Raw genomic sequence first — 72,089 nt, forward strand, 5'->3', positions numbered from 1 at the left:
GGCTCTCCCGTCACTTGGTGACGAGTCTGATCGGAAGTCGCAGGCCCGACACTTTGTAAAGTTGTGTTGTGGCGGGATGGCGACGGGTTCGCAACCCGCCGTCAATCATTTAAATTTTAACCCTCGACCCACCTCCAAACCCGCCTTCTGAGCGCCGGCAAAATCACGGCCAAAGTATTTGCTTAATTTCTCTGTCATTTCCTAACCCCATTATAATTTCTCCTGTCTCAGCCTGTAAGGGACCCACATTTACTTTTGCTATTCTTTGCCTTTTTATATATCTATAGTAACTTTTACAGTCTGTTTTTATGTCTCTCACTAGTTTACTCTCATATTCTATTTTCTCTTTCTTTATCAATTTCTTGGTCCTCCTGTGCTGAATTCTAACATCCTCCCAATCCTCAGGCTTACTGTTCTTTTTGGCAGCATTATAAGCCTCTTCCTTTGATCTAATACTATCTTTAACTTCTCTTGTTAACTACGGTTGGACCACTTTTCCTGTGGGGTTTTTGTGCCTTAAAGGAATGTACATTTGTTGTAAATTATGTATTAATTCTTCAAATGCTAGCCATTGCTTGTCTACCGTCATACCTTTTAATGTAGTTTCCCAATCTACCTTAGCCAACTCGCCCCTCATACCTACATAGTTTGTTTTGTTTAGATTTAAGACCCTAGTTTCGGATTTAACTAAATCACTTTCAAACTCAATCTAAAAGTATGTGATAGTAGATAGTAGATTGGCGGTTAGGATCAGATCAGCCATGATCTTATTGAATGGCAGAGCAGGCTCGAGGGGCCGATTGGCCTACTCCTGCTCCTATTTCTTATGTTCTTATGTTCTTAAAATGCTATTGTGGCAGAACCACTGAATGACTCTGGCTAACTGTATATAATTCTCTTTAACGATGTTCTAACACCAGCTTAAACCTGTACCATTGTGTTAGGCATTACTGTGTTTTGTATATAGAGTTTGCATGTACGAGGCGTGGCCCCTTTAAGAGCGCGGGAAAACGCGGGCAAACGCGATGACGTCACGTCGCAAACCACGGGGCTGCCCAGGCAGTCCTCGTGGCATCTCCGTTGAGTAAAGACCTGTTTAGTTGCTCTCTTGTGTCGATCTCCGTTATTCGTTGGAATTCGTTAATTCCAACATTGGTGACCCCGTTTTTGTGAACGTTTTCACATAAGACGAGCACAGCATGGAAGCAAACGCCGTTTCGCTAAAGCTACTGCAGTTCTGGGGGCAGCAAGCGCCCTCGTGGTTTATTCAGGTCGAGGCCCAGTTCGCCCTGAGGAACATCGATGCGGATCAGACCAAGTACCTTTATGTGGTCTCCGCACTCGACAGCTCTACCGCCTCTCGGATCGTCAGCCTCCTCGAAAACCCTCCAACGGAGCGCAAGTATGAAACCCTCAAAGCGCGGTTAGTGCAGGTTTTCGGGCTTACAAAATCGGAGCATGCCCGTCGATTACTCGCTATGCCTGGGCTCGGGGACTCCAAGCCTTCAGAGTCGATGAGCCAAATGCTCACACTCCTGGGCTCAGAACGGGAATGTTTCCTATTCCGCGAAATTTTCCTCAGCCAACTGCCTGAACAGGTACAAGCTGCCCTGGCCAGATCTGAAATTGAAGACTGCGCAACACTCGCTGCAGAGGCTGACAAAATTTTCGCTGTAACTCGGCAGTACTGCGCCGCCACGAGGCACCCATCCCCCGCGGACGCTGCCCCAGCTCGTCAGCCTGCTGGGCTGTGTTTCTACCACACGCAGTTCGGCGTGAAGGTGAAGCGTTGCCACCCTCCCTGCAGTTTTCCCCAAAAAAACAAACAACAACTGACACTGCGACCACTGAGGAACGGGTCTAACGGGCACCCCACAGCCGCGATGGCGATCGGCAACGCGGGAAAATTGCTGTTCATCACTGATACTCTCTCCGGTCGTCGTTTTCTGTGCGACACTGGGGCGCAGTGCAGCATTTTACCCGCATCCGCCCTCGATGTGCAGACGGGGAATCATGGCCCCGCCCTTGAAGCGGCCAATGGCGGAACAATTCGGACCTTCGGCAGACGGCGAGTGGAGGTGTGCCTCGGAGGGCAACGTTTTCACTGGGAGTTTGTTACGGCCAGAGTTTCCCAGCCCCGCCTCGGATTTCCTGTGCGCCAACAGTCTCCTGGTTGACGTTAGGAACTGGCGGCTGATCAACGCAGCAACTTTTAATTCTCTTCCGTGTTACCGCAGTAACACTACGTCATGCACCGTCTCCTGTGCGTTCCCGACTCCTGATGAGTTCGCTCGCCTGCTCGGCGAATTTCCCAACCTGACAAGACCCACGTTCTCCTCCACAGCCACGAAACATGGTGTGGAACACCACATCACCACCAACGGCCCCCCGGTCTTCGCGCGGGCCCGGCACCTGGAACCTGGCAAGCTGGCGGTCGCAAAGGCGGAGTTCGCAACCATGGAACGGTTAGGGATTATTCACTGGTCGAATAGTGCCTGGTCTTCACCCCTCCATATCGTCCCGAAGCCTGGCGGCGGATGGCGGCCATGTGGCGACTATCGACGCCTCAACGACGCCACCACTCCTGATCGGTACCCGATCCCCCACATCCAGGATTTCTCTGCCCATTTGGCAGGGAACACCGTGTTCTCAAAAGTCGACCTTGTCCGGGGCTACCACCAGGCCCCAGTTCATCCACAAGACGTCCAGAAGACCGCAGTCATCACCCCATTCGGCCTCTTCGAGTTTTTACGAATGCCGTTTGGGTTAAAAAACGCCACCCAGGCTTTCCAACGCCTGATGGACTCCATGCTGCGGGACCTCAAGTTCCTCTTCGTCTACCTGGATGATATTCTAATTGCCAGTCCTACTAAGGAAGAACATACCTGTCACCTACGCACCCTTTTTCGATGCCTTAGCCAACACGGCCTGATTATCAACCCGGCCAAGTGTCAGTTTGGCCTGCACCAAATTGACTTCCTGGGGCATCGCATCACCTCAGAGGAAGCGGTTCCTTTACCTCCGAAAGTAGAGGCGGTGACATCCTTTCCACGCCCGCAGAACGTAAAGGCCCTGCAGGAATTCCTAGGCATGGTAAATTTTTACCACCGTTTCGTGCCTAAGGCAGCACTACTCATGCAGCCCCTGTATGAGGCCCTCAAGGGCAAGACTGGCAAGAACCTGGTAGACTGGATGGATGACATGGCCCGAGCGCTCACCGACACCAAAAGCGCCTTAGCCAACGCGACTATGCTGGCGCACCCGCTGCCAGGAGCCACCATCGCCCACACCACCGACGCGTCGGACTATGCAGTTGGTGCCGTGCAATAGCAGTGGGTGAACGGGATGTGGCAGCCGTTGGCATTCTTCAGCTGTCAACTACGGCAGAACGAGAGAGCATACAGCATGTTTGACAGGGAGTTGCTCGCTCTTTTTCTGGTCATCTGCCATTTTCGGTTCCTACTGGAAGGACGTCATTTCACCACCTTTGTGGACCATACGCCGCTAACCTTTGCAATAGCCAAGACCGCCGAACCGTGGTCAGCCCGACAGCAGCATCAACTGACCTACATATCTGAATTCACCACGGATATACAGCACGTGGTAAGGACAACCTGGTGGCAGACTGCCTCTCCCGCGCGATCGTCAATACGGTTCATTTGGGCATCGACTAGGCCCTCATGGCAGCGGACCAAGCCTCAGACCCGGAAGTCCAAGCTTACAGAACGGCCATCACTGGCCTCCAGTTGGCCAACGTCAAGTTCCATTCGGCAGGTACCACGCTGTTGTGTGATGTCTCCGTACAGGATCCTCGCCCTGTCGTGCCGGTCGTCTGGCACCGCAAAGTGTTCGACGCCATACATGGGTTGTCACACCCAGGAATGAAGGCCTCTCAGAAACTGATGTCAGCGAAATTTGTATGGCATGGCATGCATAAAAATGTCCGCGACTGGGCCAACACCTGCGTGGTCTGCCAAAAGGCCAAGGTACAGCGCCACATCAAAGCTCCGTTGGCCACCTTCACAGTTCCGGAGCGACGTTTTGACCATGTCAACGTGGACCTGGTAGGACCACTCCCACCCTCCCATGGTTTTTCACACATCCTGACCATGGTCGACCGCACCACCAGATGGCCGGAGGCGGTCCCCCTGTCATCCACTACTTCGGCGGACGTGGCCAGGGCATTCATTTCCTCCTGGCTCGCCTGTTTCAGAGTGCCCGCAGATATTTCGTCAGACAGGGGACTGCAGTTTTCCTCCGAACTCTGGAATGCAGTGGCCCAAGGACTCGGTGTCAAATTACACCACACCACAGCCTACCACCCACAGGCAAATGGCCTCTGCGAACGCTTCCACCGGTCAATGAAAGCCGCCCTGAGGGCCAGCCTCCAGGACACTGGATGGGCAGACAAGCTACCGTGGGTCCTGTTGGGCCTTCGCACGGCTCCCAAAGAAGACATTCACTCTTCATCAGCGGAGCTTGTGTATGGTCAGCCGCTGCGAGTCCCAGGGGACTTCCTAACAACATCGACAGAGCCATGGTCCATGTCTGCCCAGCTTGCTAGTCACCAAGAGGCAGACAGATGTTTCACACCGGTGCCCACTTCGCACCATGGGCTGCAGAGGTCACACGTTCCCACGGAGCTTCACAAGGCTGAATATGTTTTTATTCGCCATGACGCACATAGGGATCCGCTCAAGGCCCCATATACCGGTCCCTTCCGCGTGTTGGAAGCAGGGGACAAAACCTTCACGGTAGATGTCGGTGGTAAACCGGACCACATTTCGGTCGACCGCTTAAAGCCAGCACATTTAGACCTCGACCGCCCCGTTGAGACAGCACAACCGCCGAGACGGGGTCGGCCACCCATCGTCCTTACGGCAGACCGAGTGCAACCGCCTGCCAGACCGCCAGCCGACCAGCAGCCTCCACCTCGAGAGTACAGGAGTCGTTCTGACAGGCTCGTCAGACCCCCTCACCGTTTTACTTTGTCCGTTAAAGCGAATTCTGGGGGGCGCATGTGGCAGAACCACTGAATGACTCTGGCTAACTGTATATAACTCTCTTTAACGATGTTCTAACACCAGCCTAAACCTGTACCATTGTGTTAGGCATTACTGCGTTTTGTATATAGAGTTTGCATGTAAGGGGCGTGGCCCCTTTAAGAGCATGGGAAAACACGGGCAAACGCGATGACGTCACGTCGCAAACCACGGGGCTGCCCAGTCAGTCCTCGTGGCATCTCCGTTGAGTAAAGACCTGTTTAGTTGTTCTCTTGTGTCGATCTCCGTTATTCGTTGGAATTCGTTAATTCCTACACTATCATAATGGGGCACAAATTCGGATCGGGGGCTTGCCGCGCGTGCAAGCCGCCGATCTGCACTTACCCGACGCGCCTGCCGTTCACCTCCAGGGACGCCTGGAATTCCTTTTTGAAAGAGAAGAATCCCGGGCAGCGTCTGACGTCACGCCGCCCAGGAGTGCAGCCAGCGCGAAGCCTGGAGCGCGCTGTGCAACTGAGACACGCCCCTTGAGGTCTCAGTTTAATAGGACACGCCCCCAATGTTTCTCACAAGCTGCAAAGCATTTTTACATGTAGAGCAGCATTTCAAATAGGTTTTTGGTATTTTTTTGAAGCTTTTGGTAACTTTTATAAACTTTTAAAAACGTTTACATTATTTTGAAGAATCTGAAGTAGTTTTAAACAGAATTAAAGCAATTTAAAGACTTTTAGAAGCCCTGAAAAAAAAATTTTCATTCCATTTATTTATTTAGCAACGTCGTCGTCATATGTGTCTTCACACTGTTCCCTTTGGGGAACTGTATGAAGTGGTGGAAGGATTTATGGCCGTGATTAACGCTCCTTCCGTGACAGCCATTAGGGTGGTTAGTCCTATGGCGGGAGGGTTTTACGGGCTCCCACAACCTATACAAGGAGGGGGGGCCACCCACACCCACGGACGCAAATATCCCACTGGTTGTCAACCCAGAATTTAGAGCCGGAGCTCCGACTCCACTTGCCGGGACTGTCTGGAGCGGGGTTCGAAACCCTACCCCGTCTGGCCCAGCGGCGGGGATCCTACCGCTACGCCAAAGGCCCACTCCGATTAGCAACGTGAAATGGCTGGAATGAGCACAATTCACGGCATTAAAAGAACTCACAATTGAACTGATGATGACCTCAGCAATCTCCTCAATGAGGTGGAGGCGCAGCGCCTGCTCATCATTGGTAATGAGAAGTCAAAGGCGCCGCAAAAAGGACAGATGATAGCTTGGTCTTTCAAGTGGCAGCATAGGGCTCCAGTCACGGGGAGGGAAAAGGCGCAGGAAACGTATGGGTGTCACCTTTTGCGCGGAGTGGGCCTTTTGCGTATCGGTAAGCATCCCCGCCACTGGGCCAGAAGGAGTAGGGTTTCGAACCCCGCTCCAGACAGTCCCGGCAAGTGGAGTCGGAGCTCCAACTATAAATTCTGGGTGGACATCCAGCGGGATACTTGCGTCCGCGGGTGTGGGTGGCCCCCCCCCCTCAGATGGGTTGTGGGAGCCCGTGAAACCCTCACGCCATAGGACTAGCCACCCTAATGGCTGGTATGAAGATGGTTATGGTCACGGAAGGAGCGTTAACGTGGCCAGAAATCCTTCCACCACTCCATACAGTTCCCGAAAGGGAACAGTGTGAGGATACGTACGACAATGACCTCTTGCGCAATGCACCTCCTTGGACCCTCAGTCGCAGATGCAAGGGGGCAAATCGTGCAATTGTTAAATTTTTCATTTTATTGACATGTAAAATGTTGGTCCAGTAATTCCGTTCCAAACGCGTGAGTACGGTCGGGGCACTCACGCGTCTGGCCGGAGGAAATGCCGGTTTTCAGCATGCACAGCGCATGCGGGGAAAACCAGCATTTCCTGTCCTCTGAACGAAGGGGTTCAGAGGCAGAATGCGTGCGACTGCACAGGCAGCGCATGCGCAGTAAAATTCGCCGGTTTCATTCATGCTTTCAGTGAGGTTAAGTCCTTACAAATTACACATGAAAAAAGCATGAGTACAGTTGCTCCAGAGGCTGCGGAGGAAGATATATTTTATTGTGGAGCTTCTGAAAGGCAATATTTTTGATTGGGAAAGGGAGGAAAGTTATTTTAAGAAATGCTGAGGTAAGTTTTAAAGTTTATTTTTGTTTTTTAAAACGGCTTTTCAGTACTGTAGGTAGAAGGAGCAATTGTGGCTATGTGAATTGAATTTGCTGTGTTTATTAAATGTGAAAATGACTCCAACATTTTTAAGAAATAAACTTTTCATCAGTAATATATTCTTTTAAGTAATTATGTATGTATGTCTGTATATATTCCTTTGCGTATATGTATGTATGTATATATTCCTTTACTTATGTGTATGAATGTATGTATTTAATTATGACTTTCAGAGAAAGTAACTTATTGGAAAATCATAATTAAATACATACATTCATACACATAAGTAAAGGAATATATACATACATATATGTAAAGGAATATATACGGACATACATACATAATTACTTAAAAGAATATATTACTGATGAAAAGTTTCTTTCTTAAAAATGTTGGAAATGTTACATTACTCATTTTAGAACAGTCATTTTCACATTCAATTCACACAGCCACAATTGCTCCTTCTACCTACAGTACTAAAAACCCGTTTAAAAAAAAAAATTTAAACTTTAAAACTTACCTCAGCATTTCTTAAAATAACTTTCCTCCCTTTCCCAAACAAAAATATTGCCTTTCAGAAGCTCCACGATAAAATATATCTTCCTCCGCAGCCTCTGGAGCAACTTTACTCATGCTTTTTTCATGTGTAAGTTGTAAGGACTTAACCTCACTGAATCCATGAATGAAATCGACGAAGTTCACTGCGCACGCGCTGCCTGTGCAGTCGCACGTGCTGTGCCTCTGAACCCCTTCGTTCAGAGGACAGGAAATGCCGGTTTTCCCCGCATGCGCTGTGCATGCTGAAAACCGGCATTTCCTCCGGCCAGACGCGTGAGTACCCCGACCGTACTCACGCGTTTGGAACGGAATTACTGGGCCAATATGGTCACACTTCCCTAAAGGCCCCTTTACTACAAGGTTATTAATTAACCCTTTCTCATTGCACAACACTAGAACTAAAATAACCTGTTTCCTAGTTGGTTCCTTAACATACTGATCTCGAAAACTATCTTGCGTACATTCCATTAACTCGTCCGCCACACTATTACTGCAAATTTAGTTTGCCCAATCTATATGTAGATTAAAGTCCCCCATGATTACTGTATTATCCTTGTTACATGTGCCTCTAATTTCCTGATTTATACTCTGTCCTACATTACAACTACTGTTTGGGGGGCCTATAAACAACTCCCACCAAAGTTTTCTGCCCCTTGCTGTTTCTTAGCTCCACCCAAACTGATTCTACTTCTTGATTTTTGGAGCCAAGATCCTTTCTCGCTACTGTCTTTATCCCATCCTTTATTATCAGGGCTACCCCTCCTCCTTTTCCATTTTGCCTATCTCTACTCAAAGTTAAGTATCCTGGAATATTTAGTTCCCAACCTTGGCCACATTGCAACCATGTCTCCATAATGGCTATTAGATCAAACCTGTTGATTTCTATCTGTGCTATTAATTCATCTATTTTGTTGTGAATGCTTCATGCAATCAGATATAGTGCCTTTAGCTTTGACTTATTACTATTTTTCCCTGATGTCACCTTAGTCACTGATGCATTATTACGTTTGTTACTCTCTCTGTCCCTTCCAAGGATATTCGATATTTATGAAGGACAGGCAAAAAGGAAAAGGAGGTGGGGTGGCGTTGTTAGTAAAGGATGAAATCAGAGCAATAGTTAGAAAGGATATTGGCTCAGAAAATCAGGATGTAGAATCAGTTTGGGTGGAGCTAAGAAGCACCAAGGGGCAGAAAACATTGGTGGGAGTTGTCTATAGGCCTCCAAACAGTAGTGGTAATGTAGGGGATGGCATCAAACAGGAAATTAGAGATGCATGTAACAAGGGTACTACAGTAATCATGGGTGACTTTAATCTACATATAGACTGGCCAAATCAGATTAGCAACAATACTGTGGAGGATGAATTCCTGGAGTGTGTACGAGATTATTTGTTAGACCAGTATGTTGAGGAGCCAACTAGGGAACAGGCTATCCTAGATTGGGTATTGTGCAATGAAAAGGGGTTAATTAATAATCTTGTTGTGCGGGGTCCTTTAGGGAAGAGTGACCATAACATGATAGAATTCTTCATTAAGATGGAAAGTGAAGAAGTCCAATCCAAAACTAGGGTCCTAAAGCTGAACAAAGGAAACTATGAAGGTATGAGGAGTGAGTTGGCTATGATAGATTGGGGAGCTTCATTAAAAGGCATGTTGGTGGATAGACAATGGCTAACATTTAAGGAATGAATGCATGAATTGCAACAGTTATACATTCCTTTCTGGCGCAAAAACACAAAAGGAACCGCGGCCCAACCGTGGCTAACAAAAGAAATTAAAGATAGTATTAGATCCAAAGAGGAGTCATATAAAGTTGCCAGAAAAAATAGTAAGCCTGAGGATTGGGAACAGTTTAGAGTTCAGCAAAAAAGGACCGAGAGATTGATTAAGAGGGGAAAAATAGAGTATGAGAGTAAACTTGCAAGGAACATTAAAGCAGATTGCAAAAGCTTCTATAAGTATGTAAAAAGAAAAAGATTAGTGAAGACAAATGTAGGTCCCTTACAGTCAGAAACGGGAGAATTTATAATGGGGAACAAGGAAATGGCCGAGCAATTAATCAAATACTTTGGTTCTGTCTTCACGGAAGAGGACACAAATAACTTCCCAGAAATGCTAGGGAACCAAGGGTCTAGTGAGAAGGAGGAATTAAAGGAAATTAGCATTGGTAAAAAAATAGTGCTGGAGAAATTAATGGGACTGAAAGCTGATAAATCCCCAGGGCCTGATAATCTGCATCCCAGAGTACTAAAAGAGGTAGCCATGGAAATAGTGGATGCATTGGTTGTCATTTTCCAAAATTCTATAGATTATGGAACAGTTCCTGCAGATTGGAGGGTGGCAAATGTAACCCCACTATTTTAAAAAGGAGGGAGAGAGAAAACAGGGACTACAGACCGGTTAGCTTAACATCAGTAGTAGGGAAAATGCTAGAGTCTATTATAAAGGATGTGATATCAGGACACTTAGAATATATCAACGGGATTAGACAAAGTCAACATGGATTTATGAAAGGGAAATCGTGTTTGACAAACTTACTGGAGTTTTTTGAGGATGTAACTGGTAGAATAGATAAGGGAGAACCAGTGGATGTGGTGTATTTGGATTTTCAGAAGGCCTTTGATAAAGTCCCACATAAGAGGTTGGTGTGCACAATTAAAGCACATGGGATTGGGGGTAATATACTGGCATGGATTGAAAATTGGTTAACAGACAGGAAACAGAGAGTAGGAATAAATAGGTCTTTTTCGGGGTAGCAGGCGGTGACTAGTGGGGTACTGCAGGGATCAGTGCTTGGGTCCCAGCTGTTCACAATATATATCAATGATTTGGATGAGGGAACCAAATGTAACATTTCCAAGTTTGCTGATGACACGAAACTGGGTGGGATTGTGAGTTGTGAAGAGGATGCAAAGAGGCTTCAAGGCGATTTAGACAAGTTGAGTGAGTGGGCAAATACATGGCAGATGCAGTTTAACATGGATATATGTGAAGTTATCCACTTTGGTAGGAAAAACAGAAAGGTAGAGTATTATTTAAATGGTGATAGATTGGGAAATGTTGATGTTAGAGGGATCTGGGTGTCCTTGTACACCAGTCACTGAAAGCAAACTTGCAGGTGCAGCAAGCATTTAGGAAGGCAAATGGTATGTTGGCCTTCATTGCAAGAGGATTTGAGTACAGGAGGAAGGATGTCTTACTACAGTTATACAGGGTCTTGGTGAGACCAAACCTGGAGTACTGTGTGCAGTTTTGGTCTCCTTACCTAAGAAAGGATATACTTGGCATAGAGGGAGTGCAGTGAAGGTTCACCAGACTGATTCCTGGGATGGCAGGACTGTTGTATGAGGAGTGATTGGGCCGACAAGGCCTGCATTCACTAGAGTTTAGAAGAATGAGAGGGGATCTCATTGAAACATATAAAATTCTAACATGGCTAGACAGACTGGATGCAGGGAGGATGTTTCCCCTGGCTGGAGTGTCTAGAACAAGGGGTCACAGTCTCAGGATACAGGGTAGGACATTTAGTACTGAGAAGAGGAGAAATTTCTTCACCCAGAGGGTGGTGAACCTGTGGCATTCTCTGCCACAGAAGGCTGTGGAGGCCATGTCACTCAATATATTTAAGAAGGAGTAAGATAGATTTCTAGATACGAAATGCATCAAGGGGTATGGGGAGAGAGCAGGAATATGGTATTGAGATAGAAGTTCAGCCATGATCATATTGAATGGCGAAGCAGGCTCGAAGGGCCAAATGGCCGACTCCTGCTCCTATTTTTCTATGTTGTTATGCTTCTGACCCACTCTGCTTATTTTTACCCACAATTCTACTCTGCTCTAGAGCCTTGACATTTCTCTTGCTGCTTTTAAATTTAATCTTTCCTGAATCCTCCTACCCCACCTACTGACTACTGCTCCAGTTATTCGGTTCACCAGGACACTGATCCCAGCCTGGTTTAAGTGGAGCCCGTTCCAACAGAACAGCTCCCTCTTTCCCCAGTACTGGTGTTAGTGCCCCATGAACTGAAACCCCTTCCTCCCACGCCACTCTTTGAGCCACGCATTTAAACCTCCAATCTGTTTGTCCCTATGCCAGTTTGTGCGTGGCTCAGGTAACAATCCAGAGATTATTACCTTTGCGGTTCTGCTTTTTAATTTGGATGCTAGCTCCTGAAACTCCCTCAGCTGAATCTCATTCCTAGTTCTGCCTATGCCGTTGGTTCCTACGTGGACCACGACAACTGGATCCTCCCCCTCCCACTCCAAGTTCTCCTCCAGTTTCAAGGAGATGTCTTTAACCCTGGCACCAGGCAGGCAACACAACCTTTAGAACTCTCGGTCGCGGCTGTAGAGAACTATCTATCCCCCTGACTTTACTCTCCCCTACCACAATTACATTCCCTTTCACTCCCCCCACTTGAATAGCCTCCTGCACCATGGTGCCGTGGTCAGCTTGCTCATCCATCCTGCAGGCTTTTCCCTCATCCACACAGGCAGCAAGAACCTCCTACCTGTTGGACAAGGGCAAGGGCTGAGGCTCCTCCAGCACTGCACCTGGGGTCGCCTTACCTGCCTGAGTTGCAGTCACATCCTCCTGTCCCTGACCACTAACCAGACCTGTACCACTACCTAACCTAAGGTGTGTGACTACTGTAATGATATCAGCAAATAGTGATGGTATTTGCCTGTTTGATTATGATGCCTTACCAGCATATTTGCCTGTTTGATTATTTATGCCTGACCAGCAGAGGGCATGTGAGAGAGAGAGAGTTTAGTTTTAGTTTAGTTTTAGATGGATCTCTAACATGGTGTCACCTGTAATGCTGTTAACTGAGTTGAACATACTTTAGATAAAAAGTCATTCTCTTTCATGAATGTGTCGTCATTGAACCCACATACAAATCGATACAACTACCTCCTGGATCAAAGTGTCCAGGTATCTCTCCCCATCCCTGATGCCTCGCAATGTCTGCACCTCAGACTTCAGCTCAAACACTCTGAGCTGAAGTTCCTCACGATGCAGGAATCACATTGTCCGGGATCACAATGCTCTCCACAAACTCCCACATGCTGCAGTTGTGGCACACCGCCTGCACTGTCATCCCTATATGACCTTGTTTTATTTAAGTAAATTTAATTAAATTTGCAATTAGGTAACTTAGTTTACAGTTTAGTTTCTTGACTACTTACTTGATCTATGGGTACTGAAATTAAATATTTACCTATAACACAAAGCACTACAAGTAGTGGAGGCAAAAAGCAACAACTCCGTCCCCCTCTTCTCCAAATTGCCACTTTTTCCAAATTTCCAAATACAACACTCTGTTTAAGTACACTCCATTTTAATCCCGCTTTGTGCAGTTGAGATCGAAGATCAGCCATGATCTTATTGAATGGCGCAGCAGGCTCGAGGGGCCATGTGGCGGAGCAGGTTCGAGGGGCCGTGTGGCGGAGCAGGTTCGAGGGGCCGTGTGGCGGAGCGGGCTCGAGGGACCAAGTGGCGGAGCAGGTTCGAGGGGCCGTGTGGCGGAGCGGGCTCGAGGGACCAAGTGGCGGAGCAGGCTCGAGGGACCGTGTGGCGGAGCAGGCTCGAGGGGCCGTGTGGCGGAGCAGGCTCGAGGGGCCGAGTGGTGAAGCAGGCTCGAGGGGCCATGTGGCGGAGCAGGCTCGAGGGGCCGTGTGGCGGAGCAGGCTCGAGGGGCCGTGTGGCGGAGCAGGCTCGAGGGGCCATATGGCGGAGCAGGCTCAAGGGGCCGTATGAAACATAGAAACATAGAAGATAGGAGCAGGAGTAGGCCATTCGGCCCTTCGAGCCTGCTCCGCCATTCAGTGAGATCATGGCTGATCATCCAAATTCAGTACCCTGTCCCTGCCTTCTCTCCATATCCCTTGATCCCTTTAGCCTTAAGAAATATATCCAACTCTTTCTTGAATATATTTAATGAACTGGCCTCCACCGCCCTCTGTGGCAGAGAATTCCACAGGTTCACCACTCTCTGGGTGAAGAAATTCCTCCTCATTTCAGTCCTAAATGGCTTACCCCTAATCCTTAGACTATGACCCCTGGTTCTGGACTCCCCGGCCATCAGAAACATCCTTCCTGCATCTAGTCTGTACAGGCTTGCCAGAATTTTATAGGTTTCGATGAGATCCCCTCTCAATCTTCTAAACTCCAGTGAGTATAAGCCCAATCGACACAATCTCTCCTCATACGTCATTCCTGCCATCCCAGGTATCAGCCTGGTGAATCTTCGCTGCACTTCTTCCATGGCAAGAACATCCTTCCTCAGGTAAGGCAACCAAAACCGCACACAATACTCAAGGTGCGGTCTCACCAAGGCCCTGCACAACTGTAGCAAGACATCCTTGTTCCTGTACTCGAACCCTCTTGCTACGAAGGCCAACATACCATTTGCCTTCTTAACCGCCTGCTGCACCTGCATGCTTACCTTCAGCGACTGGTGCACAAGAACACCCAGGTCTCTTTGCACTTCCCCTTCTCCCAATCTATTGCCATTCAAATAATAATCTGCCTTCCTTTTTTTGCCACCAAAGTGGATAACCTCACATTTAGCCACATTATTGTGCATTTGCCATGTTTCTGCCCAATCACCCAACCTGTCCAAATTGTACTGGAGTTTCACGACATCCTCCTCACAGCATACCCTCCCACCCAGCTTTGTGTCGTTTGCAAATTTGGAGATATTACATCCAATTCCCTCGTCCAGATCATTAATATATATTGTGAACAGCTGGGGTCCTGGGACCGATCCTTGCGGTATCCCACTAGTCACTGCCTGCCACTCGGAAAACGACCCGTTTATTCCAAACTTTGCTTTCTGTCCACCAACCAGTTCTCTATCCAAGTCAATACCTTTCCCCCAATCCCATGTGCCTTAATTTTGCACGCTAATCTCTTATGTGGGACCTTATCGAAAGCCTTCTGAAAGTCCAAATACACCACATCCACTGGTTCTCCCTTATCTATTTTCCCAGTTACATCCTCAAAAAATTCCAGTAGATTAGTCAAGCATGATTTACCTTTTGTAAATCCATGTTGGCTTTGTCCGATCCTGTCACTGCTTTCCAAGTGCTCTGCTATTACATCTTTTAGAATGGACTCTAGCATTTTCCCCACTACCGATGTCAGGCTTACCGGTCTATAATTCCCTGCTTTTTCTCTGCCACCTTTTTTGAATAGTGGGGTAACATTAGCTACCCTCCAATCCATGGGTACTGTTCCAGAGTCTATCGAGTTCTGGAAGATGACCAGCAATGCATCTACTATTTCTAGGGCTACTTCCTTAAGTACCCTGGGATGTAGATTATCAGGCCCTGGGGATTTATCGGCCTTCAGTCCCATCAATTTTCCTAACACCATTTCCCTACAAATACTGATTTCTTTCAGTTCCACCCTTTCATCAGACCCTATGTTCCCCGGCATCTCTGGGAGGTTATTTGTGACCGCCTTTGTGAAGACAGAACCAAAATATGTATTCAGTTGGTCTGCCGTTTCTTTGTTCCCCATTATAAATTCCCCTGATTCTGACTGCAAGGGACCTATGCTTGACTTCACCAATCTTTTTCTCTTCACATATCTATAAAAGCTTTTACAGTCAGTTTTTATGTTCCCTGAAAGCTTACTCTCATATTCTATTTTCCCTTTCTTAATTAATCCCTTTGTCCTCCTTTGTTGAATCCTAAACTGCTCCCAATCCTCAGGATTATTGCTTTTTCTGGCCAATTTATATGTCCACTCCTTGGATCTTATGCTATCCCTAATTTCCCTTGTTAGCCACAGTTGAGTCACCTTTTTTGTTTTATTTTTATGTCAAACTGGGATGAACAAATTCTGTAGCTCATCCATTCGGTCTTTGAATGTTTGCCAATGCCTATCCACCGTCAACCCTTTGAGTGCCATTCCCCAATCAATTCTACCCAACTCGCTCCTCAGACCATCGTAGTTTCCTTTATTTAAATTGAGGACCCTAGTCTCTGAGTCAACTACTTCATTCTCCATCTTAATGAAGAATTCGATCATATTATGATCGCTCCGACCCAAGGGGCGGAGCAGCTCGAGGGGCCGTGTGGCCGACTCCCGCTCCCAATTCCTATGTTCTTAAGATCTATCCTTACATGTCTTGAAACCAGTTATATGAACTCAGGACGTCCCAAAGCGCTTCACAGCAATGAATTACTTTTGAAGTGCCGTCACTACAGGAAATGATGCGCTCAATTTGTGCACAACAAGGTCCCACAAACAGTGATGTGATAAATGACCAGGCAGTGGTTCTGGTGGTTGAGGGAGAAATGTTGGCCAGGACACCAGGAAGACATCCCTATTATTCTTCAAATAATGCCGTGGGATCTTTTATATCCACCTGAGAGAAAGAATGACTTGCAGTTATACAGCGCATTTCACAACGTTCCAAACCGCTTCACAGCGAACAAGGTACTTTGTAAATGTAGTCGCTATTGTGAAAGCGGGGCAGACGGGGCCTCAGTTTATCATCTCACCCGAAAGACGCCACCTCCGACAGTGTGGCGCTCCCACAGTACTGCCCCTCCAACAGTGCAGCGCTCCCTCAGTACTGCCCCTCCGACAGTGCAGCACTCCCTCGGTACTGCCCCTCCGACAGTGCGGCGCTTCCTCAGTACTGCCCCTCCGACAGTGCGGCACTCCCTCAGTACTGCTCCTCTGACAGTGCGGCGCTACCTCAGTACTGCCCCTCCGACAGTGCGGCGCTCCCTCAGTACTGCCCCTCCGACAGTGCAGCGCTCCCTCAGTACTGCCCCTCCGACAGTGCAGCGCTCCCTCAGTACTGCCCCTCCGACAGTGCAGCGCTCCCTCAGTACTGCCCCTCTGACAGTGCAGCGCTCCCTCAGTATTGCCCCTCCGACAGTGCAGCACTCATTCAGTACTGCCCCTCCGACAGTGCAGCACTCCCTCGGTAATGCCCCCCCGACAGTGCAGCACTCCCTCAGTACTGACCCTCCAACAGTGCAGCAGTCCCTCGGTACTGACCCTCCGACAGTTCAGCACTCCCTCGGTACTGCCCCTCCGACAGTGCAGCACTCCCTCAGTACTGACCCTCCGACAGTGCAGCACTCCCTCAGTACTGACCCTCCGACAGTGCAGCACTCCCTCAGTGCTGCCCCTCCGACAGTGCAGCACTCCCTCAGTACTGCCCCTCCGGCACTGTAGCGCTACCTCAGTACTGCCCCTCGGACAGTGCAGCACTCCCTCAGGACTGCCCCTCCGACAGTGCAGCACTCCCTCAGGACTGCCCCTCCGACAGTGCAGCACTCCCTCAGTACTGCCCCTCCGACAGTGCAGCACTCCCTCAGTACTGCCCCTCCGACAGTGCAGCACTCCCTCAGTACTGCCCCTCCAACAGTGCAGCACTCCCTCAGTACTGCCCCTCCAACAGTGCGGCACTCCCTCAGTGCCGCACTGAAGTGTCAGCCTGGATTAACTGCTCACGGCACTGGCCTTCTGAATCTAAATGCTGCTTCTAAGCCGAGGCGTTAGGGGAAACTATAAGACTTACTTTCCTGACTTGCCTATTGATGAGGTTGCCTGGCATTGTGTTTGTGCAGACAGACATTTTAAAGATTGCAGCAGCATAGAATTCTGACCTTGCTCAAAGAAAACTCTCTCATTTCCAATTAATTGAATTCCACCAGGATTGTCAGTCACTGCGGGAAAATCTATAGTACAGATTTTTATTGACCTTGCACTATCATTACTAACATTGATGTTCACCAGTAGGTGCTTGGCCTCGTTCGTGATGTGTTGTCTTTTCAGTGCAACGCCTACTTGTTGTATTGCTTAAAGAATGTTGTCCAGAAAGTGACGCTATTACAAGGTCCTTCAAACCATTGCTAATGGCAGAAATTTGTATGAAAATGTTCAATCTGTAATAAAAAAAGATTTATATCCAGAGTCAGTTCTTCACCTGTCAATGGCCAGTTTTTTTCCATTCTCCAATGTTTAGAACAAGAATTTTTTAATGAAAGAAAATAGAAAGATAGGCTTGCATTTCTATAGCTCCTCTCACGACATCCCAAAGTGCTTTACAGCCAATGAAGTACTTTTTGAAGTGGAGTCACTGTTGTAATGTAGGAAACGCAGCAGCCAATTTGCGCACAGCAAGCTCCCACAAACAGCAATGTGATAATGACCAGTTAATCTGTTTTAGTGATGTTGATTGAGGGATAAATATTGGTCAGGACACCGGGGAGAACTCCCCCTTCTTCGAAATAGTGCCGTGGGATCTTTTACATCCATCTAAGAGAGCAGACGGGGTCTCGGTTTAACATCTCACCTGAAGCACAGCACCTCGGACAGTGCAGCACTCCCTCAGCACTGCCCTGGAGTGTCAGACCTAGCTTTGGTGATACTTGAACCTATTAACCTTCTGATTGAAAGGTGAGAGTGCTACCCACTGAGCCACGGCTGACACCTTCATATACTGCTCATCCGCATTGAATAAAAGCAACAAATAACATCAGTACAGTTCGGTGATAAATAGGTAATGAGCATTTGGTTTACTTAATGCTGATCAGCAAGTTTTACACTCCGCACATTACCAGAAACTTCACATGAACATTGGCTAAAACACCCAAGTGTCTACCCTTGTGTGTTGTTAGTAGGTATGATTGCACTAGGATAAGGGTGAGTGTGAGGGGTGGCTAGTGAGATGGGGATGTGATAATGTAGATAGAGAGGGATGGGATGGGTGGAGGTGCAAGGTAAGTTGGTGTGAGTAAGGATGTGCAGGAGTAGGGTAGGGAAGGCAGAGTGAAGGGGTTGTGATGAGTGACACAGGATGAGGTTGAGTGTGGCTTTGCAGTAACGTTTCGTGATCTGCTGAGATCATTGAAAGGTTTGCGCCACTGCAGCCTGGTCCTCCTGAACACATCCCTGCTTGTGTCCTCCTGTGCAATGTGCAACCAGGCTGCAATGATCTGCTGGGGAGGTCTCTTCTGCCCATTGAAAGGGAAGAGGACCTCCCTACGTGCTGTGACTCCCTCCATAAGCAAATGGAGGGAGTCATGGGGAGCCTGGGTGCAGCCGTGCACCTCTGTGCAGTGATTGTCAGTGTTTGCAGCACCTCAATGCTGTAGAGCACTGACAGCACAACTGTCAAAATAAATGTAGGCTTGGTCCCTTTCAGGAAACCGGCTGATGACGCTTCATCAGATGACATCATCAGATGACGTCATCAGACCCACTTTCTTTTAATTGGCCGGGAACCTCACAGGGCGGGCTTAACAAGCCCAATCAACGGAAAATCACTTGGAGGAGGCGGGATGAAGACGGGTGGGGAGTTTGAGGCCGTTGTCTGCTCCGGCCACACCGGACTCGCCACGACTGGCGAAATCACGGCCCTTGTGTGTAAAAGTGTTTCCTAACCTCACTCCTGAAAGATCTGACTCTAATTTTTTGATTATGACCCCTAGTCCCAGACTCCCTAACTAGCGGAAATAATTGCTATCTACCCTATCTGTTCCCCTTAATATCTTGATGATATCTAGATAAGTGCATAAGAGAGAAAGGAAGAGAAGGTTATGTTGATAGGGTGAGATGAAGAGGGGTGGGAGGAGGCTCGTGTGGAGCACAAACACCGGCACAAACCAGTTGGCCCGAATGGCCTGTTTCTGTGCTGTGAATACTATGAAATTAATTTTAATTCCTGAAAACTCCAGGACAATCCTGGAGGGTTGGAAACCCTAGGAGAAGTGATTGTAGCCCATATTTTCCGATCGCAGGCCTCCCGCGGGCGGAGGGCTGCGGTCTGGAAAAATCTGCGCCCTTACCTGAGGGCTCCCAGTTCCGATGCTGGGCCTCACCAAACTCCAAATGCGCAGGGCCCACGTATCCCAGAGGCGCAGGTAGTTCGCAGCGTCCCTGGGATCACGTGGGCCATGGGGAGCCAATCACAGAAGGGAATCTCCCTTCATACATTTGACAGGAAGACCTGTCAAATGTATGAATGGAGATCAATGAAAAAACATAGTGGCCCAGAAATTCGGGTCGGGGGCTTCCCGCGGGTGCGAGCCACTGACCTGCACTTACCTAGCGCGCTGGCCGTTGAGCTGTGGGCCCGCGTGGGATTCCGATCCTGAGCCTCCTCCAACTGCCGGCGCGCAGTGCTTGCGTATCCCAGGGGCGCAGTTAGTTCGAAGCGTCCCCTGGGATCACGTGGGCCATGGAGAGCCAATGGTAGCAGGGAATGCTTCATTCATAAGTTTGACAGGAAGAGCTGTCAAACCTATAAATACTATAAGCCCCAAAACATAACTAAAACTTCAAATAAATTTTTTAAAAAATCATATTTTTAAAATAACTATAAATTACATGAAATAACTATTTTAAACAATAATTTAAATTTTTGAAAAAATTAATTACATTTTCTAACCGGGCTAAAAATAAACTTACCTTTCTTTAAAGTATTTAAAAAATTAAACCTGCGGAAAAAATGTTTTAATTTTACTTAATTCACCACTTACCTTGTTAAAAGCAGGCCTTGCGCCTGCTTTTTAAAAGTGTAACTGCTGGAGACTTACCCTCCCGGAGAAACCTGCAAAAAAAGCGTAAGTTCGATGCGCACGCACTGCCTCTCCGGCGCACGCGTTCCACCTCTCAACCCCTTCTTTCAAGGGAACAGAAGTGCCGGTTTCCTGCACATGCGCAGTGCATGCACGAAACCGGCACTTTCATTGGGCCTACACGTGAGTACCCCGTACGTACTCACCCGTGGGGACCCGAATTTCTGGGCCAGTAAAACTTCAAATAAATTCAAAAAACATCACATTTTTAAAATGACATGAAATGGCAATAAATTAAGTGTTTTAAACAAAAATCTAATCTTTTGAAAAAAATAATCGAAGTATTTTACGGGGCTAAAAATAAACTTAACTTTTTAAAAGTATTTTTAAATGATAAATCAGTGAAAAAATTTTATATATTTTTTTACTTTTTTCTGCTCTTATCCTGGTAAAAGCAGGCCTGACGACTGCTTTTACCAGGCCCAAGAATTGTAAGGGTTTTCTGCGGACGGAGGGTCTCCACAAAACGGAACTCTCCCCCCGCAGGGGCCCTTCTCCAGGACAGCCAGAGGATCTGTTAAGAGCATTCTTGACAGATCGGAAATGCCCGTTTCCAGCGCATGCCTGAAACCGACATTTCCGATGTCCCTACGGGCGGGTGCACAGCGCGTACCCACCCATAGGCATCGGCATATCCGGCCCAGTGTCTTGTATTTGTGTTGTCTAACATACATAAAGGGCAAAGTGCCAGCTGCTGGGTCGGATGTCACATTCTCAACCAGAATTGTCCATTGGAGTTTTAAGATTTGCCTGTTTGGCAAAATAAGTCTAGAACTGGCGCGTGGAGATATTGGTGGACGAACTCTTAGAGCACCCATGTGATGCGTCTCTCTCAATCATCTGAATGCAGGCATAAACCCAACCATTTAAAATGGCTTAATGCCGCTGCTAAAATAGCAGACAACGAATGTTAAATTAATGCAGTCAGTGTTTTATCTGTTATTATCGGCAGCAGTAATTCTTCTCGGCCATAATGTATAAGCGCATCAATGGTCCGGAGTTTGTGTTCGCCTTCATTCTGCCTTTGAAACTGATGGCAACTTCGAGATTTGGCTGGCGGAAATCCTGGAGTTGCGGTCTGTTAATGACATCTCCGAAACGGTCTGCGCTGTGCCCCTCCTCACCCCCTCACAGAGCCGGCAATCTGTGTCACCAGCCAAGTCATTGAAACTGACGGAAACTTCGGCTCTTCCGCAGTAATTGCGCTGTTAAATACCCCACTGAAAGTCAGACCCAAAGGGATTGGGTGTGTAACTGGGGTTTGCCTTTTCATCATTTCTCTTTAACATTTTTAAAACAGTTAGAATTTTAAAAGCTCACCCACGTCCTGGTTCGCTGTCTGTGAGAATTCTGCGTTTCGATTGGCTGCCTGTTGGCGCCACAGCAGCTCGCACAAGGGGATCCCCACTACAGTCCATTCGATAGAATTGAAGGTCGGAAAAGCGGAAGTTCCCGATGCACAGATCGTGCGGTCCTTGTGCGAAGCGTAATTCGGGGACAGCAGCGGACGCCTTCGCTTCACCGCTGAACGCAAATTCCGGGCCGATGTCCTAAATCAAGTTCAATACCATCAAATCCCAATATAAGCGGTCATTTTAAAGATGCCCAAATGCTCAGCTTCATTTCTAATAAACTTTTTTATAAGTTCTGTCTGACTGGTTTGCCAGTTTCTGGTGGGTGGCAGCTGTGATTTTTTTTAAGCAAGGAGCACCAGTGGATTAGTGAGGGTTCCACAGGGGGCTGTCATGTAAGATGCGATGCTGCACTATTGCAGTCAATTAGTCACGTAATGTTATGTGACAACATCACCTACAGGTGTAATACCGTAGTCAGCTGTGGTTCAGTAGGCAGCACTCTCGCCTCTGAGTCATAAAGATTGTGGGTTCAAGTCCCACTCCAGAGACTTGAGCACAGAAAGCTAGGCTGACACTCCCAGTGGAGTGCTGAGGGAGTGCTGCACTGTCGGAGGTGCTGTCTTTCAGATGAGATGCTAAACTGAGGCCCCGTCTGCTCTCTCAGGTGGACGTAAAAGATCCCATGGCACTATTTCGAAGAAGAGCAGGGGAGTTCTCCCCAGCGTCCTGGCCGATATTTATCCCCCAAAAAACAGATTATCTGGTCATTATCACGTTGTTGTTTGTAGGACCTTGCTGTGTGCAAATTGGCTGCTGCATTTCCCACATTATAACAGTGAACTACACGCCAAAAGTACTTCATTGGCTGTAAAGCGCTTTGAGATGTCCGGTGGTTGTGAAAGGCGCTGTAGAAATGCAAGTCTTTCTTTCTTTTAACTTTGGAATTTTGGTAAAATCAACTTTTTCTGTAACAAATGGACCTTATTATGCACAATAGGGGTGCTTCGAAAGTGAAATAAAGTGTAGAATTCAAAGACTTAGAATAGGTGAATAGTCGAAACTCCATGGGGAAAAATTCAGTTGTTTGCGCCTCCCGTTAGCGCCTTAAGAGGGCGCTAATGGGGCGCAAAGCAACTAGCGCCCGGGCGCGGCGATGTGTGCGCCGCTCGCGAAATTAATTAGACATTTTGTGGCAGTGCTAAACACTACCACCACGATCTCCTGCGCCGGCTGATTGTGTTGTCAGTCGAGTGCGCAACGCCCCGGACCGGCTATTGAGTGGCGCCCCCTGCCTTACCGCCTGCCGCTAGCAACGACAGGTTGAGGGGAGCGTTTTGCAGTCAGAAAGGGACTGGGGGAGCGCTATTTAAAGGCGACCGCTTCCTGCCTTTTTTTGTCGGTGACATTTTTGCACCACGCATTCTGAGAGAGAGACAGACTTCTGGAGAGATTCAACGCTGTGTGAAGGAGTTTTGGGTACTGAGCAGCACTTTGCAGGTTTATTTTGATTTGCCCTTCCTTGCTTCGCCAGCGCTCTGAGGTAGCGCCTCGCTCCTCGGCCTTTGCGCCTTAAGACAGGTGTGAAGAGCCTGATTTAGCGCTCCAATCACCTCCAGGGGCGATAAAAGCCAAGTTTGCTGTCGGAGGCGATAATTAGCGCCAGGCGCTAAACTTTGCGCACGGCCGATAATCACGCCCCAAACGGGGCGATACTGAATTTTTCCCCCTATGGTTGCAATTACCTTTGCTGTCCCAGAAGTGACCGACTCCAATTATCTCCAAGCAGATACAAGCCTTCTGTGATGGGACTGATAGGAGCACAGGCAGTATGCTCAACTGATGTCACTCACGATAGTCTAAGATAGCGAGGCCGTGAATACAAAATTGCGTAAAAGTTGCTGATGAACTTCGCTCGCATTATTGAATTACTTCAATAAGGTCTCCTCTACACTGGGGAGACCAAACGCAATTGGGTGATCGCTTTGCGGAACACCTCCGTTCAGTCCGTAAGAGTGACCTCGAGCTTCCGGTCGCCTGTCATTTTAATTCAACGCTCCATTCCCACTCAGACCTCACCGTCCTTGGCCTCTTGTATTGTTCCATGGAAGCTTAATGTAAACTCGAGGAACAGCACCTCATCTTTCGATTAGGCACTCTGCAGCCTTCCGGACTCAATATCGAGTTCAATAATTTCAGATCATAACCTCGGCCCCGATTACTTTTTTCCTTTAAATTTTTTCCACCCCTTTGTTTTGGGTCCTCCTTCCCCCACCCCCCCCTTTCCTTTTGTTTCTCTCTCTCACCTGGCAGCTGTCCTTATCCTGCCAGTACACTTCACACCTAATCTCAGCTGCCTTTTGTCTCCATGGGCCCATTACCATCTCATCTGGCTTCTAATACCTTTTATTGTCTCCTTTTCTTCTTTTGTTCGATCGCAGCTTTGCCTTCGATCTTTTTATTTTCTTTCCAGTTTTGAAGAAGGGTTTCAACCCAAAACGTCAACTCAAATTTCTCTCCACGGATGTTGCCTGACCTGCTGAGTTTTTCCAGCATTCTCTGTTGTTATTTTGGATTTCCAGCATCTGCAGTATTTTGCTATCGTACTTCACATCCATATCATCTCACAGAGAGAGAGGTACAACTGCAGGCTCGAATGCCTCTCTTAATTCCCTTCAAAGTAGATAAGCCCTGAAACACTGTGCTATCTTCCTGGGTTACACTATACCAGGTTTACAGCGTAGAAGGCAGCCTTTTGACCCATCATGCCTTCCCCCAATTTAGAACCCTTATTTCCGGGCCGTCTTTGTCTTCTTCCATGACCACCTTAAATCTCACCGAATTATGGTCACTGTCGCCAAAATGCTCTCCTACTGACCCTTCCACCACTTGCCCGGCTACATTCCCTAGAATTAGGTCCAGTACCGCCCCCTCTCTTGTAGGACTTTCTACATGTTGGCTCAAAAAGCTCTCCTGGATGCACTTTAAGAATTCTGCACCCGCTAAGCCTTTCACACTCTGACTATCCCAATTAATATTGGGGAAGTTGAAATCCCCCACTGTTATTACCCTATTATTTTCGCACTTCTCTGAGATTTGCCTACATATCTGTTCCTCTATCTCCCCCTGACTGTTTGGGGGCCTATAGTACACTCCCAGCAAAGTGCTTGCCCCCTTTTTGTTTTTAAGTTCTACCCATATGGCCTCATTAGAGGAACCCGCTAATATATCATCCCTCCTTACAGCAGTAATTGACTCCTTAATTAATATTGCAACACCCCCTCCCCTTTTACACCCCCCTCTGTCTCGCCTGAAGATTCTATACCCCGGAATATTCAGCTGCCAGTCCTGACCCTCCCTCAACCATGTCTCCGTGATAGCAACAATATCGTACTCCCATGTGTTCAACAACAACTTCAGTTCATCCACCTTATTTGCAAGACTCCTTGCATTAAAATAAATGCCTTCCAGCCTTGCCATATTCCCTTTTGCCTTCACATATTTGCTCTGCCTTCCCAGCTGACTTGTTTTTTCCTCCGTATTTGGCTGTAAATCACCCCCTACTATAGCTCCACTCTGTATCCCATCCCCCTGCCAAGTTAGTTTAAACCCCCCCCAACAGTGCTAGCAAACCTCCCCGCAAGGATATTGGTCCCCCTCTGGTTCAGGTGTAAACCGTCCGACTTGTACAAGTCCCACCTTTCCCAGAAGCAGACCCAGTGATCCAGGAAACTAAAGCCCTCCCTCCTGCACCATCCCTTTAGCCACGCATTCATCTGTTCTATCTTCCTATTCCTATACTCACGAGCACGTGGCACCGGGAGTAATCCAGAGATTACAACCTTTGAGGTCCTGCTCTTTAATCTTCTACCTAGCTCCCTAAATTCTTGCTGCAGGACCTCATCCCTCTTTTTACCTATGTCGTTGGTACCAATGTGGACCACGACCTCTGGCTGTTCGCCCTCCTGCTCCAGAATGCCCTGCAGCCACTCAGTGACATCCTTGACCCTGGCACCAGGGAGGCAACAAACCATCCTGGATTCACGTCTACGGCCACAGAAACGCCTATCTGTTCCCCTTACTATAGAATCCCCTACCACTATTGCTCTCCCACTCCTTTTCCTCCCTTCCTGGGCAGCAGGAACACCCCCAGTGCCAGGAAGTTGGCTGCTGCTGCCTTCCCCTGATAAGTCATCCCCCCCAACAGTATCCAAAGCGGTATACCTGGTTGAAAGGGGGATGGCCACAGGGGCCTGCTTCTATTGTTCCACCTGGTGGTCACCCATTTCCCTTTTGCCTGTGCAGCCCTACCCTGCGGTGTGACCAACTCACTGTACAAGTAATGCGCGACCCTCTCAGCATCGTGAATGCTCCACAACCCATCCACCCGCAGCTCCAGCGCCCCAAGACGGCCCGTTAGTAGCTGCAGCTGGATGCATTTCTGGCACACGTGATGGTCAGGGACACTGGCAGCGTCCCTGAATTCCCACATAGAGCAAGAGGAGCATATCACGGGGCTGGGCTCTCCTGGCATGACCTACCCCTTTAATCAATTTAAATTAAATTAATTCAATACCACCAGTAACATAAGCCTTACCTGGTCTCTGGAGCCCTTTGTAGGCCCGCTCTACCGCTGAAGCACCCGCCGAAGCTCTGAGGCCTTGCCTCACCTGACTCCCTGACTCACCCAACTCTCAGCACTCTGTTGAAACCGCACTCAGTGCAAAATCGCACTTCAAAGCCTGTTTTTATAGGCCCTGAAACAAAGACTTGCTGAGCCCAACTACAGGAGAACCAGGTTAACCAGATTACTCCAGTTTCCCTTGTTAACTGCCTTCAGCTGCTCTGAGTTGTAGGACTTGTTTATCCCTTTTTAACCCTGCTTAAAGCTGGGAAATTTAGATTTTAAACAGTAAACAGTACACAGTAAATGTGAAACAAACAAAAGTTTGATTTCAGCAACCAGTTAAGACTCCCTGACTCACCCAACTCTCAGCACTCTGTTGAAAACCGCACTCAGTGAACCTGTGGAATTCTCTACTACAGAAGATTGTGGAGGCCAAGTCACTGAATATATTTAAGAAGGAGATAGATAGATTTCGAGACAAAAAAGGCATCAAGGGGTATGGGGAGAGAGCGGGAATATGGTATTGAGATAGAGGATCAGCCATGATCATACTGAATGTCGGAGCAGGCTCGAAGGGCTGAATGGCCTACTCCTGCTCCTATTTTTTTTCTATCTTCAAGCCCCACTCCATAAAACTTGAGCATAAAATCTAGGCTTGACACTCCAGTGCATTATTGAGAGAATGCTGCACTGTTGGAGGTGCCGTCTTTCAGATGAGACGTTAAACCGAGGGCCCCGTCTACCCCCTCAGGTGGATGTAGAAGATCCCATGGTATTATTTTTGAAGAAAAGCAGGGGAGTTCTCCCTGGTGATCTGGCCAGTATTTATCACTCAACCAACATCACTGAAACAGAGTATCTGCTCGTTTATTTAACTGTTGCTTGTGGGAGCTTGCTGTGCGCAAACTGGCTGCTGCGTTTCCTACATTACACCAGTGACTACACTTAAAAAAGTACCTCACTGGCTGTAAAACACTTTGGGCCGCCCTGAGGTTATGAAAGGCGCTGTAGAAATGCACGTTGTTTCTTTCTTACATTGAGATATCCACCAATTTATTTTTCCAGGTTACTCACTCTTTATGAAACATGCCCACTTTCACAATCCTACCTAAAGCCCAGAGGATAGTGAATAGTTCAATTTTCCATCTGTGCAGGAGATCAAATTGATTCTGCTGACATGATCTGATCTGAATCAGATCCTCCTCAGACGTTTCATGGCACTTTTCCCTTCAAGCACTATATGCATCAAAGGGCACCAAATCGCAGCTCATCCATGTGTTATACTGTACAATGGGGCGGGAACTAAGTGAGGACATGGATCAGGTTTGATTAAGTGGACTGATTTTAGTTATTCTGATCTTGAGACAGCCACACGAGGAAGTGAGCACATTTACTCTCGAGGAACGGTGTATTGAATAAATCTGCACCGTTTGAATGTGGGTCTCAGCCAGTGGCTCAATGGTTAGCACTCCCGCTCCCCAAAGTCCGTCCCCAGAGACTTAAACACAAAAATCTAGGCTGACACTCCAGTGCAGGACTGACCAGCCCTCCAGAGGAAAAACAGTGACTGAACAAAGACTGACCCTCCGAAAATGCAACGCTCCCTCAGTACTGACCCTCCGACAGAGCGGCGCTTCCTCAGTACTGCCTCTCCCGACAGTGCAGTGCTCCCTCAGTACAACCCCTCCTACAGTGCAGCGCTCCCTCAGTACAACCCCTCCTACAGTGCAGCGCTCCCTCAGTACTGCCCCTCTGACAGTGCAGCGCTCCCTCAGTACTGCCCCTCTGACAGTGCAGTGCTCCCTCAGTATTGCCCCTTCTACAGTGCAGCGCTCCCTCAGTACTGCCCCTCTGACAGTGCGGCACTCCCTCAGTTCTGCCCCTCCTACAGTGCAGCGCTCCCTCAGTACTGCCCCTCCTACAGTGCAGCGCTCCCTCAGTACTGCCCCTCTGACAGTGCGCACTCCCTCAGTACAACCCCTCCTACAGAGCAGCAGTCCCTCAGTACAACCGCTCCTACAGTGCAGCTCTCCCTCAGTACAACCCCTCCTACAGTGCAGCGCTCCCTCAGTACTGCCCCTCCTACAGTGCAGCGCCCCCTCAGTACTGCCCCTCCGACAGTGCAGCGCTCCCTCAGTACTGCCCCTCCTACAGTGCAGCGCCCCCTCAGTACTGCCCCTTCTACAGTGCAGCGGTCCCTCAGTACTGCCCCTCCGACAGTGCGGCGCTCCCTCAGTACTGCCCCTCCTACAGTGCGGCGCTCCCTCAGTACAACCCCTCCTACAGTGCAGCGCTCCATCAGTACAACCCCTCCTACAGTGCAGCGCCCCCTCAGTACTGCCCCTCCTACAGTGCAGCGGTCCCTCAGTACTGCCCCTCCGACAGTGCAGCGCTCCCTCAGTACTGCCCCTCCTACAGTGCGGCGCTCCCTCAGTACAACCCCTCCTACAGTGCAGCGCTCCATCAGTACAACCCCTCCTACAGTGCAGCGCTCCCTCAGTACTGCCCCTCCGACAGTGCAGCGCTCCCTCAGTACTGCCCCTCCGACAGTGCAGCGCTCCATCAGTACTGCCCCTCCTACAGTGCAGTGCTCCCTCAGTACAACCCCTCCTACAGTGCAGCGCTCCCTCAGTACTGCCCCTCTGACAGTGCAGCACTCCCTCAGTACTGCCCCTCCTACAGTGCAGCGCTCCCTCAGTACTGCCCCTCTGACAGTGCGGCACTCCCTCAGTACTGCCCCTCCGACAGTGCAGCGCTCCCTCAGTACTGCCCCTCCGACAGTGCAGCGCTCCCTCAGTACTGCCCCTCCGACAGCGCAGCGCTCCCTCAGTACTGCCCCTCCTACAGTGCAGTGCTCCCTCAGTACAACCCCTCCTACAGTGCAGCGCTCCTTCAGTACTGCCCCTCTGACAGTGCGGCACTCCCTCAGTACTGCCCCTCCGACAGTGCAGCGCTCCCTCAGTATTGCCCCTCTGACAGTGCGGCACTCCCTCAGTACTGCCCCTCCGACAGTGCAGCGCTCCCTCAGTACTGCCCCTCCTACAGTGCAGTGCTCCCTCAGTACAACCCCTCCTACAGTGCGGCACTCCCTCAGTACTGCCCCTCCGACAGTGCAGCGCTCCCTCAGTATTGCCCCTCTGACAGTGTGGCACTCCCTCAGTACTGCCCCTCTGACAGTGCAGCGCTCCCTCAGTACTGCCCCTCCGAAGGTGCAGCGCTCCCTCAGTACTGCCCCTCCGACAGTGCGGCTCTCCCTCAGTACTGCCCCTCCGACAGTGCAGCGCTCCCTCAGTACTGCCCCTCTGACAGTGCGGTGCTCCCTCAGTACTGCCCCTCCTACAGTGCAGCGCTCCCTCAGTACTGCCCCTCTGACAGTGCGGCACTCCCTCTGTACTGCCCCTCCGACAGTGCAGCGCTCCCTCAGTACTGCCCCTCCTACAGTGCAGTGCTCCCTCAGTACTGCCCCTCTGACAGTGCGGCACTCCCTCAGTACTGCCCCTCCTACAGTGCAGCGCTCCCTCAGTACTGCCCCTCTGACAGTGCAGCGCTCCCTCAGTACTGCCCCTCCGACAGTGTGGCACTCCCTCAGTACTGCCCCTCCTACAGTGCAGCGCTCCCTCAGTACTGCCCCTCCTACAGTGCAGCGCTCCCTCAGTACTGCCCCTCCGACAGTGCGGCGCTCCCTCAGTACTGCCCCTCCGACAGTGCGGCTCTCCCTCAGTACTGCCCCTCCGACAGTGCAGCGCTCCCTCAGTACTGCCCCTCTGACAGTGCGGCACTCCCTCAGTACTGCCCCTCCTACAGTGCAGCGCTCCCTCAGTACTGCCCCTCTGACAGTGCGGCACTCCCTCAGTACTGCCCCTCCGACAGTGCAGCGCTCCCTCAGTACTGCCCCTCCAACAGTGCAGCGCTCCCTCAGTACTGCCCCTCCGACAGTGCAGCGCTCCCTCAGTACTGACCCTCCGACAGTGCAGCGCTCCCTCAGTACTGCCCCTCCGACAGTGCAGCGCTCCCTCAGTACTGCCCCTCCGACAGTGCAGTGCTCCCTCAGTACTGCCCCTCTGACAGTGCGGCACTCCCTCAGTACTGCCCCTCTGACAGTGCAGCGCTCCCTCAGTACTGCCCCTCCGACAGTGCAGCGCTCCCTCAGTACTGCCCCTCCGACAGTGCGGCGCTCCCTCAGTACTGCCCCTCCGACAGTGCGGCTGTCCCTCAGTACTGCCCCTCCGACAGTGCAGCGCTCCCTCAGTACTGCCCCCCTGACAGTGCGGCGCTCCCTCAGTACTGCCCCTCCTACAGTGCAGCGCTCCCTCAGTACTGCCCCTCTGACAGTGCAGCGCTCCCTCAGTACTGCCCCTCCGACAGTGCGGCACTCCCTCAGTACTGCCCCTCCTACAGTGCAGCGCTCCCTCAGTACTGCCCCTCCTACAGTGCAGCGCTCCCTCAGTACTGCCCCTCCTACAGTGCAGCGCTCCCTCAGTACTGCCCCTCCGACAGTGCAGCGCTCCCTCAGTACTGCCCCTCTGACAGTGCGGTGCTCCCTCAGTACTGCCCCTCTGGCAGTGCAGCGCTCCCTCAGTACTGCCCCTCTGACAGTGCAGCGCTCCCTCAGTACTGCCCCTCCTACAGTGCAGCGCTCCCTCAGTACTGCCCCTCTGAAAGTGCGGCGCTCCCTCAGTACTGCCCCTCCTACAGTGCAGCGCTCCCTCAGTACTGCCCCTCCGACAGTGCGGCGCTCCCTCAGTACTGCCCCTCTGACAGTGCGGCCCTCCCTCAGTACTGCCCCTCTGACAGTGCAGCGCTCCCTCAGTACTGCCCCTCTGACAGTGCGGCCCTCCCTCAGTACTGTCCCTCCGACAGTGCAGCACTCCCTCAGTACTGCCCCTCTGACAGTGCAGCGCTCCCTCAGTACTGCCCCTCTGACAGTGCAGCGCTCCCTCAGTACTGTCCCTCCGACAGTGCAGCACTCCCTCAGTACTGCCCCTCTGACAGTGCAGCGCTCCCCCAGTACTCCAGAGAATGGGTTTGCAAAGTGAAAACAAACGTCTGACTCTATGGCTGCACCAATTCTAATAGACCCAAGAAATAAACCCAACAACATCACAATGTCCTCGTTCTTCAGCTGTTCTTCATTCAGGAGATGGAAGCTGAACTTCTTCCCTTCATATCCTTTCATTCATCTTGTATCTTGATGGAAATGAACAAAAAGAATTTGTGCAGACCAAAATATTATACAATTACCAACAAATCAATAAACATAAAGGCAGCAAATACAAAGAACAGATAAACTTACACAAAAATATAATTTGTTACGCAGTAATGCCAAAAGCAAAGATTGTATATTTTGCATGCCTTCAGTTAAAGTTGGTATTGTTTGATGAACCACTGGTGCCATCAGTTGGTTGAGTAGACTCGTTCGGGAGCAGCAGCCTCCATACTCTGACACGGAAGGCACTGCCCTCCAGCACAATTCAGTTCAGATTCCTAAACGTGAAGTGGAATTCAACACTCAAAGCTCCGTCTTAACCAGCTGCGCTCAAGATTCCAAAGCAAGCATGTGCGTGAGTGTCAGAATATGGAACCAATACAGTCGCATTAATGGGTCCCGTCGTTCAGAGAGCTCTGGCACTGAAGTCGTTTTATGAAATGACGAGATTTCAATACTTGTAAGTGTGAGGTGATGCATTATATAGGAAGAATAATGAGGTCAGCTACTGCTTGGATAATAAGAGTCCCATTGGGGTAGAGGAGGAAAGGGATCTGGGGATACACATTCACAAATCACTAAAAGTAGCGACGCTGGTTAATAAGGCCATAAAAAGGGCAAACCAAGAACTGGCGTTCATTTCTAGAGGGATAGAATTGAAAAGCAGAGAAATTATGTTAAACTTGTATCGAACCTTGGTTAGACTACACAGAGTACTGTGAACAGTTCTGGGCCTAGAAATTGAGTTGGCGCCGCGCCAGGGCTTTAGCGCCGGAAATTTAGCGCCAGCGCTAAGTCCCCCTGCGCGCGCCAAAAATTCAGTAGCGCCGCGCCCAGACGGCTGCCGGCGCTACTGGCAGGCGTGAGCGCCTCCCAATGGGCGCTGACTGCCGCATTGCGGCGCTAATCCGGCGCTGCGGGACCCGATGCGGTGCGGCAGGCTGGGGAAGTGCAGGCCGCCTCCTTCAGTTAAGGAGGAGCTGCCTGCACCCGCCCGCTGTCCGTTCAAATATTGAAAAAAATGAGCCCGGCACCTCGGACAAGTGCCGGGCTTGCAGGCCAGACGCATCTGTTCCGCGGGGGGGGGCGGTGGAGGAGTCCGGGGAGGGAGGTGCGGGCAGGCGGCCGGCGGGAAAGCGGCCGGCCGCCGCGCGACCTTAATGCGCCGGCGCTAACTCGGGGAAGACTCGGTTGAAAAAATCTTAGTTGCGGCTGCCACGGGCGAGGCGGCCGCAACTCAATTTCGGCGCTGGGGCCCGTCACCACGGCAACCGGGACGCTGCGCACACTGATGACATCATCGGTGCCGGCGCAGCGCAACCGGTCTACCGCCGATTCTAGGGCCCCAGGGAATTTCTAAACTGGCCATAACTCTGGCGCTAGGCCCTCTAGCGCCTCAAATGCGGCGCTAAGGCTACTCAATTTCTAGGCCCTGATCTCCACATTATAAAAAAAGATATAGAGGTATTGGAGAAGGTGCAAAAAAGATTCACAAGCATGATACCAGAACTGAGAGGTTGTAACTATCAGGCAAAGCTGAACAGGCTGGGGCTCTTTTCGCTAGAAAAGAGAAGGCTGAGGGGTGACCTGATAGAGTGTCTTTAAGAAAATGAAAGAGTTTTATAGGGTAGACAGAGAGAAAATGTTTCCACTTGTTGGGGTGTCCAAAACTAGAAGTCATAAATATAAGATACTCACTAATAAATCCAATCGGGAATTCAGGAGAAACTTCTTTACCCAGAGAGTGGTGAGAATGTGGAACTCGCTACCACAGGGAGTGGTTGAGGCGAATAGTATAGATGCATTTAAGGGGAGGCTGGATAAACACATGAGGGAGAAAAGAATAGAAGGAAATGGTGATCGGGTGAGATGAAGAGGGGGTGGGAGGAGGCTCGTGTGGAGCATAAACACCAGCACGTACCAGTTGGGCCGAATGGCCTGTTTCTGTGTTGTAGACTCTATGGGGAAAATCCAATTGGTTAGCGCCTCCAGTTAGTGCCTGGCGGGGGCAGTAATGGGCCGCCGATGCAGTATCGCCGGGGCGAGGCGAATCCAGCGACGCGCGCCAAATAAGGTCCCCTGTAGCGCTGCCACCGGGGACCTCGGCGCCAGGCAGATCGCGACGTCAGCGAGCGAGCAACGCTCATTGGGCGCCCGATCTGCAAAAATTCATTGTCGCCACCTGCCTTAGCGCCTCGCCCCCAACAATGACAGGGAGAGGAGGCATGAAGCAGGTGGATGCCGTCTCCAGGGGCGCAACTTAAAGGGATCATGAGTAATGAGTCGCAGTTTTCAAGTTGGTGCTGTTTCATTGCTTCCTTGTCAGTTTGACATTGTGCAACATTTTAATTCAGTCATTTAAAGGTTGTGTAGTGTCAGGAGTTAAAAACAGAAAATGCTGGAAATGCTCAGCAGGTCAGGCAGCATCTGTGGAGAGAGAAACAGAGTTAATGTTTCAGGTCGACCATAGAGCACATATACCAGAAACGCTGTTTACGGAGGTCACGGACCATCATCAAAGACCCTACCCACCCCAGCCACAGTCTGTTCACCCTCCTGCCATCTGGGAGACGCTACAGATGCATTCGCACCCAAACGACCAGATTTAGGAACAGCTTCTTTCCCAGGGAGCTCTAGCTTTAGATGCACTTCCTTATTCCACTCACGGGAATGTGTCTGCTCTGTACCTGAACCATCTCCTCTTTGAAGACCTCCCATTGTTCATGTTTTTCTTACCAATTTATGATTTTTTTAAAATTCATTGATGGGATGTGGGCGTCGCTGGCTAGGCCTGCATTTAGTGCCCATCCCTAATTGCCTTTGAGAAGATGGTGGTGAGCCACCTTCTTGAACCGCTGCAGTCCATATGGTGTAGGTACACCCACAATGCTGTTAGGAAGGGAGTTCCAGGATTTTGGCCCAGCGACAGTGAAGGAACGGTGATACAGGTCCAAGTCAGGATGGTGTGTGGCTTGGAGGGGAACTTGTAGGTGGTGATGTTCCCATGCGTCTGCTGCCCTTGTCCTTCTAAGTGGTAGAGGTCGCGGGTTTGGAAGGTGCTGTTGAAGGAGCTTTGGTGAGTTGCTGCAGTGCATCTTGTAGATGGTACTCACTGCAGCCACAGTGCGCCGGTGGTGGAGGGAGTAAATGTTGAAGGTGGTGGATGGAGTGCCAATCAAGCGGGCTGCATAATCCTGAATGGTGTCGAGCTTCTTGAGTGTTGTTGGAGCTGCACTCATCCAGGCAAGTGGAGAGTATTCCATCACACTCCTGACTTGTGCCTTGTAGATGGTGGAAAGGCTTTGGGGAGTCAGGAGGTGAGACACTCGCCGCAGAATTCCCAGCCTCTGGCCTGCTCTTGTAGCCACAGTATTTATATGGCTGGTCCAGTTCAGTTTCTGATCAATGGTAACCCCCAGGATGTTGATAGTGGGGGATTCAGCGATGGTAATGCCATTGAATGTCAAGGGGAGATGGTTAGAGTCTCATTTGTTGGAGATGGTCATTGCCTGGCACTTGTGTGGTGCGAATGTTACTTGCCACTTGTCAGCCCAAGTCTGAATGTTGTCCAGGTCTTGCTGCATATGGACACGGACTGCATCAGTATCTGACGAGTCTCGAATGGTGCTGAACAGTGTGCAATCATCAGCGAACATCCCCACTTCTGACCTTATGATGGAGGGAAGGTCATTGATGAAACAGCTGAAGATGGTTGGGCCTAGGACACTGCCCTGAGGAACTCCTGCAGTGATGTCATGTGATTGAGATGAATGACCTCCAACAACCACAGCCAACTTCCTTTGTGCTAGGTATGATTCCAACCAATGGAGAGTTTTCCCCTTGATTCCCATTGACTTCAGTTTTGCTAGGGCTCCTTGATGCCACACTCGATCAAATGCTGCCTTGATGTCAAGGGCAGTCACTCTCACCTCACGAGTTCAGCTCTTTTGTCCATGTTTGGACCAAGGCTGTAATGAGGTCAGGAGCTGAGTGGCTCTGGCAGAACCCAAACTGGGCATCAGTTAGCAGGTTATTGCTGAGTAAGTGTCACTTGATAGCACTGTCGACGACACCTTCCATCACTTTGCTGATGATTGAGAGTAGACTGATGGGACGGTAATTGGCCGGGTCGGATTTCCGGCACCCGGCTACCGCATTACCGGCACCCAGCTACCGACCATAGAGCACCTATACCAGAAACGCTGTTTACGGAGGTCACGGACCATCATCAAAGACCCTACCCACCCCAGCCACAGTCTGTTCGCCCTCCTGCCATCTGGGAGACGCTACAGATGCATTCGCACCCGAACGACCAGATTTAGGAACAGCTTCTTTCCCAGGGCTGTCATCCTACTGAACTCCACAAATAAACTCTAAAGCCTGCACATCTGCCAATGCACTTTATTATGGTTATGTTTATGTTAATGTATTACAAGCCAAATGAATGTTGAATGTTTAAATGTCTTAATCTAAATGTACACTCTCGGGAGCCGCAAACCTACATTTCGTTGTACTGCACTTGTGCACTAACAATGACAATAAAGTTGATTGATTGATTGACCCTTCGTCAGAACTGGAAAAAGCTGGAGATGGAACAAGTTTTTAAGCAAGTGCAGGGGCCGGGAAAGCGGGGAGGGGAGGAAAGAACAAAAGGGAAGGTCTGTGACAGGATACAAGGCATGCACCATCTCTTAATCTCTCTTAATGTCTCTTAATTTCTCCTGCCTTCCACCCTATCACAGACCTTCCCTTTTGTTCTTTCCTCCCCGCCCCCCTTTCCCTGCCCCTACACTTGCTTAAAAACTTGTTCCATCGCCAGCTTTTTCCAGTTCTGATGAAGGGTCATCGACCAGAAACGTTAACTCTGTTTCTCTCTCCACAGATGCTGTCTGACCTGCTGAGTGTTTCCAGCACTTTCTGTTTTTATTTCAGATTTCCAGCATCCGCAGTATTTTGCTTTTGTGTTGGTATCAGGAGTGTTGTGGCTATCAACAATTAGTTACTTTTATTCTCACAACATATCAAAGTGCTGCGCTTGGTTACATTAATGGGGGCTGTACTGGCAGTCGACCTCATTCTCCAGGATCTACGGCAGAGGGAGCTCAGGTAGTGAGAAAGACTGGAACATGTGGCCAGAGGGAGGAGAAGGACAATCAGGGCTCTCAACAGGAGGCCTTACCCTCCGAGGGTATTCCGAGAGCACTTCACCTACCTTCTATTAAGCGAGGAGCAGTGTGTTAGAAGGCTCTGCTTCAGCAACGAGGTGGTCACAAAACTCTGCCACCTCCTGCAACCAGACCACGAGCCTCGGATCAGGTCAACCTCGGCTCGCTCAGTGGCAGTCAAGGTCACCGTGGCACTCAATTTCTTCGCCAGTGGATCCTTCCAGTCTGCAGCAGGAGACATAGCTAACATCTCGCAGTTCGCTGTCCATCGCTGCATCCGGGAGGTCACAGAGGCTCTCTACAGAAGGAGAAGGGATTACAATCCCTTCCCCATCACCAGAGGGAAGCAGGATGAACATGCATGTGGCTTTGCCAGGATAGCGGGCTTCCCGATGATGCAGGGCGCCATTGACTGCACCTACGTGTCTTTGTGTGCACCGCATAACAATCCTGAGATCTTCCGTAACCGCAAAGGCTACCACTCACTTAATGTGCAGTTATTGCGTTTGGGTAATGGGCCTGCCATAGTTGAATAGTTGCCATTGTGTGCAAGGTGTGAGCTGTGGGTATTAGGGTTGCTAGGTAGAGATTGTTGGTGGGTGAGAGCTGGGGGTGTGGTGCTTTGGGCAGTGTGTGAAGATTGTGGCTCAGATGGTGGTAAGCAGCATTTGTAGAAGCATTCACTTACCCTGACCACCCGAGTGAGGTTGTTAAATTTCTTCCTGCACTGTGTGTGTGTCCTGGGGACCACAGTGCTGCCCGAGACCTGCTGGGCTACCCCCCTCCACATGGTCCGGAAGACTTGTGGCGAGGGCCTCCTGCCACTTGTCGGGTAGAGCACTGCCCTCCGTCTTTCCATTGCGAATGCCAATGCCTCCAATGCAAGGTCGCAGAATCTGCGGGCTCTCTCCCTGGGCCGTGGATCTGCCATCATTACGGCTGCTTGACTCGTCCCGCTCCTTCTGCTTGACCTGCTGCTGCTGGCTAAGACACCTGCACAGCCAGCAATGATGAAATTGAGGTTCTGCAGCATCAATGAACCTCCCCTTTAAGAACTGGAAAGAGCCTGTGGCAATAATGACTTGTGATTAGACTGCACCAGATATTGGTCAGCGTTTCGAGTTTAACGCCACTGAGCTAGGCCATTAGTGCTTGATTTAGCGCTCCAATCCTTTCTTTGTGCAATGAGACCGAATTTTGCGTGCAGTCTGAATCATTAGTGCCTGTCGCTAATTCTCAAACTTTTCAAAAGTTACCGCCCATTCCTGGGCTATAATGAATTTCTCCCCCTATATGTAACTCGAAGTGAGTCTGCACGTTTGAGTTTTTAACCCTTGGCTCAACTATTTGGAGAATTGCGAACAGGAACAAATCACTTTCTTCGAGAGAAAATCAGATCAGAAAACAACTCAAGACATTTATCTAGGTTACTATTAAAGGGGAATATTAGCAACGATCTACTGGCTTGAGATTAGGAAGTTGCCAGAAGCTCACACTTCCCCATGACCTTAAGGAAACCATTATAATTCTGAAGAAGTACTCCTAAAAATAACTGATACCCATGTTCTACCTAGCCTGCAAGTACAAGTGAGGCACACGGAATCATTTCAAACAGGCCAGGTTACCCTGACTATGCAGAAAAGAGTATTTCAGATTCACCTGAAATCTAGAGCATTCACGGGCATGTAGGTGCTGACTCGTGTACCAAGGATACACCTGTGTAGTACTGCTCTTAGTTTCAGAGAAAACCAAGCAGCTAGCGTACAGGCACCTCATCTTCCAATTAGGCACTTTACAGCCTTCCGGACTCAATATCGAGTTCAACAATTTCAGATCATAACCTCGGCTCCTATCATATTTTTATATATTTTTTATCCACACTTTTGGTTTGTGCCTTTTCCTTTTTTTTCTCTCCCACACGGCAGCTGTCTCTCACTCTGCCAGCGCATTTCACACTTCATCTAGAGCCATCCTTTGTCTCTTTACCTGTCCTATTACCATCTCATCTCGCCTTGAATATCTTAATGTCTCTTCACCTCTCAGACCTCCCCTTTGTTCTTTCATCCCCGCCCCCATTTCCCAGCCCCCAAACTGGCCTTTTAATCTGTTTCATTTCCTGCTTTTTTCTCAGTTCTGAAGAAGGGTCTTCTACCTGAAAAGTTAACTCTGTTTCTCTCTCCACGGATGTTGCCTGGCCTGCTGAGTTTTTCCAGCGTTTTCTGTTGTTATTACAGGCACCTCAACTTGGTCCTAAAGACACACTGTCTAACTCAGGGAGTTTGACCGACACTGGTAAGTATTGTATGAACAGGAGACCCAATGTGCATCTGCTTTTTCTTATCAGGCAGAGACAGTGGATCCCATGGTACTGTTGAAAGAGCAGAGGGCTCGCCCGGTACCCTGGGCAACATTCTCCCTCAATCAACACCAACAAAGACACATTCACTCATCTGTTTGTGGGACCTTGTTGTCTGCAAATTGGCTGCCATGTTTACCTACCTAACAACAGTGACCACAGTTCAGAAGCAGGTCGTCATGATGCGCTTTGGGATGTCCTGAGAAGGTGATAAGGTTCTATATAAATGCAAATTCTTCCCGTTAAAATGTTCTTGGTTAATACTTCAGTTCATTGAGGTGAGGGATGTCACAGCTGCAGAATAGAGTCTCTAAAGTCAGACTACCTGGTCATTACCACATTGCTGTTTGTGGGAGCTTGCTGTGCACAAATTGGCTGCCGCGTTTCCTACATTACAACAGTGACCACACTCCAAAAGTACATCATTGGCTGTAAAGCACTTTGGGACATCCCGAGGTCGTGAAGGGCACTGTATAAATGCAAGTCTTTCTTTTCTTTCTTTCTAGATCACGTTTCCAATGTTGTCACCTAGATTGAAATGCTTCCGGATCATGGGTTAGTTGCAAACTAATGGGAGTTGACTCACAATACCCGATATCTACAGTACAATCGCATAATCTGGGATATAGAGCAATGGAACCCCCTTGTGATCTGAACCAGATATCTGTGTCTTTGGCATGTGTATTTCTTCAATCCCTCCGAAGGCAGATCCAGCAGACACTCGGTGAGACAAGACCCGATACGAAAGGCTAAGCTGCTTCATTTTCCCATCAGATCAATATACACAACATTGAATTGGATTCACTTATTTCCATTAATACATCAATGAAGTAATTTTGACTTCAATGGAAATAAAAATCAGGAGAGATGTTAAACGGGCTGCCAATTCGCTATCGGCCATTTTATATTAGGACACAAAGTCAAAATTACCCCCCTTGTTTTTGTATAATTATAAATCATTAAGGGATTTGATAGCATAGATACAGAGACATTATTTCCTTTGGTGGGGGGAGTCCAGAACAAGGGGGTGTAACCTTAAAATTAGAACCAGGCCTTTCAGGAGTGAAATCAGGAAGCACTTCTTCACACAAAGAGTAGTGGTAATCCAGAACTTTCTCCCCCTAAAGGCTGTGGATGCTGAGGGTCATAGAATCATAGAATCATAGAATGGTTACAGCATGGCAGAAGGCCATTCGGCCCGTCGAGCGCATGCCGGCTCTCTACGAGAGCACTTCAGCTAGTCCCACTCCCCCGCCCTTTCCCCGTAGCCCTGCAAATTTCTTTTCTTCAGATACTTATCCAATTCCCTTTTGAAAGCAGTGATTGAATCTGCCTCCGACACCCTCTCAGGCAGTGCATTCCAGATCCTCACCACTCGCTGTGTAAAAAAGTTTTTCCTCCTGTCGCTTTTGGTTCTTTTGCCAATCACCTTAAATCTGTGTCCTCTGGTTCTCGACCTTTTCGCCAATGGGAACAGTTTCTCTCTACCTACTCTGTCCAGACCCCTCATGATTTTGAACACCTCTATCAAATCTCCTCTCAATCGTCTCTGCTCCAAGGAGAACAACCCCAGCTTCTCCAGTCTATCAACGTAACTGAAATCCCTCATCTCTGGAACCATTCTCGTAAATATTTTCTGCACCCTCTCTAAAGCCTTCACATCCTTCCTAAAGTGTGGTGCCCAGAATTGGACACAGTATTCAGTTGGGGCCAAACCAGTGTTTTATCATAATTTCCACACTTTTGTACTCTAGACCTCTATTTATGAAGCCCAGGATCCCGTAAGCCTTTTCAACTGCTTTCTCAACCTGCCCTGCCACCTTCAACGATTTGTGCACACATTCACCCAGGTCTCTCTTTTCGTGCACCTGCTTCAGGATTGTACCATTTAGTTTATATGTCCTCTCCTCATTCTTTCAACCAAAATGTATAACTTCGCACTTTTCTGCGTTAAATTTCATCTGCCACATGTCCGCCCATTTCACCAGCCTGTCTATGTCCTCTGGAAGTCTATCACTATCCTCCTCACTGCTCACTGTACTTCCAAGTTTTGTGTCATCTGCAAATTTTGAAATTGTACCCTGTACACCCACATCCAAGTCCTTAATATATATCAAGAAAAGCAGTGGTTCTAGAACCGACCCCTGGGGAACACCACTGTATACCTTCCTCCAGTCCGAAAAACAACCGTTCACCACTACTCTCTGTTTCCTGCCACTTAGCCAATTCCGTATCCATGCTGCCGCTGTCCCTTTTATTCAACTGAAGTTTTAAAGACTGAGATTATTTATTGGGTAAAGGTATCAAGGGATATGGAACAAAGGCAGGTAAATGGAGTTAAGGTGCAAATCAGCTGTGATCTAACTGAATGGCGGAACAGGTTTGAGGGGCTGAATGGCCTTCTTTTTCTATGTTGCACCTCAAATTGCAGAATCTGTTTGGTTTCTGCGAATGAGATTGCTGATTTAGTAGCAAATTGGGCTGAATTACGGGTGGTTTCGTGCTGTTGATCCACATCCATTAGGATCTAAGTTGCACCTGCTGAACCTCTTTTAATGTAGGACTCTTGTAACCGACACAGAGACAGTACTTTCACTCCACCTGTCTGCACTGGATTCAAACCCAGCATCCCAAAAAGTAAAAGAGTTCTACGTCATCCCGGCTTCTCTAATGTGTACCATAGTGCCGTGATACTGTGACACTTTGCATTACGGAGTGTTGTTTTCCCTTCACAAGCTTGAAAGGCTTACATTTCTACAGCGTCTTTCACGACCAGCCCCGAAGCACTTTACAGCCAATGAAGTATTTTTTTGAAGTGTAGTCACTGTTGTAATGTAGGAAAGGCAGCAGTTAATTTGTGCACAGCAAGATCCCACAAACAGCAATGTGATGATGACACGATAATCTGTTTTAGGTGATGATGTTGATTGAGGGATAAACATTGGCCAGGACACCGGCGGGGGGGAACTCCCCTTCTCTTCTTCAAAATAATGCCATGGGATCTTTTACATCCACCTGAGAGAGCAGACGGGGCCTCGGTTTAACGTCTCATCCGAAAGACGGCACCTCCAACAGTGCAGCACTCCCTCAGCACTGCACTGGGAGTGTCAGCCTGGAGTAAATACAGCACCTTCTTGGGTGAGCCTGGGTGGAGTCAATACGATTGGAACAAGTTTAGATTTTGTTGCACTGCATTTGAAGTTTTGCAACATAGAAACATAGAAGATAGGAGCAGGAGTAGGCCATTCAATGAGATCATGGCTGATCATCCAAATTCAGTACCCTGTCCCTGCTGTCTCCCCATATCCCTTGATCCCCTTAGCCTTAAGAAATATATCTAACTCCTTCTTGAATATATTTAATGAATTGGCCTCAACTGCCTTGTGTGGTAGAGAATTCCACAGGTTCACCACTCTCTGGGTGAAGAAATTCCTCCTCATCTCTGTCCTAAATGGCCTACCCCTTATCCTTAGACTGTGACCCCTGGTTCTGGACTCCCCGGCCATCGGGAACATCCTTCCTGTATCTAGTCTGTCCAGTCCTGTTAGAATTTTATAAGTTTCAATGAGATCCCCTCTCATTCTTCTAAACTCCAGTGAGTATAAACCCAATCGACCCAATCTCTCCTCGTACATCATTCCTGCCATCCCAGGTATCAGTCTGGTGAATCTTTGCTGCACTCCCTCCATGGCAAGAACATCCTTCCTCAGATAAGGCGTACACTGCCTGGAGAAAAAAAACATCGACTGAAAACTTTATATGGGACAACTGCTTTCATCCCGAAGAGAGGTTGTGGAATCATTTCAGGCCCGGAGCTCCCTCTGGTGGGATACTCAGTAACCAGCTTGTTCAGGAAAAAAGCCCTGATTCTAGTTGCTGCACTAAAGATACCTCTTGTACTGAGCTACGATGTGATGCTTTATAGAACATTCCAGGTGAGACATCACCGTCTTCACACAGAAGTAATGCAAATCATAGCTGGCCACCCCTCGCCCCCCACCCCCCACCCTGTTTACAGGGTAGAGCCCCTATTTCCCTTTCTGAGCCCAGACTGTCCTTCGAAAGAGACATTAAACTGAGGTTACAACAGAAAGTGCTGGAAACATTCAGCAGGCCAGGCAACATCCATGGAGAGAGAAAGAGAGTCAACGTTTCAGGTCGAAACCCTTCGTCAGGACTGAGAAAAAAAAGCAGGAAATGAAACAGATTAAGAAGCAAGTTTGGGGGCTGGGAAATGGGGCAGGGGATGAAAGAACAAAAGGGAAGTTCTGTGAGAGGTGAAGAGACATTAAGAGATATTCAAGACGAGACGAGGTGGTAATAGGACAGGTAAAGAGACAAAGGACGGCCCTAGATTAGGTGTGAAATGCGCTGGCAGAGTGAGAGACAGCTGCCCTGTGGCAGAGAAAAAAAGGGGGAAGGGCACAAAACAAAGGTGTGGATAAAAAATATATAAAAATATGATAGGGGCCGAGGTTATGATCTGAAATTGTTGAACAAACCGAGGCCTTGTCTGCTCTCTCAGGTGGATGTAAAAGATCCCATGGCATTATTTCGAAGAAGAGCAGGGGCGTTATCCCCAGTGTCTTGGGGCCAATATTTATTGCACAAACATCACAAAAACAGATTATCTGGTCATTATTACATTGCTGTTTGTGGGATCTTGCTGTGCGCAAGTTGGCTGCCACGTTTCCTACACTACAACAGCGACTACACTTCAAAAATACTTCATTGGCTGTAAAACGCTTTGGGACGTCCTGAGATCGTGAAAGGCGCTATAGAAATGCAAGTCTTTCTTTCTTTAAGTTGAAATTACCCAGTCAGACATTGGGTTAGAAATTTGTTTTGGGCCTGCAGCACAAAACGGGCAGCATTGCATCGGCCACCTGTTATAGGCCCCGCCTGAGATTCAGTTCCATTGCTGTGTCAGCCGTGGCTCAGTGGGCAGCCCTCTCGCCGCTGAGTCAGAAGGTTGTGGGTGCATCGCCCCGCTCCAGGGACTTGACCCCATGATCTAGGCTGACACTCCTAGTGCAGTGCTGAGGGAGTGCTGCACTGTCAGAGGTGGCGTCTTTCGGATGAGACGTTACACCCCGTCTGCCCTCTCAGGTGGACGTAAAAAGATCCCACGGCCACTATTTCGAAGAAGAGGAGGGGCGTTATCCCCGGTGGCCTGACTAATATTTATTCCTCAATCAACATAACAGAAACAGATCATCTGGTGATTATCACAGTGCTGTTTGTGGGAGCTTGCTGTGCACAAATTGGCTGTCGCGTTTCTTACATTACAACAGTGACTACACTCCAAAAGTACTTCATTGGCTGTAAAGCGCTTTGAGATGTCCGGTGCTCGTGAAAGGCGCTACAGAAATGCAAGTCTTGCTTTTCTTTCAATGGATTGAACATCAGCCCGGGGCAAATAACGGGCAGCCGACGTGATTCTGCCCGTTACGTGCACATTCCTGCCCCATCATGTTCTCCATCTCCACACCGCAGCGTTAGCAGTGATACAAACTGTGCTCTTAGCTTTGCAGAACTTTACAAGGATTATTGCCATTGGCTCATTTACTTGCACATTGGCATACTAAACAAAGACCAGCTGTGGTACCCACGTACCCTTCTTTAGAGAAATGGCCTGTAAGAGAAGTGCTGGCCACCTGTGCAGGTAAGGATCAGCTGGAGCACTGAGCCAAGCAGGTACCCAGGGGCTCTCCCTTGAAGGAATGGCCTATAGGAGAAGTGGTGCCACCTATGCAGCTGAGCCCAGCAGGTGAAGTCAGCAGGTGAGCCCAGCGGGTACCCAGGGGCCCTCCCTTGGAGGAATGGGAACCTAAAAGGAAGCAGGTGAGCACAACAGGCGAGGTGAGCCCAGCAGGTGAGCCCAGCAGGTGAGGTGAGCCCAGCAGGTGAGCCCAACAGGTGAGGTGATCTCAGCAGGTGAGGTGAGGCCAGCAAGTGAACCCAGCAGGTGAGGTGATCCCAGCAGGTGAGGTGAGGCCAGCAGGTGAGGTGAACCCAGCAGGTGAGGTGATCCCAGCAGGTGAGGCGAGGCCAACAGGTGAACCCAGCAGGTGAGATGAGCCCAGCAGGTGAGGTGAGGCCAGCAGGTGATCCCAGCAGGTGAGGTGAGGCCAACAAGTGAACCCAGCAGGTGAGGTGAGGCCAGCAGGTGAGGTGAGGCCAACAAGTGAACCCAGCAGGTGAGGTGAGCCCAGCAGGTGATCCCAGCAGGTGAGGTGAGCCCAGCAGGTGAGATGGTCCCAGCAGGTGAGGTGGTCCCAGCAGGTGAGGTGGCCCCAGCAGGTGAGGTGAGGCCAGCAGGTGAGGTGATTCCAGCGGGTGAGGTGAGCCCAGCAGGTCCTTTCAGTCCATTCTTTAATCCCACCTGTGACCAGGTCACTGGCCGCTGTCTGTAGTGCACTGACGGCACAATGGGGTTGCCAGGTGGCGTGCGCTGTGGGCAGGTGGCAACATTCAGCAGAGCGGCAGGCGCCCGGCCGGCAGCCGATGTCCCCTCGCAGCGACTCCCCATGATTCTCAGGCCGCTCCTTCTCACCTCCTTGCTGCTAGTCACGGGATATATTCAGCAAAGAGCAAATGGGAAACCGGTCCACGGCTCCGCCCCGAGGAGTAAGTGATGTTTCTCACTCTCCCCCTTTCAAAACAACAACAACGCGCGAGTTCTAAATCCAAAACCCACATGCGAAATATCTCCACTGCGCACTGACCAATGTTTCTCTGTAATGATTCCCTGCAGGATTCTCCAAATCTTCGCCTGCCGATCACATGGAGGCTGAGGTTGAGCCCATCACGGCCATTAAAGATTACCCATCATCAAATGGTAAGGTCAATATTGGAGCAGTGAAGTGAAGACCATGGAGGGGCACTCCTTACCAACAACAAGCAGGCTTCAGTAATGATCCCCCCCCCTGAACGCTGCATGCCCTCTCTTAAATGAACACTGGGTGGGGGGGTTAGGAATTTGTCCTGGACAGGTATGCAAGACAAGCAATATTGCATCTTTGGAATTAAAAAAAATGCAGAGTTAACATTTCAGGTCGATGACCTTTAGTCAGAACAGTTCTGACGACAGGTCACCGACCTGAAACGTTGTCTCTGTTTCTCTCGCTCAGCGGACGCTGCCTGACCCACTGAGCCTTTCCAGCATTTTCTGTTTTTATTTCAGATTTCCAGCATCCGCAGTGTTTCGCTTTTGCATCTTTGGAATATTGACATCGATGGGACTGAATATCAGCCATGGCGTGTAACAGGCAGCAGGTGCAATACTGCTCCTTTTGCATCTCCGACCAGGTCAAATTTCACCCCACCCCCGCTGCCCCTTTCTTTTAAGGCTAAAGAGAAAGCCTTGCATTTCTATAGCGCCTTTCACGACCACCGGATGTGCCAAAGCGCTTTAAAACCAATGAAGTACATTTTGAAGTGTAGCCACTGTTGTAATGTGGGAAACGCGGCAGCCAATTTGTGCCCAGCAAGCCCCCACAAAACAGCAATGTGGTAATGACCAGATAATCTGTTTTTCTTTAGATGTTGATTGAGAGATAAATATTAGCTATCTGCTACAAGTAGTGCCATGGGATCTTTTACATCCACAAACAGGGCCTCGGTTTAACACCTGATCTGAAGGACGGCACCTCCGACAGTGCAGCACTCCCTCAGTACTGCCCCTCCGACGGTGCAGCGGAGCCCTCAGTACTGCACCTCCGACAGTGCAGCGCTCCCTCAGTACTGCCCCTCCGACAGTGCAGCTCTCCTTCAGTACTGCCCCTCCGACAGTGCAGCGCTCCCTCAGTACTGCCCCTCCAACAGTGCAGCTCTCCCTCAGTACTGCCCCTCCGACAATGCAGCACTGTCTTGAGTACTGCCCCTCCGACAGTGCGGCGCTCCCTCAGTACTACCCCTCCAACGGTGCAGCGCTCCCTCAGTACTGCCCCTCCAACAGTGCAGCTCTCCCTCAGTACTGCCCCTCCGACAGTGCAGCACTGTCTCAGTACTGCCCATCCGACAGTGCGGCGCTCCCTCAGTACTGCCCCTCCGACAGTGCAGTGTTCACTCAGTACTGCCCCTCCGACAGTGCAGCACTCCCTCAGCACTGCCCCTCCGATGGTGCAGCATTCCCTCAGTACTGCCCCTCCGACAGTGCAACGTTCCCTCAGTACTGCACTGGAGTGTCAGCCTGGATTTTTGTGCGGAGGTCTTGCTGGAGTGGGACTTGAACCCACAACCTTCTGACCCACTGAGCCACAGCTGACACTCAGGCTCGTTGGCTTATCAATGATGGCCCAGGCCACCATGATAGCTTTTAATCTTCTATGACCTCCCCAAGAATACAACTTTTTTTGCATTATTGAAAGTCTCTTGGCTTGAAATTGCCATTGGCTGTTTCAGCCAGGCAGCCAATGCTTAGCGCAGTCGTATAACGTCGCCCTGTTGGCTGTTTTAATGCTGCCAATAACCCATTTACAGTAAACGGGTTAATGCCTCGGTTGAGATAGCGGGCAGGGGACTGGCGTTTGAATGTTCGTCTGCTAATATCGGCAATAGTAACATCTAGGCTTTTGTCATTATAAAATCATTCTTGACAAACCTTTTCTTGTTAACAAACATTCAACACAATGGCAACGAATTGCATCACTCATATTCTGCTGTAATGAATGTCAATGCTTAGTCTTCTGGTTCTCCCTCGGATTTGTATGTGAAGGCAGCGAACCTCCAGGGGGAAAAATTTGGTTGGTTAGTGCCCCCCGTTAGCGCCTCTGGGGGGCGCTAGCAACTTAGCGCTGCTCGCGCGGCGATTTTAGCGCCGCTCGCGAAATTGACCGGTTGTTAAAACACGACCGCCACGATCTCCTGCGCCCGCAGATTGTGACGTCATGCAAGCATGCAACGCCCCGGTAATGCCCCGGGCCGGAAATTGAGTCGCCCCCCCTGCCTTAGTGCCTGCCGCCGGGAACGACAGGTAGAAACATAGAAGATAGGAGCAGGAGTAGGCCATTCGGCCCCTCGAGCCTGCTCCACCATTCAATGAGATCATGGCTGATCATCCAAATTCAGTACCCTGTTCCTGCCTTCTCCCCATATCCCTTGATCCCTTTAGCCTTAAGAAATATATCCAACTCCTTCTTCAATATATTTAATGAATTGGCCTCAACTGTCTTCTGTGGTAGAGAATTCCACAGGTTCACCACTCGCTGGGTGAAGAAATTCCTCCTCATCTCTGTCCTAAATGTCTTACCCCTTATCCTTAGACTGTGACCCCTGGTTCTGGGCTCCCCGACCATCGGGAACATCCTTCCAGCGTCTAGTCTGTCTAGTCCTGTTAGAATTTTATAAGTTTCGATGAGATCCCCTCTCATTCTTCTAAACTCCAGCAAGTAAAAGCCCAATCGACCCAATGTATCCTCATACGTCATTCCTGCCATCCCAGGTATCAGCCTGGTGAATCTTCGCTGCACTCCTTCCATGGCAAGAACATCCTTCCTCAGATAAGGCGACCAAAACTGCACACAATACTCAAGGTGTGGTCTCACCAAGGCCCTGTACAACTGCAGCAAGACATCCTTGTTCCTGTACTCAAATCCTCTCGCTACGAAGGCCAACATACCATTTGCCTTCTTAACCGCCTGCTGCACCTGCATGCTTACTTTCAGCGACTGGTGCACAAGGACGCCCAGGTCTCGTTGCACTTCCCCTTCTCCCAATCTATTGCCATTCAGATAATAATCTGCCTTCTTGTTTTTGACACCAAAGTGGATACCCTCGCATTTATCCACGTTATATTGCATCTGCCATGCTTCTGCCCAATCACCCAACCTGTCCAAATCATACTGGAGTTTCTCGGCATCCACCTCACAGCACACACGCCCACCCAGCTTTGTGTCATCTGCAAACTTGGAGATATTACATCTAGTTCCCTCGTCCAGATCATCATTAATATATATTGTGAATAGCTGGGGTTCAAGGACCGATCCCTGCAGTACACCACTAGTCACTGCCTGCCACTCGGAAAAAGAGCCGTTTATTCCAACTCTTTGCTTTCTGTCTGCCAACCAGTTCTCTATCCAAGACAGTACCTTACCCCCAATCCCATGTACCTTAACTTTACACGCTAATCTCTTATGCGGGACCTTATCGAAAGCCTTCTGAAAATCCAAATGCACCACATCCACTGGTTGTCCCTTATCTGTTTTACCAGTTACATCCTCAAAAAATTCCAGTAGATTAATCAAGCACGATTTACCTTTTGTAAATCCATGTTGACTTTGTCCGATCTTGTCACTGTTTTCCAAGTGCTCTGCTATTACATCCTTTATAATGGACTCTAGCATTTTCCCCACTACTGATGTCAGGCTTACCGGTCTATAATACTTCTAAGTCAGGATGGTGTGTGACTTGAAGGGGAACTTGGAGGTGGTGGTGTTCCCATGCGCTTGCTGCCCTTGTCCTTCTAGGTGGTAGAGGGCGCGAGTTTGGGAGGTTGATCATTGATCAGATTACTATTTGTGGGACCTTGCTGTGCGCAACTTGGCTGTCACGTTTCCCACATTACACCAGTGAGTACTCCTCAAAAGGTACTTAATTGGCTTTAAAGTGCTTACAAAGTCTTTTCATTCTTGCCCTTCTTTTCATAACTTCACAGCCTTGCTCCTTTCTGTCCGATACTATCTTCTCTAACTCTGTGTCCCAGCTCTGCTCGTTTGACTAATATTCATTGTGCATCATCCGCCTCACTCTCCGCTCCACCATTGGCGGCAGGGCTTTGAACAATCGCGTCCTTTTGCTCTGGAATTCTCGAGCTGAGCCCCTCCTCCTTGCTGTCACATTTCAGTCTTGAAGAGCCTTCTCAAAGCCTTTGGATGCTTTCTGCCACCTTCCCTTATCCTCTCTTGCTCGGGTCATTGACTCCCCTGTAAAGCACCTTGGCACACAATAGTTAGGTGGAAGGCACTAGAAAGTTGCTTCTTGTTCTTGTTGCTAAATTTAAAACTCAATTTTACAGATTCCAAAATGTAGTTTCTGTACATTGCAGGCTTGTTGAAAGTGAATGGAATGCATTGACTTGAAAAACAATTGAGAAATACCAATCGCCTATCATAAAAATGCTTATCAAAGTAATAAAATAGAAAGATACGGGAATAAAGCAGCAAGAGCAATTAGTTAAGGAATTGCAACATACAGCTCACAATGGGATTTAAAAAAAATATTCTTTTATGCGATGTGGGCGTTGCTGGCAAGGCCAGCATTTATTGCCCATCCCTAGTTGCCCTTGAGAAGGTGGTGGTGAGCCGCCTTCTTGAACCGCTGCAGTCTGTGTGGTGAAGGTACTCCCACAGTGCTGTTAGGGAGGGAGTTCCAGGATTTTGACCCAGCGACGATGAAGGAACGGACGATATATTTCTAAGTCAGGATGGTGTGTGACTTGGAGGGGAACCTGGAGGTGGTGGTGTTCCCATGCGCCTGCTGCCCTTGTCCTTCTAGGTGGAAGAGGTCGCGGGTTTGGGAGGTGCTGCCGAAGAAACCTTGGCGAGTCGCTGCAGTGCATCTTGTAGATGGTACACACTGCAGCCACGGTGCGCCGGTGGTGGAGGGAGTGAATGTTTAAGGTGGTGGATGGGGTGCCAATCAAGTGAGCTGCTTTGTCCTGGATGGTGTCGAGCTTCTTGAGTGTTGTTGGAGCTGCACTCATCCAGGTAAGTGGAGAGTATTCCATCACACTCCTGACTTGTACCTTGTAGATGGTGGAAAGGCTTTGGAGAGTTAGGCGGTGAGACACTTGCTGCAGAATACCTAACCTCTGACCTGCTCTTGTTGCTAGTATTTATGTGGCTGGTCCAGTTAAATTTCTGGTCAATGGTGGCCCCCCAGGATGTTGATGGTGGGGGATTCAGCGATGGTAATGCCGTTGAATGTCAAGGGGCAGCGGTTAGACTCTCGCTCATTGGAGATAACTTTCGGGGTTGTAGTCCTGCCTCCATCAAGTTCTAGCCAACCCATGCAATTTTGACTTGATTGACCTTGTTGAACCCGCCCAGCAGGCTCAGCAGTCCAATTAAGGGCCATCCGGCAACAGGTGATTTCACAGATTGAAATTTCATCTGTCAAGACCTTTTGACAGATGAAATATCAGCGTTTCACAGCTGTTTGAAGCTGTCAAACACTGACAATCTGTACTCCAGGGTAATTCCTTCCTGTCAGGATGATTTAGAGATCTCCCCAGAACATAAAGCTGAATGCTACAATTTTTGACAGCTTGCAGCCATTCTGCTTTCTGTGCCGGTGAGATGAGGGACTCCCGAGACCTGAAGGAAGGAAGCCTGTAAAGGTAAGTAAAGGTATGTAAAACTTCTTTAAACACTTTGCACACACCAAACACACTTACCTCTGCACTCATGCACCCATCACTCACCTGAACACCGGACATCTCGACCCCTCCAAGCCCTTCATCCCGACGGTCCACCTCCTCTAACTTGGCGTGGTTTGGAGCCGTCGGGAATCCCACACTTCAACCTTAAAAATTAGGCTAAAAACTGCCTGTTAACTACCTGTTAACAGGCAGTTAATTGGCACTAATCCCCTTCCCGCCTTGGCATCGTGTGGAAAGGGAAAGGTTAGTGAGGGCAGAAGGAGGGAGAAGGGGCAGCTCCTCGGCCCAAACCTAATGTAAGGAAGAGGCTGAAACTGCAGGGAAGATTCAAACAGGAGGTGAAAAATAGCCGGAGGCTGCAGGAGAAAGCAACAGCTGCCTGAAAACTTGAGAAGGAGCATGAGAGGAGGGAAGGGCCGGAGATTAAATGATGGGGGGATTGTCAGGCACATTTCCCTTATTCAGAGCCATGATTACTGATCAATTTTTAAAGTACAATAAATTAGTATATGTTATGGGAGACAAATTAAACTTCAGGATTTTATGTTAATATGTGGTGGAGGAATGGCTGTGCAAAGCGGCGGAATGGATTTGTATATTACAATGTTGTAAATGTTTTTAATGTTTAATAAATAATAAATATTAAAAAAAGAGTGGGTAGCACTCTCAACTTGGGAGTCAGAAGGTTGTGGGTTCACGTTCCACTCCAGAGACTTGAGCTTGAAATCCAGGCTGACACTCCAGTGCAGTGCTGAGGGAGTGCTGCACTGTCGGAGGTGCCGTCTTTCGCATGAGACGTTAAACCGCACCTCCTTTTTGGTCACCCATCCTAAAACCTGCTTCTTTGGCTCATTTGTCTATAAAACGCCACTGTGAAGCACTTTGGGATGTTGTTTTATGTTGAGGATGCTATGTAAGTGCAAGTTGTTAATGTAGAGAGAAAGAGACGGATATTAAAGATCCCACGGCACCGGTCGAGGAAGTGCAGGGGAGGTCTCCCTGGTGTCCTGGCCCCCTCAACCAACACCAATGATAGACTATCTGGCCGTTATCTCGGTGCTGTTTGTGGGATCTTGCTGTGCGCAAAATGGCTGCCGTGTTTCCTACATTACAAGCGTGACTACGCTTCAAAAAGTGCTTAATTGGCTGTAAAGCACTTTGGGACGTCCTGAGGTCGTGAAAAGCGCTGTAGAAATGCAAGTATTCTTTCTTTCAATTAGATAACACTTTCTAGTGGTCTCATTGGCCAGATCAGGGAACTTCTCAAATCTTCGTGGCACTTTTCAGTAACCATCTGTTTTTGGACTGTTCCTTCCATAACATTGCCTATGTATTGTGGAATTTTCTTCCAATATTTTTCTTGTATGTTTTCCTGTTTATGCCCATAAATGAAAACTCATTAAGGTAAGCTTTTAAAACTCATTGTAGGGAAGTCTGTGTAGGGAATTGACTTGCTTTTGATGGTTTATTTAATTTACCCAATGCTCTTAGTGTGTGTGATCTGTTGTGTTACTGATTTGCCTCTAAGCACAACGAGGCAGTCGACCCAAATTATTTGCTGTGCAGAATGCCTGAGTGTCATGCAAAAGCACGACTTTCGACAGAGGTTTTCGAATAGGCCAGGCCTACTCCAGGTTCTAGTTACTGTGCCTGTTTTTGGGGTGTTGTCTTAGAGGTCTCCTTATTAAAAGCCTCTGCCTATTCCTGTACAAGCATATGGAAATTGGTTGCCCCCCCCCCACCCCTGCTCAGAACCCTTCCTTGCAAGCCTTGCTTGTCATAGGACGCGCAAACGTTTTGCTTCTGTGTTGTCTGTCTTGACTGTGGCAGCTGCCTGGTGAATGATTACCTGGGCTCCTCGAGTATGTAGGGTTTCTGGTGCTTTACTGTTTAGCCTCCTCTAGCATTCTCTTCCCCTTCCCCAAGGCTTGGGATCTTAGTACTCACTCTCTGAGTTTTCCCAGATGAATGGGAAGGCAGTTGAGGCCAATTCATTAAATATATTCAAGAAGGAGTTAGATACATTTCTTAAAGCTAAAGGGATCAAGGGATATGGGGAGAAAGCAGGGACAGGGTACTGAGTTTGGATGATCAGCCATGATCACATTGAATGGCGGAGCAGGCTCGAGGGGCCGAATGGCCTACTCCTGCTCCTATCTTCTAAGTTTCTATGTTAATGTACAAGTCATGGAACTTGAGCTAAATCCCCTGAGAAGTTGGGACAAGATCTTGAATGTTATGTGAGGCCCGTGACAGTGTTGTCTAGGGCTTAAAACCCACCAGACTCTCAAATGGCTAAACAATGGTTGATCATTAGTGAGCTCTGGTCACACTACCCTCTGGAATGTCATAACTCGCTCTAAGCCTTTCATGGAAAAGGGAGAGGGAGTTCAGATGTGTTGTTTGTAACTTAGTCCTGTACTCACGGACCCAGGTTAAGTACAAGACAGCTATAACTTCCAAGCGCAATGCAGTATCAGTAGCTCTTCTAGAAATCTGCCCTCGGGTGGCTTAATCTAATCCTTCCTCAATTAGCTGTATATCTGGCCCAAGGTGGTAGGTTTCTGGTACTTAAGTCTTATGGCTATTGATGTTCGCTAGCGATTCTTCCCTTAGTTAGAAGAGAATCATAGAATCTTGCAGCACAGACGGAGGCCATTTTCCCCATCGTGCTCTTTGAAAGAGTTCTCCAATTAGTCCCACTCCCCAGCTTTTTCCCATAAACCAGCAAATTAGTTCTCTTCCAGAACATGTCCAAGTGCCTTTTGAAAGTTCCTGTGGAGTTTACTTCCAACCGCCCTTTCAGGTAGAGAGTTCCAGATCATAACAACCCGCTGTGTGAAGAAATGTCTCCTCATTTCCCCGCCAGTTCTTTTGCCAATTATTTTAAATCTTTGACCTTTGGTTACTGACCTACTTGCCAGAGGAAACAGTTTTTTCCTATTTGCTCAAAACCCCTTCATATTTTTGAACACCTCTATTAAATCTCCCCTTAACCTTCGCTGCTCTAAGGAGAACAACCTCAGCTTCTCCAGTCTCTCCACATAACTGAAATTCCTCATCCCTGGTATCATCATCTTGATGAACCTCCTCTGCACCCTCTCCAAGGCCTTGACATCCTTTCTAAAGTGTGGGGCTCAGAATTGGACACAATACTCCAGCTGAGGCCCAACCAGAGATCTGTAAAGATTTAGCATCGTGACTGCCTTGCTTTTGTAATCAGTGCCCCTATTTACAAAGCCAATTGTCCCATACACTTTCTTAACCGGCCTATCAACTTGTCTTGCCACCTTCAAAGAATTGTGAATATGCACCCCCAGGTCCCTCTGCTCTTGCACCCCCTCAAAATAGTACCATTCAGATTATATACTGCCTCTCTCATGTTGTTCCTTAGAGATTAGGGATTATGCTGGTGCATTCTTGGGGACAATGGTGATGCATTCGTGGGAATAACACTGATAGATTTTAGGGATAACATTGGTGCTTTCTGAAGCTAACATAGGTGCATTTTTAGCGGTAATGTTGATGCATTTGTGGGGAAACGGCAATGCAGTCTTAAGGATAACACTGCTGCATTCTGGGGATAACATTGGGGCATTCTTACGGATAACGCAGATGAATTTTGAAGATAACATTGGTGCATTCTGAGGCATAGCACGCATACATTCTTGGGGATTATGATGATGCATTCCTGGGGAAAGCACTGATGAATTGTTGGGGTATTGTTGATGCATTTTTGATGATAAAATAGATGCATTTTTGGGGATGACGTTGATGTATTTTTGGAATAATGTTGATGCATTCCTGTTGCTAACACTGATGCATTCTTGGGGATTACATTGATGCATTCCTGCAGATAATGCTGATCATTATGCGGATAATGCTGATGCATTGTTGGGGATGATTTGATGCATTCTGGGGGGAAAGCTGATGTATTCATGGGCATTACATTGGTGAATTCTTGGTAATAAAACCGATGTATTGGGGATAAAACATGCAGGCCGGGAAATTGGAACTGTTAGCACCAGCCATTACGGTCGGTTTGGAAGAAGAAATGGCAGCCACCTCGCTTCCGCCCGCTTCCGTCGCAGAACGCGGCGGCCACCATTTTGGGCAGGTTGGCAGAGCTGCTGTTACCTGCGCTCAGTTCCCATATTTAAATGATCCGGATTGTGACATCTGAATTGACGCACGATCTGGTATTTTGGACCTCGTCACTCTTAATAATGCCCTCTCCAAACCACGCATGGAAGAACGTGCGCGCAGCAGTACGATGGACCCACTACCAGTGCTTCTTAAAGGGACACACGCAACTTTCAGGTAAGCTTAGATTTTTGCTTTTGTACTGGTTTCTTTACAGTTTATTGGAGTAGTGGCTTGGGGTAATCCATCAAAAAAATTGTTAAAAGTGTGAAGGACATGCTGCTGAACGTTTGCAAGGCTTTGGCTCTTAAAGGAAGGCCTCTGAGAAGACCACTTGCTCCCAGTCCTGGGGGCTCTAGTTGCAGTCCCCCTTGGGCTGCTGCATGATATGGAGATTGAGCAGCGGCAGCAAAGGGGACAAGCTGCTCGCAGAGGATGGAGGAAGAGGAAGAAGCAGAAGAAGAAAAAAGCAGAAGAGGAAGTGGAAGGAAGGAGGCAACCCAGACAACCCCTTTCTGCCCGGGATATCCGAGATGGAATCATCCACTTGTGGTACCAGTGAACACAACCCCAATTCCCCTTTCAGCATTTGTCCCACACCTTACCTTCCCTCTTTTACTGACCATCACAGCATCCTCTTGGCCACAATGCTGAAATAAAAGCAATCACAAAGCAAACTTTCCAATCCAACTTTCTCCATATATGCATTCAATATTACATCAAAACATTAACTATTCACTTTTGTGTACTCCCTCAGTGACTGTCTTACATGTGCCTTTGCCTATCCTACCGATGTCACGCAGCACTACCCCAGTGGCTGCAGCATGGCTGGTGGAAGGCAGTTGACTTTCAGTGGGGGACACTGCAGATGGCCTTGCAGGATGACCTCAAGGAGCTGGTGGCTGGGAGTGTGAAATTCAGTGATGGTACTTCTTCTTCTTCACTCTCCTCTCCCTCTTCTTGGTCAACCACTGGCTAGACAGGCTCGATTTCTTGGATGTCTGAAATGAGGAAGGCACAAGGGTGGAGTTGTGGTGAGGGGAGGTGGGGAAAGCAAGAGATGCATGCTTACACTATGTGCAGCTTGTAAATCAGAAGATATTGTGGGATGAGGAGGAAGTGGGATATGAGAAGGAGGATAATGTATGAGGATACCAGCATCTTGTATCCTTTCAGCCCCGCCGCTGGCCAAGGGCTCAGCCATGCCCCTGCCAAGAATGGCCAGCACCATCTCCTCCAAGGGGGTGAAGTGAAGCTGAGAATGGGAGGTGGGTAGTGTGACCTATTTCACCAGACCTCACTAATGATTATCCATTGTTTAGCCATTTGAGAGTCTGGTAGGTTTTAAGCCCTAGACAACACTGACATGGGCCTCACATACCATTCTTTGGACACCGGAGCCAGGTCCTGGGGCTGACAGTGCTGGCAGTGATTGCCTCAGTGATCTGTTCTCACATCCTTCTTTCTGGAGGGCCTCCTGGCCCCTTTTGGGTGGAGGACCTCTCTTCCAGTGTTGACCCCCTGCACAAAGCTCGAGTGCTGCGTCTGAGACCCTGGGTACCCCTTCCCTGGCATGTTGAGCCATTTGTGTTAGTGCAGAAGCACTTTTAGCATTTTTGATCAGCAGAAGGCAGCTCACCTTTAAGAGGTGCAGACTGTCTATTTTACATTTTTACATTAAAGCAATTTAAAAATTTTTATCTGCTTTAGGAGGTGCAGACTGCCTAGTGCTGAAGCAACTTTAATTTCTTTAATCTGCAGAAGGCAGCTCAGCTTTTAGAGCTGCAGACTGCCTTGAAGAGGAGCAGGCTAGCTTTAAGTAAAGCTAGCCTTGCTCCAGCAACGCGAACTTTAGCCCCCTGCTGAGCACACAGTCTGTCAGCAGCGCAGTCAGCGCTAGGTTGTGGCTGCCATCATGGTAATTAGTTGACCTGCTGCCTGTGCTTTTTGAATGGGCATGGGCATATCTTGCATCATGGTGCCTGACATGAATCAGTCATTCATGAAAGAAAGACTTATGAAATAATACTGAGCAGCCTACGGGTGGCGCTGTCCAGGGAGAGTATAAATACTCGGCACGGGCCCAGCTTGCGCAGGACATTCTTAACAGGGACTAGTGAAGGACACAACTAAATCTCCATGTTGTAAAACAGTTGATTAAAGCTTTGTTTAATGCTTAGACCAAGTGCCTAGTAGTTTTCTTACGTCAGTGCCCGTGTCCCATTTTCCAGCAGTATCGAACCTCCTGGCTGCATTCTTTGGGATAACTTTGATGTAATCTTGGGGATATTGTTGATGCATTCTTGGGGAAAATGCGGGTGCATTCTGAGAATAACATCGATGCAGTATGTGGATAACGCTGATGAATTCTGAAGATACGGTGGCATAGTGGTTAGCACTGTTGCCTCACAGCGCCAGGGACCCGGGTTCAAATCCGGCCTCGGGTGACTGTCTGTGTGGAGTTTGCACATTCTCCCTGTGTTTGCGTGGGTTTTCTCCGGGTGCTCCGGTTTCCTCCCACAGTCCAAAGATGTGCGGGTTAGGTTGATTGGCCATGATAAAAAATTGGCCCTTAGTGTTAGGGGGGATTAAATATGTGGGGTTACGGGGATAGGGCTTGGGTGGGATGGCTGTCGGTGTAGGGACCGGGTGCTAGGGTTTGGATGATCAGCCATGATCTCGTTGAATGGCGGAGCAGGCTCGAAGGGCCGAATGGCCTACTCCTGCTCCTAGTTTCTATGTTTCTATGTTTCTGTAACTTTGCTGCATTCTTGACGCTAACACTGACGCACTCTTGGGGTTAACTTTGATGAAATCTTGGGGATAATGATGTTGCATTCTTGCTGAATGCACTGACGTATTTTTGTGCATAACCCTGATGCATTCATGGGGCTAACACTGATGCATTCTGAGGATAATATTGATGCATTTTTGCAGATAATGTTCATGTATTCGTGGAACGAATGCTGATGCATTCTGAAGAAAATGTGGCCAGATTCTGAAGATAACATTGATGCATTATGGAGATAATGCTGATGCCTTCTTGTGGGTAATGCTGATCCATTGGTGGGGTTATTGCTGATGCATTTCTGGGGTTAATGGTGTTGCATTCTTGAGAATTATCATGCATTCATGGGAATAATGCTGATGCATTCCTGTGGATAACATTGATGCAGTCATTAGGATAACATTGGTGCATTCTTGGGGATAATGCTGATGCATTCCTGGGGATAACACTTATGCATTCTTGCGGAAAGCACTGATGCATCCTTGAGGCTAAGGCTGATGCATTCTTGGGGTTGATGCTGATGCAATCTTGCAGATAACATTGCTGCATACTTGTAGTAATGGTGATGCAGTACGTGGATAATGCTGATGCATTCTGAGGGTAACACTGATGAATTCGGAAGATAACATTGGTGCATTCTTGAGGATAACATCGATGCATTCTTGGGGGATCACCCTGTAACATTCTTGTGGATAACGTTGAAAGATTCTTGTGGATAACACTGACGCATTCCTGGAGATAACGCTGATGTAGTCTTGGAGAAATCTGATGCATTTGTGGGGATAATGCTGTTGCATTCTTGAAAATAATGATGATGCATTATTGGGCATAACACAGATGCATTCTTGTTGAATGAACGGATGTAGACTTGTGGGTAACGATGGAACATTCTTGTGTTAACACTGATGCATTGTGGGGATAACATCAGTGCAGAATATGGATCATGCTTATACCTTCTTAGGAATCACGCTTATATATTCTTGAGAATAACGATGTTGCGTTCTTGTGGATAACACTGGTGCATTCATGGGGATAACATTGATGCATTTCATTGGGTAATGCCGATGCATTTTTGGATATAATGCTGATGCATTCTTGTGGATAAAACTGATGAATTCTGAGGACAGCATTGATGCTGTCATCGCGATAATAACGATGCATTCTTGGGGATAATGCTAATACAGTCTTGGGGAAAACACTAGTACATTCCTGGGGATAATGTCAATGAATTCTTGTGGATAATGATGATGCATTATTGGCAGTAATGCTGATAAGAACATAAAAACATAAGAACATAAGAAATAGGAACAGGAATAGGCCACTTGGCCCCTCGAGCCTGCTCCGCCATTCAATAAGATCATGGCTGATCTTGGGCTCAAAGCCACTTCCCCGCCCGCTCCCCATAACCCTTCACTCCCTTATCTTGCAAAAATCTGTCTATCTCCACTTTAAATGTATTTAATGACCCAGCCTCCACACCTCTCTGAGACAGAGAATTCCACAGATTTACGACCCTCTGAGAGAAGAAATTCCTCCTCATCTCGGTTCTAAAAGGGCGACCCTTCATTCTGAGACTGTGCCCCCGAGCTCTAGATTTCCCCATGAGGGGAAACATCCTCTCTGCATCTACCCTGTCGAGCCCCCTCAGTATCATATATGTTTGAATAAGATCACCTCTCATTCTTCTAAATTTCAATGAGTATAGGCCCAGCCTGCTCAACCTTTCCTCATAAGTCAAACCCCTCATCTCTGGAATTAACCTAGTGAATCGTCTCTGAACTGCCTTCAATGCAAGTATATCCTTTCTTAAATAAGGAGACCAAAACTGTATGCAGTACTCAAGGTGTGGTCTCACCAATACCCTGTACAGTTGTAGCAGGACTTCCCTGCTTTTATACTCCAACCCCATTGAAATAAAGGCCAACATTCCCTTTGCCTTTTTGATTACTTGCTGTACCTGCATGCTAACTTTTTGTGTTTCATGCACAAGGACCCCCAGGTCCCTCTGAACTGTAGCATTTTGCAATCTCTCTCCATTTAAATAATAGTTTGCTTCTTTGTTTTTCCTGCCAAAGTGGATAACCTCACACTTTCCCACATTATACTCCATCTGCCAAATGTTTGCCCACTCACCTAGCCTGTCTATATCCCTTTGCAGATTCTTTGGGGTCAATTTTCATTGACCCGTGGAGTCGGGATTGGAGGCGTGTGGGGGGTTAAAGTCCCGAATTCGGGGGTCCCGACACTATCCCGCCCCAACCTGCCTCAAAGGAGGCGGGTACCTGCCCCGCACTGGGACCCACCCACCCAAGGCGGGAAGGGATTAGTGCCAATTAACTGCCTGTTAACAGGTAGTTAACAGGCAGTTTTTAGCCTAATCCCTATTTTAAAGCTTGAAGTGTGGGATTCCCGACGGCTCCAAATCACGCCAAGTTAGAGGAGTCGGGCCGTCGGGTTGAAGGACTTGGAAGGGTCAAGGTATTGGTGTTCAGGTGAGCGATGGGTGCATGAGTGCAAAGGTCAGTGTGTTTGGAGTGTGTAAAGAAGTTTAAATTACTTGTACTTACCTTTACAGCCTTCCTTCCTCTAGGTTTCGGGAGTCCATCATCTCACCAGCACAGAAAGCAGAATGGCTGCGATCTGTCAAAAGTGACAGCCTGCAGCTTTCCGTGCCGGTGAGATTTCTAACTGAGTCTGTGGAGAAGGACTCAGGTTAGAAATAAGACTGTCAGTGTTTGACAGCTTCAAACAGCTGTGAAACACTGATATTTCATCTGTCAAAATGTCTTGACAGATGAAATTTCAGTCTGTGACATCACCTGTTGCCGGTGGCCCTTAATTAGCCTGCTGAGCCCGCTGGGCAGGCTCAACAATGTCAATCAAGTTAAAATCGCATGGATTGGCTGCATCTCGATGGAGGCGGGACTACAACCCCGAAAGTTGTAGTCCCATCTCCTTCCCGACTTCTGAATGAAAATCACCCCCTTTCAGTCCTCTGCACAACTTGCTTTCCCACCCATCTTTGTATCATCTGCAAATTTGGCTACATTACACTCAATCCCTTCATCCAAGTCATTAATGTAGATTGTAAATAGTTGGTGCCCCAGCACCGATCCTTGTGACACCCCACTAGTTACCGTTTGCCAACCAGAAAATGACCCATTTATCCCGACTCTCTGCTTTCTGTTAGTTAGCCAATTCTCTATCCATGCTAATATATTACCCCCAACTCCATGAGCTCTTATCTTATGCAGTAACCTTTTATGTGGCACCTTATCGAATGCCCTCTGGTAATCCAAATACACCACATCCACTGGCTCACCCTTGTCCACCCTGCTTGTTACATCCTCAAAGAATGCCAGCAAATTTGTTCAACATGATTTCCCTTTCCTAAAACCATATTGACTCTGTTTGACTGCATTATGTTTTTCTAAATGCCCTGTTACTGCTTCCTTAATGAAGGACTCCAGCATTTTCCCAATGACAGATGTTAGGGTAACTGGTCTATAGTTTCCTGCTTTCTGTCTCCCTCTCTTAAATAGGGGTGTTACATTTGCAGTTTTCCAATCCACTGGGACCTCTCCAGAGTCCAGGGAATTTTGGTATATTGCAACTAATGCATCCACTATCTCTGCAGCCACTTCTTTTAAGACCCTGGGATGCAGGCCATCTGGTCCAGGGTACTTGTCATCTTTTAGTCCCATTATTTTACCGAGTACTATTTCCTTAGTGATAGTGATTGTCTTTAGTTTCCTACTCCTTTGTGGCCCCTTGATTATCCATTATTGGGATGTTGTTAGTGTCTTCTACCATGAAGACAGATGCAAAATATTTGTACAGAGTCTCTGCCATTTCCCCGCTCCCCATTATTAATTCCCCAGTCTCATCCTCTAAGAGACCAATGTTTACTTTAGCTACCCTCTTCCTTTTTATATACCTGTAGAAGCTCTTACTATCTGTTTTAATGTTTCTTGCCAGCTTACTCTCATAATTCATCTTCTCTCTCTTTATTATTTTTTTAGTCATCCTTTGCTGGTTTTTTAAAATTTCCCAATACTCTGGTCTCCCACCAATCTTGGCAATATTGTATGCCTTCATTTTCAATTTGATACCATCCTTTACTTCCTTAGTTAGCCACGGATGGTGCTCCCTTCTCTTAAAATCTTTCTTTCTCAGTGGAATATATTTTTGTTGAGAGTTATGAAATATCTCCTTAAATGTCTGCCACTGCATTTCAACTTTCTTACCCTTTAATTTGTTTTTCCAGTCCAATTTAGCCAGTTCTGCTCTCATGCCATTGTAATTGCCTTTGTTTAAGATCAGGACACTGGTTTGGATACAATTTTCTCACCCTCCAACTGAATTTGAAATTCAACCATGCTATGATCACTCTTTCCTAGAGGATCCTTTACTATGAGATCATTTATTAATTCTGTCTCATTACGTAGTACCAGATGCAAGATAGCCTGCTCCCTGGTTGGTTCCATTACAATAGCAAAATACTGCAGATGCTGGAAATCCGAAATAACAACAGAAAATGCTGGAAAAACTCAGCAGGCTAGGCAACATCCGTGGAGAGAAAATAGAGTCAACGTTTCGGGTCAAAACCCTTTGTCAAGACTGAAGAAGCACAGGAAATGAAATAGATTAAAAGGCCAATATGGGGGCTGGGAGAGAACAAAAGAGAAGTGAAGAGACATTAAGAGGTATTCAAAACGAGACGAGATGGTGATAGGACTAGTGGAGACAAAAGACGGCTCTAGATTAGGTGTGAAATGCGCTGGCAGAATGGGAGACAGCTGCCATGTGGGAGAGAAAAAAAGGGGGGGGAAGGGCCAAAACAAAGGTGTGGATAAAAAATATAAGTAAAAATGTAATAGGGGCCGAGGTTATGATCTGAAATTGTTGAACTCGATATTGAGTCCGGAAGGCTGTAAAGTGCCTAATCGGAAGATGAGGTGCTGTTCCTCGAGCTTACGCTGAGCTTCTGTGGAACAATGCAAGAGCCCGAGGACAGTGAGGTCTGAGTGGGAATGGGGCGGTGAATTAAAATGACAGGTGACCGGAAGCTCGGGGTCATCCTTACAGACTGAATGGAGGTGTTCCACAAAGTGGTCACCCAATCTGCGTTTGGTCTCCCCAATGTAGAGGAGACCACATCGTGAGCAGCCGTATTTGCCTCTTAGGGCACTGACGGGAGGCGCAAAGCAACTGAATTTTTCCCCCAAAGACTCTAAGAGAAGGATGAACCATCCGTGACTAATGAAGGAAGTAAAGGATGGCATCAAATTAAAAACAAAGGCATACAATGTTGCGAAGATTAGTGAAAGGCCAGAGGATGGGGAAATTTTTAAAAACCAGCAAAGGACAACTAAAAAAATGATAAAGAGAGAGAAGATAGAGTATGAGAGTAAGCTAGCAAAAATTATAAAAACAGACAGTAAGAGCTTCTACAGGTATATAAAAAGGAAGAGAGTAGCTGAAGTAAACGTAGGTCTCCTAGAGGATAAGTCTGGGGAATTAATAATGGGAAACAAGGAAATGGTGGAGTCTTGAACAAATATTCAGTAGAAGAAACTAAAAGTATCCCAATAATGGATAATCAAGGGGCTATTGGGGTGGGGAAGGGAACTTAAAACAATCACTATCACTAGAGAGAAAGTACTGAGCAAACTAATGGGACTAAAGGTGGACAAGCCCCCTGGACCCCATGGCCTGCATCCTAGAGTCTTAAAAGAGGTAGCTGCAGAGATAGTGGATACATTGGTTGTAATCTACTAAAATTCACTGGATTCTGGATAGGACCCAGCGGACATGAAAACCTCAAATGTAACACCCCTATTTAAGAAAGGAGGGAAACAGAAAGCAGGCAGCTATCGACCAGTTAACCTAACATCTGTCTTTGGGAAAATGCTGGAGTCCATCATTAAGGAAGTGGTAGCAGGACATTTAGAAAATCATAATATAGTCAAGCAAGAGTCAGCACGGTTTTATGAAAGGGAAATCATGTTTGACAAATTTACTGGAATTCTTTGATGATGTAACAAGCAGGGTGGATAAAGGGGAACCAGCAGATGTCGTGTATTTGGATTTCCAGAAGGCTTTCGATAAGGTGCCACATAAAAGGTTACTACACAAGATAAGAGCTCACAGGATTGGGGGTAATATAATAGCATGGATAGAGGATTGGCTAACTAGCAGAAAACAGAGAGTCGGGATAAATGGGTCATTTTCAGGTTGGCAAACTGTAACTAGTGGGGTGCCGCAGGGATCAGTGCTGTTTACAATCTATATCAATGACTTGGATGAAGGGACCGAGTGTAATATCGCCAAATTTGCTGATGATACAAAGATAGGTGGGAAAGCAAATTGTGTGGAGGACGCAAAGAATCTCCAAAGTGATATAGACAGGCTCAGTAAGTGGGCAGATGGAGTTTAATGTGGGAAAATGCGAGGTTATTCACTTTGGTAGGAAAAATAAAAAAGCAAATTATTATTTAAATGGAGAAAGATTACAAAATGCGGCGGTACAGAGGGACCTGGGGGTCCTTGTACATGAAACACAAAAAGTTAGCATGTAGGTACAGCAAGTAATTAGGAAGGCAAATGGAGTGTTGGCCTTTATTGCAAAGGGAATGGAGTATAAAAGTAGGGAAGTCCTGTTACAACTGTACAAGGCATTGGTGAGACCACACCTGGAGTACTGCGTACAGTTTTGGTCTCCTTATTTAAGGAGGGATATACTTGCATTGGAGGCAGTTCAGAGAAGGTTCACGAGGTTGATTCTGGAGATGAAGGGGTTGTCTTATGAAGAAAGGTTGAGCAGGTTGGGCCTATACTCATTGGAGTTTAGAAGAATGAGAGGGGATTTTATTGAAACATATAAGATTCTGAAGGGGCTTGACAGGGTAGATGCAGAGAGGATGTTTCCCCTCGTGGGGGAATCTAGAACTAGGGGGCATAATTTCAGAATATGGGGGCACCCTTTCAAATCGGAAATGAGGAATTTCTTCTCTCAGAGGGTCGTGAATCTGTGGAATTCTCTTCCCCAGAGAGCTGTGGAGGCTGGGTCATTGAATATATTTAATGTGGAGATAGACAGATTTTTGAACGATAAGGGAGTCAAGGGTTATGGGGAGCGGGCAGGGAAGTGGAGTTGAGGCCAAGATCAGATCAGCCATGATCTTATTGAGTGGCGGAGCAGGCTCGAGGGGCCAAATGACCGACTGCTGCTCCTACGTCTTATGTTCTTATGTTCTTGGCCTGGCTCTGATTTTAAGCTTATGACCCCTTGTCCTAGACTCTCCCACCAGCGGAAAAAGTTTCTCTCTACTTACCCTATCAATTCCTTTCAAAATCCTGATAACCTCAATCAAATTACCCCTTTACCATCTATATTCCAGGGAATACAGCCTAGTTTATGTAATCTCTCCTCATAATCTAACCCTTGGAGCCCTGGCACATTCTGATGAATCTACGCTGCACTCCTTCCAAGGCCAATATATCCTTCCTAAGATGGGGTGCCCAGAACTGTACAGAGTGCTCCAGGTGTGGCCTAACCAGGGCTTTGTATAGCTGTAGCAAAACTTCCTCCCCTGTATATTCTAGCCCTCTCGTTATAAAGGCTAACATTCTATTAGGCTTTTTGATTAGTTTTTGTACCTGACTACTACATTTTAGTGATCTGTGTACATGGACCCCCAAATCTCGTTGGACCTCCACTGTTCCTAGCTTTTCACCATTTAAATAATACTCGGATCTATCTTTTTTTTGTTCGAAAATGGATGCCCTTGCACTTACCTGCGTTGAAACCCATCTGCCACCGTGTTGTCCACTCACTTAATCTATCAATGACTCTTTGGAATTTTATGCTCCAGTCTATACTACTTACTATAGCACCAATCTTTGTGTCATCGGCAAACTTGGATATATGGCTCTCTCTTGTGTTACCTAAGTCATCAATAAATATAGTAAATAGTTTCCCGCCCAATCCCCATATTCCTTGATTCTCCTGGAGTCCAAAAATCTATCGATCTCAGTCTTGAATATACTCAAAGACTCAGCATTCACAGCCCTCTGGGGTAGAGAATTTCAAAGATTCACAACCCTCTGAGTGAAGAAATTCCTCCTCATCTCAGTCTTAAATGGCCGACCCCTTGTTCTGAGACTGTGACCCCTAGTTCTAGACTCTCCAGCCAGGGGGAAACAACCTCTCAGCACCTACCCTGTCAATCCCCCTCAGAATCTTGTATGTTTCACTGAGATCACCTCTCATTCTTCCAAACTCCAGAGAGTATCGGCCCAATCTACACAACCTCTCCTCATAGGACAGCCCTCTCATCCCAGGAATCAATCTAGTGAACCTTCGTTGCACCGCCTCTAAGGCAAGTATGTCTTTTCTCAGATAAGGAGACCAAAACTGTGCACAGTACTCCAGGTGCGGTCTCACCAAGGCCCTGTACAATTGTAGTAAGACTTCCTTACTCTTATACTCCAACCCCCTTGCAATAAAGGCCAACATGCCTTTTGCCTTCCTAATTGCTTGCTGTACCTGCAAGATAACTTTCTGTATTTTCTGTACGAGGGCACCTACATCTCTCTGAACACCAACACTTAATAGTTTTTTTACAATTTAAAAAATATACTGTTTTTCTATTCTTCCTACCAAAGTGAATAACCTCACATTATGCTCCATCTGCCACCTTTTTGCCCACTCACTTAGCCTGTCTATATCCCTTTGGCGATCCATAGCAGTTCCCAGTTAAGGATTACCTTCCCTTATTGTCACAGATTTCTACCCAAATTGACCTGACCCTGAGCTTATAAAATTGAAGCTGCACACAAAGTAACTGTAGGCAAAAAAAATATGTGCCTGTTTATATTGTGAAAACAGCCAGAGCAGACAGTGCTTGACCAGAACTGAATGCATGTGTCACTGAAAAGCACAACCCAATTAGTTGTAGGGGCAACTTAATAATGTGTCATCATGCTCGTTCCGCGCCACGAGACTTCCTGTGCTATTGTATCCTGGCTACAACCTGTGCCTTTGTACCTGCTTTTTGCTTTCATTTTCTTTAAGATGTGTCGGACTTTTTAGTTTTCAACTTTTGAATTACAGAGCAATAGGCACCATTCAATCACTTTAAATTTTGAATTACCTCCAGCCACATCCGGTCGCAGACCCCCTGGAAAGTTTCTACGGACCCCCAGGGCTCTGCGGACCCCAGTTTGAGATTCACTGATCTAAGTCATGAATAAATATAGTGAATAGTTGAGCCCCCAGCACAGACCCTTGTGGGACACCACTAGTCACTTCCTTCCAATTCGAGTACATACCCATTATCCCTACTCTTTGTCGTCTATCGCCTGACCAATCTCCTAACCAGGTCAATAATTTGCCTTCAGTTCCATGAGCTTTAACTTTAGCTAACAGTCTCTTATGTGGAACCTTATTGAATACCTTCTGGAAATCCATATAAACTACATATAAACATTCCCCTGTCTACTACTTTAGTTATTTCCTCAAAAATTCAATTAGGTTCATTAGACCTACCCGTTACAAATCTATGTTGGCTCTCTCTAATCAGCTCTAATTTCTCTAAGTGCTAAGTCACTCTGCCCTTAATTATAGATTCCAATAACTTCCCCACAACAGATGTTAGACTAACAGGTCTATAATTTCCTGGTTTCTCTCTCTTACCTTTCTTAAAGAATGGCGTTTCATTTGCAATTTTCCAATCTAAAGGGACAATTCCTGAATCGAGAGCGCTTTGGGAGATTACGGCTGAAGCATCTGCAATTTCCTCACCTACTTCCTTTTAAACCCTGGGGTGAAAACCATCAGGTCCTGGGGATTTGTCAGTCTTTAGTGCCATTATTTTTTCTAATACTGTTTTCTTGCTTACATTAACTTTAGTGAGTTCCGGTCCTTGATTCATTATTAATTTCCCTGGAATGTCAGGTATATTATCCTCTTCCTCCACTGTGAAGACTGACACCAAATAATTATTCAACAAGTCTGCCGTTTCCTTATTTTCATTTGCAATATTACCTCCATCTGTTTTTTAAAAGAGTCCACATTACCCTTGACTACCCTTTTTCTTCTAATATAATTGTAAAACCATATTGGGCTTGATATTCATTGGGCCGTGGAGGCGGGACTGGAGGCGTGTGGGGGGTTAAAATCCCAAAATCGGGGGGCACGAACCCATCCCGCCCCCAACCCGCCTCCATGCCAGTTTCAAAGGAGGCGGGTACCCGACTCGCACTGGGACCCGCCTCCCCAAGGCGGGAAGCGGATTCGTGCCAATTAACTGCCTGTTAACAGGTAGTTAACAGGCAGTTTTTAGCCTAATCCTTATTTTCATCCCTGAAGTGTGGGATTCTCGACGGCTCCAAACCACGCCAAGTTAGCGAGGCGGGCCGTCGGGAAGAAGGGCTTGGAGGGGTCGCGATGTCCTGTGTTCAGGTGAGCGATGGGTGCATGAGTGCAGAGGTAAGTGTGTTTGGTGTGTTTAAAGTGTTTAAAGAAGTTTTACTTACATGTACTTACCTTTACAGCCTTCCTTCCTTCAGGTCTCGGGAGTCCCTCATCTCACTGGCACAGAAAGCAGAATGGCTGCGATCTCTCAAAAGTTGCAGCATTCAGCTTTCTGTTCTGTTGAGATCTCTAAATCATCCTGAGAGGAAGGAATTAACTTAGAGTACAGGTTGTCAGTGTTTGACAGCTTCAAACAGCTGTCAAACGCTGATATTTCATCTGTCAAAAGGTCTTGACAGATGAAATATCAATCTGTGACGTCACCTGTTGCCGGGTGGCCCTTAATTGGCCTGCTGAGTCCGCTGGGCGGGCTCAACAAGGTCAATCAAGTCTAAATCGCGTGGGTTGGCTAGAACTCGATGGAGGCGGGACTACAACCCTGAAAGTTGTAGTCCCGCCTCCTACCCAATTCCTCAATGAAAATCCAGCCCATTGTGTTACTCTTGATATCCCTCACAAGTTTCTTTTTGCAGCTCTTACTATCTTTTTTGTCTTCATTCGCTGTTAGAATCATAAAAAGATACAGCACAGAAGGAGGCCATTTGGCCCATCATGCCTGTCCCCAGAGTCCTGTAAATTTTTCCCCTTCAAGTATTTATCCAGTTCTCTTTTGAAAGTTACTATTGAATCTGCTTCCACCGCCCTTTCAGGCAGCGCATTCCAGATCACCACATCACGCTGTGTAAAAAACAAAAGTCCTCTTGTCACCTCTGTTGCCAATCACCTTAAATCTGTGTCCTCTGGTTACCGACCCTTCTGCCACTGGAAACATTTTCGCCTTGTTTACTCTATCAAAATTGTTCATGCTTTTGAACAGATCTAACAAATCTTCCCTAAAGAGTCTAAGGAGAACAACCCCAGCTTCTCCAGTCTCGCCGCGTATCTGAAGTCCCTCATCCCTGGCACCATTCTAGTAACTCGCTCCTGCACCATCTTTAAGGTCTTGACATCCTTCCTAAAGTGTGGTGCCCAGAATTGGACACAATACTCCAGCTGGGGCCTAACCAGTGTTTTATAAAGGTTTAGCGGACCTTCCTTGCTTCTGTACTCTATTTGTCTATTAATAAAGCCAAGGATCCCGTCAGCTTTTTTTAACAGCCTTCTCAACCTGCCCTGCAACCTTCAAAGATTTGTGTACATATACCCCCAGGTCTCTCTGATCGTGCACCCCCTTTAAAATTGTATCCTTTAGTTTACATTGCCTCTCCTCGTTCTTCCTACCAAACTGGATCAAGGGATGTGGGGAGAAAGCAGGGACAGGGTACTGAATTTGGATGATCAGCCATGATCTCATTAAATGGCGGAACAGGGTCGAGGGGCCGAATGGCCTACTCCTGCTCCTATCTTCTATGTTTCTATTCACACTTCTCTGTGTTAAATCTCATCTGCCGTGCGTCTGCCCATTCCACCAGTCTGTCTAAGTCCTCCTGAAATCTGTTACTATCATCCTCATTGTTTACTACAATTCCAAGTTTCATGTCATCTGCAAACTTTGAAATGATGCCCTGTATACACAAGTCCAGCTCATTAATATATATCAAAAAGAGCAGTGGTCCTAATACCGACCCTTGGGGGACACCGCTGTATACTTTCTGTCCCATAGCCAATTTCGTATCCACGCTGCCACTCTGCCTTTTAATTCCATGGGCTTTAATTTTGCTAACAAGTTTATTATGTGGTATTTGTCAAACGCCTTTTGAAAGTCCATTTTTTTTCTTTATTCATTGGATGCGGGCATCGCTGGCGAAACGAGCATTGATTGCCCATCCCTAATTGCCTTCTTGAAGCGCTGCAGGTGTTTTTCCTAGTGGTTTGATACAACCGAATGGCTTGCTAGGCCATTTCAGAGGGCAGTTACAAGTCAACCACACTGCTGTGGGTCTGGAGTCCCATATAGGAACATATGAACATAAGAAATAGGAGCAGGAGTCGGCCATTTGGCCTTTCGAACCTGCTCCGCCATTCAACAAGATCATGGCTGATCTTCTACCTCATCTCCACTTTCCTGCACTATCCCCATATCCCTTGATTCCCTTAGTATCCAAAAATCTATCGATCTCTGTCTTGAATATACTCAACGACTGAGCATCCACAGCCCTCTGGGGTAGAGAATTCCAAAGATTCACCACCCTCTGAGTGAAGAAATTTCTTCTCATCTCAGTCCTAAATGGCCGACCCCTTATTCTGAGACTGTGACCCCTGGTTCTAGACTCCCCAGCCAGGGGAAACATTTTCTCAGCATTAACTCTGTCAAGCCCCTAAAGAATTTTATATGTTTCTATTAAATCACCTCTCAATCTTCTAAATTCTAAGGAATATAGGCCTAGTCCACTCAATCTCTCCTCATAGGGCAATCCCCCCATCCCAGGAACCAGTCTAGTGAACCTTCGTTGCACTCCCTCTAAGGCAAGTATGTCTTTCCTTAGGTAAGGAGACCAGAACTGTACACAGTACTCCAGGTGTGGCCTCACCAATGCCCTGTATAATTGTAGTAAGACTTCTTTACTCTTATACACTAATCCCTTTGTAACAAAAGCTAACATACCATTTGCTTTCCTAATTGCTTGCTGTACCTGCATATTAACTTCCTGTGATTCATGTACAAGGACACCCAGGTCCCTCTGAATGCAAACATTCCCAGTCTCTCACCATTCAAAAAATATGCTGCTTTTTTGATTTTCCTACCAAAGTGGATAACTTCACACTTCCCCACATTGTATTCCATTGGCCATGTTCTTGCCCACTCAGTCAACCTGTCTATATCTCTCTGCAGCCTCTTTGCGTCCTCCTCACAACTTACTTTCCCACCTAACTTTGTATCATCAGCAAACTTGGATACGTTACACTCAGTCCCTTCATCTAAGTCATTGATATATATTGTGAATAGCTGAAGCCCAAGCACTGATCCTTGCGGTACCCCGCTAGTTACAGCCCGCTAACCTGAAAAAGTCCTCTTTATTCCTACTCTCTGTTTTCTGTCCATTAACCAATCCTCAAATCATGCTAATATATTACCCCCAATACTATGAGTACTAATTTTGTGCAATAACCTGTTGTGTGGCACCTTATCGAATGCTTTTTGAAAATCCAAATATACTACATCCACTGGTTCCCTCTTATCCATCCTAATAGTTACAACTTAAAACTCTAACAGATTTGTCAAACA

The sequence above is a fragment of the Somniosus microcephalus genome, chromosome 1 (genome assembly GCF_052327205.1).
Source record: "Somniosus microcephalus isolate GS21.2 chromosome 1, FLI_Smic_1.0, whole genome shotgun sequence".
Classification (NCBI taxonomy): domain Eukaryota; kingdom Metazoa; phylum Chordata; class Chondrichthyes; order Squaliformes; family Somniosidae; genus Somniosus; species Somniosus microcephalus.